Genomic DNA, 72,089 nt, shown 5'->3' with positions numbered 1-72,089 from the left:
CTTATAAGAATATATCCAAAAGAAATAGAAACACAAATCAGAAAGGACATATGCACCCCTATGTTCATAGCAGCACAATTTACAATAGCTAAGATTTGGAAACAGCTTAAGTGCCCATCAGCAGATGAGTGGATTAGAAAACTGTGCTACATCTACACAATGGCATTCTACACCACTGTAAAAAAGAAGGAATTCTTATCATTTGCAACAGCATGGATGGAACTGGAGAGCATTATGCTAAGTGAAATAAGCAAGTCAGTGAAAGAAAAAAAATACATGATCTCACTCATTTGTGGAATATAAAGAACATTATAAACTGATGAACAAAAATAGATACAGAGGCAAAGAAGCATGGAACACACTGTCAAACTACAGCAGGAAGGCCAGGAAAAGTTGGGGCAGGGGGAGCAGAGGTCAGAGATCAACCAAAGGACTTGTTTGTATTCATATAAGCATAACCAATGGACTCAATACACTGGGGGGTGGGGAGGGGGTGAGAGCAAGTGCCGGGGGGGTAGGGGAGACTGGGGGAAGGTCAATGGGGGAAAAAAGGAGACATATGTACTACTATTCGTAATACTTTAAACAATAAAATAAAAAAGTAAAAAAATTCTTTTCTTGTTTTGCTGCTCTGATTGGGTGTTTTCTGCTACTTTGTCTTTCAAACTACTGATTTAATCCACTGCTTCATCGAAACTACTATTGATTTCTTCTAGTCTAGTCTTCATTTCAGATACTGTAATTTTATTTCTGATTGGTTCTTTTTATGATTTCTATATTCTTTATTATGATAGCCATCTCTTTGTTAAAGTTCTGCCTAAGTTCCTTGATCATGTTTATAACCACTTTTTTAACTCTGTTTGCTTCCATTTCATTTAGCTCTTTTTCAAGAGCTCTCTCCTGTTATTTCATTGGGGCATGTTTCTTTGTTTCTCCATGTTGGCTACTTCTTTGTGTTTGTTTGTGTGTATCAAGTAGATTGCTATGACTCCAAGTCTTGGTAATGTGGCCTTATGTAATAGGTGTCCATTGGCACACTGTATTGCAGTCTCTTTGATCATCTGATCTGGTTGTACCAGGAATGTCCCTTGTGTGCATTATGTGGGACCTCATGTTGTAATTGAGTCTTGATGACTATTGGCCCAATCGTGTGTGAGGTTGACCCTTAGGCTGGCTGACTGTGAATTGACCAGACCATAGTGTACAAGTTGCTATGCTGGTGCTGGCCACAAGAAGTGGAATTTGCTTCAGTAGGGTTTGGCACCTTCTGAGATCTCCCTTTGGATATAGAAGTGTTTTCTCTGACTAGTTCCAGCAGAGGAGGTCAGAAATATTCAAAGAGTAAAATAAATTAGACATGCCATTGCTGGCTTGGAGATTAACAAGTCCATGTAGCAGTAAGTGCAAACTTCTATAAGCAGAGAGAAACCTCAGCTAATAGACAACATGGTGACAGGAACCTCAGTCTGACAGTCCCAAGGAATTGTACTCTGCCAACCACTGGAATGAGCTTGGAAATAAACTCTCCACCAGCCTCCAGATAAGAACTCAGACTAGCTGACACCTGATTTCAACCTCATAAAAACCCTAAGCAGAGCAGCCAATTGAGCCCATCTGGACTTCTGACCTATAGAACTATTAGATAATAAATAGATGTTTTTAGCTGCTAAATTTATGGTTATTTCACAGCAATAAAATGTTATACAATATGATATCCTATATAATAAAAGCCTAATATGCTAAGTATCTGACCGTTCATTCAACCGTTCAACCAGTTACTATGATGCGCACTGACCACCAAGGGGCAGATGCTCCAACTGGTAGGTTAGCTTGCTGCTGAGGTCCTGCCGATTGGGACTGGGCAAGATGGGCTAGACACACCCTGGATCCCTCCCCAGCCCCGATCGTGCACTGGAGGGGTCCCTCAGCCTGGCCTGCACCCTCTTGCAATCCAGGACCCCTCGGGGGATGTTGGACAGCCGGTTTCGGCCCAATACCTGCAGACCAAGGCTGAGGGACCCCACCAGTGCATGAATCCATACACCGGGCCTCTAGCAGTAATATAAAATTAGTGCCAAGTGAATACAAAGATGAGGATGTATATGAAAGTTTAAAGGAGGAAAAGAGTAATGTGGCTGAAATGTACAGTCTCCTTCTAGTTGGTTACAAATATGCTTATTTCTACCTTTTGGATCTTTGCACATTTTATCATTCTTGCATCTAGTGGCCTTTATTAGGCATTCATCAACACAGGACCTACCTCTTCACTGATGCTTTCTCTGACATATCTAATATACTGTATAATGTTTCTCTTATCAATGAACATCTGTTGAATTCATACTTATTTCTAAGAACCTTTCCACTGACTTCATGTTCCCCCTATTAATACCCTAGCTTATAAGCTCAATTCTCTTTTTGTTCCCCCAGATAATCAAACAAATTATTTAGTACTTGACTAAAAATATGCCCTGGCTACACTGTAGAGAAAGACTCAAATAAAATTCATGGAGTTTTGTATTCATCTTACTTAAACCAAATTAAGGCTTTCTTTTGTTCCCATCACACTAACTGCTAAACACTTAAGCTTACCTCCTTCTGAATCACCATTTTAAATTACTCTGCACAATTGGTTTTATGTGATCAATGTTGACCACATATGCAATTTCAATGAAGACACAACTTTGTAAAATGCCCTTGCTGCGAAAACTTGTATACTCAGTTGATTCTTATCAATTTGTGTTATTTTAGCATTGTTAAAATTACTTCTTTTTAATATATATATATATATATATACATATATATATATATATATATCTTATTGATTTCAGAGAGGAAGAAAGTGGGGAGGGGGGAGAGATAGAAACATCAATGATGTGAGAGAATTATTGATTGGCTGCCTCCTGCATGCTCACACTGGGAATTGAGCCTGCAACACAGGCATGTGTCCTGACCAGGAATCAGATGGTAACCTCCTGGTTCATAGGTCAACACTCAACCACTAAGTCATGCCAGTCAGACTAAAATTACTTCTTGAGAAGTTATTTCCATGGCCTCATCTACTTCTCAGAATGTAAAGGCTTCAGTGTAGAAATATGATTTTTGTATTTGTTGATATGCTGCTACTGGTTGAACAACAATCAATTTATTTATGGTCAGCTGAAACTATTGTCTGGAGTTTTAAAACAAAAAACTTTTTCTCTCTTTGTTACAGTCCTGTCCTCAAGTAATTGAGTATCTTTGTTTTTCCCTTTTAGTTCTTCACAAGATAAATATAAGAAGAAAAATAATTATCTCCAAAAAAGATTGTTGCTAAAATACAGAAAAAATGTTTGAAAACCAACAATTAATATTCTTTCCAAAATCTTCATGAATTTAGACTTATGCAACATCAGTACCAACCCTATTACAAATATATTTGTGCCTCAGGAGATGTCTACTCATTTCCCAAAGTGTATTTTTAAAGCACTTTTTTTCTCATCCTCCATCACCCCTTCCAGGAAGTTACTCTAAAAGAGTTTTCAGAAGTTCCCCTATTCATAAAGATAAATCACTAAGAATAATTTAAAAAATAGGTAACCTCAATGTCATTTTTACAGGAGAGCCATGGATTAAAGTTAGAAAATTTTTATTTTAGCTCAGTTCTTCCACTTACTTCTCTTTCTTGATTCCTGAATGCTATACCTATATAATGAACGTAAACATACCTACCCAGAAGAAACATGTGATGACAGAGAGAATCAAATTATGCCAAATACATTATAATTATTTTTATATGCAGATTTTAATAAACAATATAAACTGATGAACAAAAACAGATCTAGAGACAGCGAAGCATCGATCAGATGCTCAAACCTCAGAGGGAAGGTAGGGGAGGGTGGGGGTAAGGAGGAGAGATCAACCAAAAGACTTGTAGGAATGCATATTAGCATAACCAATGGACAGAGACAGCATGGGGGGTGAGGGCATGTTTGGGAGTGGGGTGCAGGGGTAATGGGGGGATATGGACACATATGTAATACCTTAATCAATAAAAAAATTTTGAAAAAAAAATATATAATTATTTTTAAAGCAGCAAAATGTTTTATAAATTCAAGGCACCTAATTATTGGTAATTTGATATTTTAAATTATATACTCTATGCCTAAATAAAGACTCAAAATCCTGTATTTTCCTCAAAGTTCAAGCACAAATTGATTTCTATTCAATAGACATTTATTGGCGAAATCTAAGATCTTTAGCTCAACATAATTAGCCTAAAATAAAAAAATTTACTTCTAAATTCTAAAATAAAATAAAACCTTTAAAAGTCTAGAAAATCTATTATAATTAATGTTAAATATATTTAAATATATTATAATTAATTATATGTGTTATTATGTATGCTAAGTAGCACTCAGCCACTAGGATAAATACTTCACATTCATTATGTCATTTAGTTCTCACAACAGCCACAACCCTGGGATGCAAGTATCATTATTCTTCATTCTACAGATGAGTCATCCAAGGTTCAGAGATCTGCCAAAGTGAACAAGGAATAGGTACCAGGGCTGGGATTCACATATAGGTATGAGGGTTGGGATTCACACATAGGTATGCCCCAGATACATTAGAATAATAAAAAATAAAAGGATAGTATATGACAAAATCAAATGAAGCAATTCCTTTATAAATGCAATGGATCAGAGAAGGGATCTGGACCAAGAAAGGAAGGCTTCATGGATAGTGATGTTGAGTTGTAATGTGAAGTAGAACTTTTAGATTCCATGAAGCACTGAGTATAGACTATGCACAGAATGGATACTTAACAAATACTGAATAAATAAAACAAAAGTGATTTTCCTACACATGATGCTGAGCATTTAATTTTAAGAATCTACTAAATTCACTGTTTTTATCTATTCCTTGATTGATAAGCTTTCTTTTTCCCTTATTTACCTGCCTTATTTAACATTTAGTAAGTATACGTAGATCTGATAGTCTGAGTTCTCAATGATATTATCATCATTCTGAGCCATTTCATATTGAGAATCTATTTGAAAATCAGTCCTGTAAAACTCTCTAAATAAAGATATTTCCTGGTTTCTAGAAGACTGAGCACATGTAAAAGAATTTACTCTAAAGAAATATTTTCAAAATAAGACTGTAAATAATAGAAATTTCCATCTGGGTAAATGACAATGAATTACCCTTTTAATGATAACTATTATGCTCTTCCATCTGGCAAGCTATTCATTTTTGCCTTTTAAATTGAACTAAAAGACCATTGGGCTAGATTTTATTACCCTGTTCTATATTTTTAGGTTTCATTCAGTGTATTGTTGAGAATATCATGCAAAATTACATTATGTATTTTAATATTGAAATTGGACAATCAAAATGTTTAACACCATTTATTTCTCTGATCCTCCCCAAACTAGTATTCTTTATCAGCCTAGACTCCTCATTTTGAAGGTAAGGCAAAACCAATTAAAACTGGCTTAAACAATAAAGAGCATTTATTGACGCATGTGACTAGAAGGTTAAGAGAAATAGAAGACTCCAGTGTTGATCTGATTCAGCAGATCATCCTGGCTTCTTTCCTTCTGCCCTCTGTTTTCCTTTTAATCAACACCATTTATTGTCTTTCTTCTCTTCTTTGAAAAAAAAAAATCCTGCATCATATCCATATATTTAAATCACACTGGACTTTCAAGATGGCTGCAGAGTAAATGGATCTTATACTCAACTCCTCCCAGGACCAAAATGGAAATACAACTAAATTAAAGAACAATCATCCTGAAAAAACAATTAAAGACTAAATGAATAGGAGTCGTATAACCAAGAGCTTATAGAAGAAGCCACATTGAGACTGGTAAGAAGGGTGGAGACGTGAAAAGGACTAGTCTCACTCCCATGGGCAGTGGCTGAGGTTCTGAAGGAATACCTCAGTTGTGGGGGGTTCCCCCTGAGAAGTGTTGGGCCTAAACCCAAGCCATCCTCCCTTAGCCCAGACCACCAGAGTTGGGAAGAGATGCCCATTAACACAGCCGTATTTCTGCCCTCCAAGGAGAGACGGAACTTGCTGGAGACATAGAAGCTCTCTTAAAGGGCCAATGCACAAAATCTCTTTTGTAGCTTCTTGCCCTGGGCTCTGGTGGAGGAGAGGAGTTCTGACTAGAGTTGCCTGGGGAGAGTCTGAGGTTTGAGGTTCTGGGGAAGAGACTGGGGAACAGGCTCCAGTATTCCTGAACTAAGTCATTCATTGATAATGCAGGTGACATCATTCTTAGTTGGGTCACTCCCCTCTGAGTGGCATCAGCCTGGGGGAAATCAATTACCCTACACTCTAGTTTCCCTCTCACCCCATCCTGTGGAGCTTAGGCCCTGTTGAAAAGTCAGCTGCCTAGGCTGAGATGTAGAAGTCTGGGCAAATTTAGGGGGTGCCAGTGACTGGCTTTGGGATGGGGCCATTACCCACACTTTCTTGTGAACCTGACTGGTACTTCCCCCTCATGGGAGAATGTTTCCCTAATCTGTCCAGGAAATATACACACAAGTCCAGGAAGTGCAGGGAGTCCCAACAAGATGAACTCAAAGAGGCCAACACCAAAACACATCATAATTAAAATTCCAAAGGTTAAGAACAAAGAGAGAATCTTAAAAGCAGCAAGATAAAAGCGATTAATTAAATATAAGGGAGTTTCCCTAAACTGTCAGCTGATTTCTCAACAGAAACATTTCAGGCCAGAAGGCATGGCATGAAATATTCAAAGTGATGAAAATCAAGGACCTACAACCAACAATACTTTACCCAGCAAGGATATCATTTAAAATTGAGGAAGAAATAAAAAACTTCCCAGACAAAAAAAAAGCTAAAGGGGTTTGTTTACCACCAAACCCGTATTATAAGAAATGTTAAAGGGCCTACTTGAAGGAGGAGGAGGAGGAGAAGGAGGAGGAGGAGGAGGATGAGGAGGAGAGGAGAAGAGAGGAGAAGGAGAAGACAGATGAACAGGGTTAAAAGAATAAAATGCCAAGAAATATGTACCTGTCAATAATTACTGTAAAGGTAAATGGCTTAAAAGCTACAATAAAAAGATATTGGGTAGCTGAATAGATAAGAAATCAAGATCCATATATATACTTTCTATAAGAGACCCAATTCAAAAGAAATGATAGACATAAACTAAAAGTAAAGGGATGGAAAAAGTTCATTCAAATGTAAATGAAAAAAGCTGAGGTAGCACTACTTATATCTAATAAAATAGACTTTAAAACAAAGTATATAGTAAGAGACAAAAAGGACACTATATAATGATAAAAGAAGCAATCAAACAAGATGATAAAGCACTGGTAAACGTTTATGCACCCAACATAGAAGCAATTAAATATGTAATGAAAACTTAATGGATATAAAGGGAGAGACTGACAATAATACAATCATAGTATGAGATTTTAACCCACTGTTTACATAAATGGATAGATCTTCCGCACAGAAAATCAACAAAGAAATGGTGGCCTTAGGTGACACACTTTATCAAATGGATTTAATTTATATCTTCAGACCAGTTCACCCCAAAGTAGCACAATACACATTATTTTCAAGCACACATGGAACACTTTTTAGGATAGACCACAAGTTAGGACACAAAACAAGTCTCCATTAAATTTAAGAAGATTGATTTCATTTTTTTTTCCATATACATTTGCATGAACTTTTTCTATCCCTTTGCTTTTTATCATTTCTTCTGAGTTGGGTCTTTTGTAGAGAATATATATATGGGTCTTGCTTCTGGTACTTCAATGGTATTAAACTAGAAATCAAATATAAGGAAAAAAAGCTGAAAATCCACAAAGTCATGGAAGCTAAATAACATGTTACTAAACAATAAATGAGTTAATAATGAGATCAAGGAAGAAATAAAATTTTACCTTGAAACAAATGAAAATAATAACATAATAATTCAAACTCTAATGGGACACAGAGAAAGCAATCCTAAGAGGGAAATTCATATCTTTACAGGCCTACCTCAGGAAAAAAAGAAAAAACAAATAAATAATCTAACTTTACACCAAGGAACTTGAAAAAAACAACAAAGCCCAAAGTGAGTAGAAGGAGGAAATAATAACAATCAGAGCAGAAATAAATGAAATTGAGTCTAAAAAAAGCAGAAATGAAAAAGGAGGGGAGGGAATGGGGGACAACTGTAATGTTGTCAACAATAAACAAATTTCAAAAAATAACACTGAAAAGCATTACAAAAGATCAATGAAACAAAGAGTTAGCTTTTTAAAAGATAAGATTGACAAATCTTTAATTTAACCAAACTCATAAAGAAAAATATAGGACCCAAATAAATAAAATCAGAAATGAAAGAGAAGTAACAACTGACATCAAATAAATAGTAAGGATTGTAAGAAAATATTATGAACAACTATATGCCAAAAAGTTGGACAATGTAGAAGAAATGGATAAATTCCAAGAAACATACAATCTTCAAAAACTGAAAAGGAATAATCAGAGAATATGAATAGACACATTACAACTAATAAAATTGAAACAGTAATTCCAGAACTCCCATCATATAAAAGTCCTGGACCAGAGGCCTTTACAGGTGAATTTTACAAAACATTCAAAGAAGAACACCTATTCTTCTAAAATGATTTCAAAAATTCAAGAGAAGGTAAAACTCCCAAGCTCATTTATGAAGCCAGCATTATTCTAATTCCAAAACCAGATAAAGTCACTGCAAAGAAAGAAAATTATAGGCCAATATCACTCATGACCATAGATGCTAAAATCCTCAACAAAATATTGGCAAACCAAATCCAGCAATACATTAAAAAGATCATTCACCATGATCAAGTGTGATTTATTCTGGGGATGCAAGGTTGGTACAAAATCAGCAAATTAATAATCATGATATACCACATAATAAAATGAAGGATAAAAAAACCACATGATCATATCAATAGATGCAGAAAGAGCATAAAAACTTTCAGGAAAGTGGGAATAGAGGAACATATATCAATATTATAAAGGCCATATATGACAAACCCACAACCAATATCAGACTCAAAGGGCAAAAGCTAAAAGAGTTTCCTTTAAGATCAGGAACAAGATAGGAATGTCAACTTTCACCACTCTTATTCAACACAGTACTGGAAGTCCTAGCCACAGCAATCTGAAAAGAAGAAGAAATAAACAGCATAAAAATTGGAAAGAAGTAAGTGAAATTGTCATTATTTGCAGGTGACATGAAATTGTACATAGAAAACCCTAAAGACTCCACCAAAAAGCTACTAGATCTAAGAAATGAATTCAGTAAAGTAGCAGAATACAAAATTAATATTCAGAAAGCAGTGGTATTTTTATACACCGATAATGAAGTATCAAAAAGAGGAACTAAGAAAACAATCCCATTTACGACTGCAACAAAAAAATAATGTACCTAGGAATAAATTTAACCAAGGAGGTAAGATACTGAAGAAAGAAATTGAGGAAGATATACATAAGTGGAAGTATACACCATGTTCATGGATGGGAAAAATTGACATCATTAAGTGTCCATACTACCCAAGTAATCTATAGATTCAATTAAATTCCTATTAAAATGGCAATAGCAAATTTCACAGATCTAAAACAAATATTTCAAAACTGTATCTGGAACAACAAAAGACCCCAATAGCCACAGCAATTCTGAGAAAGAAAAACAAAGTTTGAGTTATCACAGTAACTGATATCAAACTATACTATAAGGCTATTGTAATCAAAATTGCCCAGTAATGGCATAAGAACAGGCATGTAGGTTAATGGAATAGATCAGAGAGCCCAGAAATCAACCCATGACTATATGGTCAATTAACATTTGACAAAGGAGGCAAGAGCATAAAATGAAGTAAAGACCATCTCTTCAAAAAATGGTGTTGGGAAAATTGGACAGGTACATTTTTTAAAAAAATGAAACTAGACCACCAACTTATACCATATACAAGAATAAACTCAAAATGGATAAAAGACATAAATGTAAGTCATGAAACCATAAAAATTCTAGAAACAAACATTAGTAGTAAAATCTCAGACATCTCTCATAGCAATATTTTTGCTGATATATCTCCTAGGGCAAGGGAAACTAAAGGGGCACATCAAACTAAAAAGTTTTTGCACAGCAAAAGCAATTTTTAGTTTTTTTAAGGAAACTTCATACTGTTTTCCACAGTGGCTACACTGTCTACATTCCCACCAAGAGTGTACTTTTCTCCACATCTTCTCCAGCACATGTTTGCTGATTTGTTGATAGTAGCCATTCTGGCAGGTGTGAGGTAATACCTCATTGTTGTTTTAATTTGCATACCTCTTTTTTATTTGCATCTTTCAGATGATTAGTAACTTTGAGCATGTTTTCATATGTCTCTTGGCCATCTGTATGTCTTCTTTGGAGAAGTGTCTATTGAGGTCCTTTGCCCATTTTTTTTAACTGGATTATTTATCTTACTGGTGTTGAGTTGTATAAGTATTTTAATATATATTTTGGAAATTAACCCCTTTTCTGATGTATTATTAGAAAAAACTGACAGCTGTCAGAGGGGATGAGGCTAGGGGTGAATGGATGAAAAAAGATGAAGAAATTAGCCAAAGCCCAGCTGGTGTGGTTCAGTGGTTGAGTGTAGACCTATTAACCAGGAGGTCATGGTTAGATTCCTGTCATGGGACATGCCCAGATTGCAGACTCAATCCCCAGTGGGAGGTGTGCAGGAGGCATCCGATCGATGATTTTCTGTCATCATTGATGTTTCTATCTCTCTCTCCCTCTCCCTTCCTCTCTGAAATCAATAAAAAAAATTTTTAAAGAGGTTAGTCAAATAACATATATGCATAATCCATAGACACTGACAACAGTGTAGTGATTGCCAGAGGCAAGGAGGAGCCGGGTCGAGGTAGGCAAGGGGCAGGGAGAATGGGGACATCTGTAATAGCATCAACTATAAAAATAAAGTTAAAAATAAAAAGAAAGTCCAAAGAAGAGAAAGTACTGATCAGCTCCCAGAAAACCTCCCTTTGCATCTCATAGCCCAAATTTGGTCATATCCTTTCCTAAGCCATTGGAGAAGGTACTCACTGATTTTCTTAGATTTTTCTTCTTTGAACCCAGGGACAAAGTGAATGTGATTAGTTTGTGTGGTTAAAAGAATTAGGGTCCACCCCTAGAATAGGGGTATAGTCACTCTACCTGTCTCATCTTACCCATACTGCATGAATACTACATACACAGTGGACAAGAGAAAGATGGGATAGTGGGACACAATCACAGTTTCCCTATACAATCCTAACTATTTTATCAGACAGTCCTTACCCTCATTTCAATAAATTGTTCTTGTCTACATCATTCCTTACTCCACAAGATGTGCTAGGACTTTTCTTTCATGCAACCACTCCCCTAGATTACTCCCTCATGTTGCATGAAGTAGGCAGACTGGAGAAGCAGCCTTCAAACTGTGAATCAAAGTTAAATAAAGAAAACGTACCACCAATTATAGCTAAGTATTTAATACACTGATTTATCAAAACACAGATTCCTGGGCCTATGCACTAGCATGCTATAACATAGACACTGTAAAAAGGGCACACGGGGTCTGAGAGAAGTAAAACAAGAAGCTTCACATTTTAGGGTACAACAGCTTTTCAGGCTTCAGTGAAGATGCTTTCCTTAATGGCAGGTACCTGGACACCAAGGTATAATCCCCCTTCTTCATAAACTGGTAGTAACATTCATCCATGTGGTGGCTACCAGTCCAACAATGTGCTTGGTGGGTGACTATGACAATTTTAACATTAATTAGTATAACTATATGCTTTGGCTCAATGCCTCAAGGGAACTTTTTTTTTTCAGAAACAGACAGATTAATAGTATATAAATGTTTTTAGATCTATGCATCTAAAATGTATTTTGCCAACTAAAAAAAAAAAAGACTACATAACAAACCCTAAACTGAAAACAAAATACCTCTAAAGAAAGAAAACAAAGCAAATGCCTATGTAAGAACAGAATATGGCTTAGTTTGAGCAATCCACTTTGAAAAGAGAAAATCATCAAGTTGTCTGTACACAAAACATGAGACACATTCAATTAAATTTCCTTTTGTCTTTGTTTATGTGACAACTCTTATTATCACTTTATGTATTCTGAACCCTGAATTAGAAATGATGTATGTAGCAAAGTTTCATCAAATTCATCAGGCAGAAAAGTAAAGCTTTTAAAATCTCATTTAAACATGGTTGGAGTCTAGTAAACAAAATACATTGTCTAATTTAAACTTGAAGAAAGCCTAATTAATTTAAATGCCACCTTGAGTACCTCTGCCATTGATCCAGGGAAAGAAATTACTAACATGCTGAAACAGTTGAATGCCAGTGTCTTTGCTTTTTCCTTATTTAGTATACAATAAAAATCACAGGATAAGGTAAGAATCCTGGTTCTATGTTCCAAATTGAAAAATTTCTTACATTTCTCAGTCATTATCCTATCAAATAAAAGGGTAATATGCAAATTGACCATCACTCCAACACACAAGATGGTCGCCCCCATGTGGTCAAAGATGGCCGCCCCCATGTGGACACAAGATGGCTGCCACAAGATGGCCAGCAGGGGATGGCAGTTGGGAGGGACCTAGGCCTGCAAGGGAGAGCAGTTGGGAGGGACCAGGCCTGAAGGGGAGGGCAGTTGGGGGTGACCAGGCCTGCAGGGGAGGGCAGTTGGGGGGGACCAGGCCTGGAAGGGAGGACAGTTGGGGGTGACCAGGCCGGCAAGAGAGGGTAATTAGGGGCAATCAGACCAGCAGGGGAGCAGTTAGGCATTGATCAGGCTGGCAGGAGAGTGGTTAGGGGGTGATCAGGCTGGCAGGCAGAAGTGGTTAGGGGCAATCAGGCAGGCAGGCAGGCGAGTGGTAGGGAGCCAGCAGTCCTGGATTGTGAGAGGGATGTCCGACTGCCCGTTTAGGCCCGATCCCACTGGGATCAGGGGTAAACGGGCATTAGGACATCCCTCGAGGGGTCCCAGATTGTAGAGGGTGCAGGCTGGGCTGAGGGACACATACACCCGCCCCCTCCTGTGCACGAATTTTGTGCACTGGGACTCTAGTTACTGAATAAAATTATGGAGCATTAACCACTCTCATTTACAACTTTACTAATAAAAATAAACATATTGTACCCCAGCCAGTCCTTGGTCAGGGCACTGCGGGAGGCAACCAATGGATGTTTATCTATCTATCTGTCTATCTATCTATCTATCTAATCCAGTGGTTCTCAACCTTTCTAATGCCGCGACCCTTTAATACAGTTCCTCATGTTGTGGTGACCAACCATAAAATTATTTTCGTTGCTACTTCATAACTGTAATTTTGCTACTGTTATGAATTGTAATGTAAATATCTGTGTTTTCTGATGGTCTTAGGCGACCCTTGAGAACTGCCAGCAGGGTCACCTAAGACCATCGGAAAACACAGATATTTACATTACAATTCATAACAGTAGCAAAATTACAGTTATGAAGTAGCATCGAAAATAATTTTATGGTTGGGAGTCACCACAACATGAGGAACTGTATTAAAGGGTCATGGCATTAGAAAGGTTGAGAACCACTGATCTAATCTCTCTCTTCCTCTCCTCCCCTTCTCTCTCTCTCAAAAATCTATAAAGACACATCCTCAGGTAAGAATTTAAATAAACAAACAGGTTGTCTTTTAAGAAAAATTATTTTCACTCTCAAGATATTTTTTCCTATATCTTCCTGATTCAGAAAAAAGGTCTTTCAGAGATGAGTCCACAACTGTGAAGTTTTTTGCTAAATAGTGCAAAGATCATAAATTTAGTAAATTTCTCTTCAAGTCATGATAGAAGACAGCACAGGACATGGAGCTGATTATACCTATATTAGTATTAATACCTTGGTAAACACCTTTCTTGAAAGAATAAAGAATTTTTTTCATTTCAAAAATGAAGATGGTTGTTTTCCAGTTACCCTAAGTAATGGTTGATTTTTCAAGTAACTTTGTTGCTGATCTGAGCTAGAGTCTGGAGGTCTAGGCCAGCCTCCAAGTGAAGTTTGATGGCCAGAGGACCAGAGTGTAGACCAAGGTTTATCAAGAGACCATGACAGGCAGTCTAGTTTAGGCCTCAGCCACCAGGCACAGAGGCACATCCAGGTGTGAGCTGGAAGATTAGACCAGAATAGAATGGATGGAGAGATGACAGCAGTAGTTTTGAATGTAATGTTGCCCTAAGCCTCTAAGCATACCTGGATGACCTTTTAACACACCTGAGACTTCCAGCAGTGGGTAAGGAGGGTCTGTTAAAAATGCCAAGTTGCTTCAGATATACCTAGAAGCTCACAGAACTCTCTGCTCAGATCAATATGAGAGATTTTTTTAAATTGTCTGCATCCATGCTGGAGGCAACTTTGTTATCACAGAAAGAGTCGAACATCCTTGGTGGGATGATCAGTAATTCTCTCTAAAGAATAAGGTTTGATTGTCAAAAACATGCAAAATATTTTTTTTCAAAAGTCCAAATGAGAAAATAATGAACTTCCTCAAAAGTTTCTAATGAGATCATGAAAAGCACCTTTCTCTCCCAGGGAATGAGAGCGTCCAATCCGAGTTTTTATATAAGACCCACACTGAAAGCACCTATTTCTGAATCTGAAGCTAGGATTTAGAGTTCCACTAATTATTCTAGGCTCTCCCTTTCAGCTTTCACTTTTCCCAAAAAATTCCTGGAAGTAGTCAGGACAGACCAAGGCCATCACGTAGGCCATGTGAACATGTGCTCCTGCTTACCTCATTGAGTGCTAAGAACATCAGCCAGTGAAAGATGAGTTGATAGGCACATAGGGAAAGAGTTTGAAAAATCCTTCAGTGGGATCAAAGGACTAAACTGGAAATCTCCAGGCTAGTCCTTATTCAGCTTTTGAATTTTCTAAGCAAATGGTTAAAAGTAACTCTTCACTCATCCACAACCCCTAACCACCTACAGGTCAATAGCAGAGACAATGTCCCCTAATCAAGAAGCAAATCCTGCTATCAGGGTTCAAAGATCCTCCATGAATTGGACTAATCAAATTTCCACAATTGAAATACATCCAGACAGCTATGGTTTATCTTTTAGAGTTTTCCTAGATTCAGGTAAAAGTGACTATCTGCTCTAGATAAACCCAACTCTTTCTCTCTAATTCAAGTATTTAAGTAAAAACATAATTAATTGATCATTTCTTTTTGTTAAAATATAATACAGTATTTATTAAATTAAGTAGTTTTTTTCCAAGTTTCAACCTAAACACCATAAAAAAAAATCATGCTAAGTCTGATAATTACATTCTCTTTGAAATATGAACCTGCTTTTGAAATGCAAAGGAAATCTGAAAATGCATATTTCATCAGAAAGAAATTTTCATTAAAAGTGTATATGGTCTATACTTTACAGAACATTTGCATTTCTTGGAAAATGTCTAGGAAATAAAGATAGCTAATATTTTTACTGACTTCACATAAAATGAAAGCCATAGGATGTTGAATAACTCTTTTTTATATTATCTGAAGTATTACAAATAGTAGTACATATGTCCTTTTTTTTTCCCCCACTGACCTTCCCCCGGCTTCCCCTACATCCCCCCGCCTAGGCACATGCACTCACCGCACCCCCCCACAATGTCTTGTGTCCATTGTTTATGCTTATATGCATGCATACAAGTCCTTCGGTTGATCTCTTACCACCACCCCCCAACACTCCCCAGCCTTCCCGCTGTAATTTGACAGTCTGTTCGGTGCTTTACTGCCTCTGTATCTATCTTTTTGTTCATCAGGTTATAATGTTCTTTATTATCCATAAATGAGTGAGATCATGTGGTATTTTTCTTTAACTGCCTGGCTTATTTCACTTAGCATAATGCTCTCCAGTTCCATCCATGCTGCTGCAAATGGTAAGAATTCCTTCTTTTTTATAGCAGCGTAGTATTCTATTGTGTAATTGTACCACAGTTTTCTAATCCACTCATCTGCTGATGGGCATTTAGGCTGTTTCCAAATCTTAGCTATTGTAAATTGTGCTGCTATGAACATAGAGGTGCATATGTCCTTTCTGATTGGGGTTTCTGTTTTCTTGGGATATATTCCTAGAAGTTGTATTACTGGGTCAAATGGCAGTTTCACTTTTAAATTTTTGAGGAAATGCCATACTGTTTTCCACAGTGGCTGCACCAGTCTGCATTCTCACCAACAGTGAAGGAGGGTTCCTTTTTCTCTGCATCTTCACCAGCACTTGTCGTTTGTTAATTTGTTGATGATAGCCATTCTTTTTTTTTTAATTTAATAAATCTTTATTGTTCAGATTATTACAGATGTTTCTCCTTTTTCCCTCCATAGCTCCCCTCCACCCAGTTCCCACCCCACCCTCTGCCCTTACCTCCCTCCCACTGTCCTCATCCATAGGTGTATGATTTTTGTCCATTCTCTTACTGTACCCCCATGCCCCTTTCCCCCTGAGAATTATCAATCCACTTCCATTCTATGCCCCTGATTCTATTATATTCACCAGATTATTCTGTTCCTCAGATTTTTAATTAACTTGATTTTTAGATTCACTTGTTGATAGATATGTATTTGTTGTTCATAATTTTTATCTTTACTTTTTTCTTCTTCTTCCTCTTCTTAAAGAATACCTTTCAGCATTTCATATAATACTGGTTTGGTGGTGATGAACTCCTTTAGCTTTTTCTTGTCTGTGAAGCTCTTTATCTGACCTTCAATTCTGAATAACTTTGCTGGGTAGAGTAATCTTGGTTGTAGGTTCTTGCTATTCATCACTTTGAATATTTCTTGCCACTCTCGCCATTCTGACAGGTGTGAGGTGGTACCTCATTGTTGTTTTGATTTGCATCTCTCAGATGATTAGTGATTTTGTACATGTTTTCATATGTCTCTTGGCTTTCTGAATATCCTCTTTCGAAAAGTGTCTATTTAGGTCCTTTGCCCATTTTTTCATTGGGTTGTTTATCTTCCTTTTGTTAAGTTGTATGAGTTCCCTATAAATGTTGGAGATTAAACCCTAACATTGGCAAATATGTTCTCCCATGCAGTGAGCTTTATTGTTGTTTTGTTGATGGTTTATTTTGCTGTGCAGAAGCTTTTTTGTTGTTGTTATAATGTTATGGTCATAAGGAAACCCCTCTAATGTATGAAATAATTATTGTATGAAATGTTTGCTGTGTGGAGACCCCAATACTCTGTAACTTCCAAAATTGAGGAACACCCCACTATCTTGAAAAAGCCCTTAGCCCTTAAAGTGTAAACGCCCTACTTCTAGCATAAGGCACACGGTCTGGCCCACACTGATAAGGACAAAAGTTGTTTACTACTGGCTATATAAGCCTGGAACCCTTCTTCAGTCGACATTTCTTGCCTGATAGAGGAGGACTCCACATTGCTCCATGAGACAAGCCCCTGACAGCTCTGCTGTGTGAGCCTGAACCAACTGAGGCCGCCTGTCTGTATCTGTCTTCGTCGTCTGTCCTTCAGTGTGCATCGCCGGGTGGCCTTTGCTGGAACCTAGGACCCACTAGGAATAGGTAAATAAACCTTGTGTGACTGCATACTAATTCTGTCTTGTGTGTCATGTGTTCTGGTTCGGCTCAGCTGTCTAAACACTGAAGTACCAGGGGATAGGCCGTTATTGCTGACTCCTGGTCACCTGTGTTTGTCCCACTAAGTCTAGACAGATAATTAATTAAGTGGGGCCTAATTGGGACAAGTCCCATTTGTTTATTTTTCTCCTTAGTCTCCCTTGCCCTAGGATCTGTGTCTGTAAAGATATTGCTATGACATATGTCTGCAATTTTGCTGCCTATGAAGTCTTGTAGGATTTTTATGGTTTCCCGTCTTATATTCAAGTCCGTTAGCCACTTTTAGTTAGTTTTTGAGTATGGTGTAAGTTGGTGATCTAGTTTCATTTTTTTGCATGTATCTGACCAAATTTCCCAGCACCACTTATTAAAGAGGCTGTTTTTTTTTTAATTTCTTTATTGATTAATGTGTTACATATGTGTCTTTATCCCCCCATTGCCCACAATCCTCCCCACTCATGCCCTCAACCCCTATTGTCTGTGTCCATTGGTTAGGCTTATATGCATGCATACAAGTCCTTTGGTTGATCTCTCTCTCCTTCTTATGCCCACCCTCCCCTACCTTCCCTCTGAGGTTTGATGGTCTGATTGATGTTTCTCTGTCTCTGGATCTGTTTTTGTTCATCAGTTTATGTTGTTCATTATATTCCATAAATGAATGAGATCATGTGATATTTATCTTTACCTGACCGGATTATTTCACTTAGCATAATGCTCCCCAGTTGCAGCCATGCTGTTGCAAATGGTAAGAACCCCTTTTTTACCACAGCGTAGTATTCCATTGTGTACATGTACCACAGTTTTTTTAATCCACTCATCTGCTGATGGGCACTTAGGCTATTTCCAAATATTAGCTATGGTGAATTGTGCTGCTATGAACATAGGGGTGCATATGTCCTTTCTGATTGGTATTTCTAGTTTCTTGGGATATATTCCTAGAAGTGGGATCACTGGGTCAAATGGCAGTTCCATTTTTAGTTTTTTGAGGAAACTCCATACTGTTCTCCACAGTGGCTGCACCAGTCTGCATTTCCACCAGCAGTGCACCAGGGTTCCTTTTTCTCCACATCCTTGCCAGCACTTGTCATTTGTTGATTTGTTGATGATAGCCATTCTGACAGGTGTGAGATGGTACCGCACTGTCATTTTGATTTGCATCAAAAGAGGCTGTTTTGACTCCATTGTATGCTTTTGCATCCTTTGTCAAATATTAATTGAGTATAATGGCTTGGGTCAATTTCTGAGTCCTCTATTCTGTTCCTTTGGTCTATATGTCTGTTCTTGTACAGTACCAGGCAGTTTTGAGAACTGTGGCTTGGTAATATAGTTTGATGTCTGGTATTGTGATCCCTCCAACTTTGTTCTTCTTTCTCAGGACAGCTGTGGATATTTGGGGTCTATTTTTATTCCAGATGAATTTTTGGAGAGTTTGTTCTGGATCTTTGAAATATGCCATTGGTATTTTAATCAGTATTGCATTGAATCTATAAATTGCTTTAGGTAGTATGGACATTTTAATGATGTTGATTCTACCAATCCATGAACATGGTATGTTCTTCCATTTGTTTATGTCTTCCTCTATCTTTTTTTTCAATGTCTTGTAGTTTTCCAAGTACAGGTCTTTTATGTCCTTGGTTAATTTTATTCCTAGGAATCTTAATTTTTTGGTGCAGTAGTAAATGGGATTGTTTTGTTTTTTTTTTTTTCATTTTTCTTTCTGTGAGTTCATTATTGGTGTATAAAAAGGCCATAGATTTTTGGGTGTTAATTTTGTATCCTGCTACATTGCCAAATTCATTTATTAGGTCCAGTAGTTATTTGATGGAGTCTTTGGGATTTTCTATGTATAGTATCACATCATCTGAAAATAAGGGCAGTTTTACTTCTATTCCAATTTGGATGCCTTTTATTTCTTCTTGTTGTCTGATTGCTATGGCTAGTACTTCTAGTACTATGTCAAATAAGGGTGGTGAAAGTGGGCATCCTTGTCTTGTTCCTGTTCTTAGGGGAAATTGGTTTAGTTTTTGCCCATTGAGTATGATGTTGTCTGTAGGTTTGTCATATAGGGCTTTTATTATGTTGAGAGTTTTTATAAAGAAAGGGTGTTGGCCTGCCAGAATGGCTATCATCAACAAATCAACAAACAAGTGTTGGCAAGGATGCGGAGAAAAAGGAATCCTCGTGCACTGCTGGTGGGAATGCAGACTGGTGCAGCCACTGTGGAGAACAGTATGGAGCAGGCATCCTCAAACTACGGCCCGCGGGCCACATGCGGCCCAACAAGGACATTTATCTGGCCCGCCGGGTGCCACTGCCTGTCCTGCTTAGCAGCCAACTCGTCCTAGGCCCGCAGTGCACATAGGTATTTGTTCTTGTTTTTTTTTTAAAATCTATAGTCGGGCCCTCCAATGGTCTGAGGGACAGTGAACTGGCCCCCTGTTTAAAAAGTTTGAGGACCCCTGAATGGAGTTTCCTCAAAAAACTGAAAATGGAGCTCCCATTTGACCCAGTAATCCCACTACTAAGAAACTAGAAACACCAATCAGAAAGGACATATGCACCCCTATGTTCATAGTAGCACAATTTACAATAGCTAAGATTTGGAAACAGCCTAGATGCCCGTCAGCAGATGACTGGATCAGAAAACTATGGTACATCTACACAATGGAATACTATGCTGCCATAAAAAAGAAGGAATTATTACCATTTGTAGGAACCTGGATGGAATTAGAGAACATTATGTTAAGTGAAATAAGCCAGTCAATGAAAGAAAAATACCACATGATCTCACTCATTTGTGGATAATACAAAACATTATAAACTGATGAACAAAAAGATAGATACAGAGGCAGTAAAGCATCAAACAGACTGTCAAATTACAGTGGGAAGGTTAGGGAGAGGTGGGGGAAATAAGAGATCAACCGAAGGACTTATATGCATGCATATTAAGAGTAACCAATGGATGCAAAACATTGGGGGGTGAGGGCATGTATGGGAGTGGGAGGGGGCAATGGTAAGATATGTACACATATAATACCTTAATAAAAATATATATAAAAGAAAAAAAAAGAAAGGGTGTTGGATTTTGTCAAATTCTTTTTCTGCATCAATTGATATGATTATGTGATTTTTGTCTCTCAATTTGTTTATGTGATGTATCACATTTATTGCAAATATTGTACTATCCCTGCATCCCCGGAATAAATCCCACTTGTTCATGGTGTATGATCTTTCTAATGTATTGCTGAATCCGATTCGCTAGAATTTTGTTGAGGATTTTAGCATCTATGTTCATCAAGGATATTGGCCTGTAGTTCTCTTTGTGTGTGTGTGTGTGTGTGTGTGTGGTGTCTTTATCTTGTTTTGGTATTAGGGTGATGCTGGCTTCATAGAAAGAGCTTGGAAGTGTGCCTTCCTCTTGAATTTTTTGGAATAGTCTGAGGAGGATAGATTTTAATTCTTCTTTGAATGCTTGGTAGAACTCCCCTGTAAAGCCGTCCAGACCAGGGCTTTTGTTTGCTGGAAGATTTTTGATCGCTGTTTCAGTTTCTTCAGTAGTTATCAGCCTATTCAGGTTTTTTTATTCTTCTTGGTTGAGTTTTGGGAGCTTGTATTTTTCTAAGAATATGTCTATTTCCTTTAGGTTGTCCTTTTTGTTGGAATAGAGTTGTTCATAGTATTTTTTCATAATCATTTGTATTTCTGTGGGATCGGTTGTTATTCATCTCTTTCATTTCTGATTTTGTTTATTTGGGTCTTCTCTCTTTGTTTCTTGGTGAGCCTAGCTAGACGTTCATCAATCTTGTTTATCCTTTCAAAGAACCAGCTCTTGGTTTCATTGATCTTTTGTGTGTTTTTGTTTTGTTTTGTTTTGTTTTTTTGTCTCTATGGCATTTATTTCTGCTCTGATTTTTGTTATTTCATTCCTTCTGGTTACTGTGGGCTTTTCTTGTTGCACTCTTTCTAATTATTTAAGTTGCAAGCTTAGATAATTTATTACCATTTTTTCTTGCTTTTTGAGGTAGGCCTGTAGAGCTATGAACTTCTCTCTCAGGACTGCTTTCATTGTGTCCCATAGATTTTGGATTGTGGTTTTTTCATTGTCATTTGTTTCCAGGATGCTTTTTGTTTCTTCTTTGATCTCTCTGGTGACCCAATCGTGGCTTACTAGTATGCTATTTAGCCTCCAAGTGTTTGATTTTTTTTCATTGTTTTATTGTAGTTGATTTCTAGTTTTATGCCATTGTGATCTAAGAAGATGTTTGATATGATTTCTATCTTCTTGAATTTGAAGAGACTTTGCCTGTGTCCTAATATGTGGTCTATCTTTGAAAATGTCTCATGTGCACTTGAGAAGAATGTATATTCTGTAGCGTTGGGGTGAAATGTTCTGAAGATGTCAGTTAAGTCCATCTGATCTAGTGAATCATTTAAGATTGATGTTTTTTTGCTGATTTTTTGTTTAGAGCAGTGGTTCTCAACCTTTCTAATGCTGCGACCCTTTAATACAGTTCCTCATGTTGTGGTGACCCCCAACCATAAAATTATTTTCGTTGCTACTTCATAACTGTAATTTTGCTACTGTTATGAATTATAATGTAAATATCTGTGTTTTCAGATGGTCTTAGGCAATGCTGCTGTAGAGCCATTGGAAAACACAGATATTTACATTACAATTCATTAACAGTAGCAAAATTACAGTTATGAAGTAGCAACGAAAATAATTTTATGGTTGGGGGTCACCACAACATGAGGAACTGTATTAAAGGGTCATGGCATTAGAAAGGTTGAGAACCACTGGTTTAGAGGATTCGTCCAATGGTGATAGTGGGGTATTAAAGTCCCCTATTATGATTGTATTGCTGTCAATCTCTCCCTTGATATGCTCCAGAAGTTTTTTTTTTTTTATGTATTTGAGTGTTCCTGTATTGAGTGTATATATGTTTACCAGTTATTTCTTCTTATTGGATTGCTCCCTTTAGTATTATGAAGTGGCCTTTCTTATCTCTGGTTATGTCCTTCACTTTAAGATCTAATTTGTAAGCTATATGTATTGCTACCCCAGCTTTTTTTTTTTTCATTTCCATTCGCCTGAGCAATCTTTTCCCATCCCTTCACCATCCATCTGTGTGAGACCTTTTTCTGAGGTGGGTTTCCTGTAGACAGCAGATATATGGGTCATGTTTTCTTATCCACTCAGCTACCCTATGTCTTTTAATTGGGGCATTTAATCCATTTACATTTAAAGTTATTATTGATAGGTACTTGTTTGTCGCCATTTTTATTTTTTACCCCTGTGTTCCTTCTTCACTTGCTATTTCTTTTTTTTACAGTAGACCCTTTAGCATTTCTTACATTGCTGGTTTGGTGGCAATAAACTCCCTTTGTCCTTTTTTGTCTGTGAAGCTCCTGATTTCACCTTCAATTTTGATTGATAGCCTTGCTGGGTAGAGTATTCTTGGATTCAGACCATTCCTTTGCATGACTTTGTATATTTCATTCCATTCCCTTCTGGCCTGCCTGATGTGTTTCTGTTGAAAAAATCAGTTGCTAGTCTGATGGGGGATCCTTTGTAGGTAACTTTCTGTCTCTCTCTGGCCACTTTTAATATTCTTACTTTGTCGTTGGTGTTTGCCAATTTAATTATAATGTGCCTTGGCGTCGGTCTTTTGGGATTCATTTTTTTGGGGACTCTGTGAGCTTCTTGGATTTGTGTGAGTTTTTTCTTCCCTATATCAGGGAAGTTTTCTGTCATTATTTCTTCAAAAAGGTTTTCTATTCCTTGATCTGTTTCCTCTCCTTCTGGTACTCCTATTATTGGATGTTGTTTTGTTTTGTGTTGTCCCACAGTTCCCTTAGGCTCTCCTTCTGTTTTTTAAATTTTTTTTCTAGATGCTGCTCTGCTTCAGTATTTTTTCCTACCTTGCCTTCTAGCTCACTGATGTGGTCCTCTGCTTCTTCTAGTCTACTGTTGATGCTTTCTATTGAGTTCTTTATAGCAGCAATGTCATTTTTTATTTCTTCTTGGTTCTTCATTTCCTCTTGGTTCTTACAAATATTGCTGAATTTGTCTTCCATTCTTTTCAGCAACCTTATGACTATTTCTCTGAATTCTTTCTCTAACAGGTTGCTTGCCTCCATTTTATTTACTTCCTTTTATGGTGATGCCTCCTTTTCTTTCATATGCGAGCTGTTTCTTTGTCTCCCCATGATCTCTCTTCTCCAGGTATCTGGTTATGTAGCTGTCTCTCTTCTTTTCCTAGGTAAAATCTGATCTTTCCATGAGAAGGTACAGAGCTCATCCGAGACCGTGTATTTACGCTGCTTCTTTTTTTAAAAAATATATTTTATTGATTTTTTACAGAGAGGAAGGGAGAGGGAGAGTTAGAAACATCGATGAAAGAGAAACATCAATCAGCTGCCTCCTGCATGCCCCCTACTGAGGATGTGCCCACAACCAAGGTACATGCCCTTGACCAGAATTGAACCTGGGACCCTTCAGTCCGCAGGCCGACACTCTATCCACTGAGCCAAACCTGTTAGGCCTCACGCTGCTTCTTGAATAACTTATAGCTTAAAATGAATACATTAATTTATGCAATATCCTGTCTTCAGCAAATAAGACATTATCCCACTTCAGAGATGAGCAACTGAGGACTAAAGTTCTAAATTAAGTGACACATCCAAGGTAACAGAGTAAGTGGAGGACAAAATAGTAGACCTCAGTTTCCATGCCTCCTAATAAAGTTCTTCTTCCAAAATATTTATTTGTAATTGGTTGTAGCTAAATAAAGCAAAAGTTTGTGACTTCCACAAATATTTTCAATTTCTTAGTTTAAAATATTATAAATATTCTAATTATTATATTTATTATTACTAGAGGCCCAGTTCACCAGTGGGATCCCTCAGCCTGGCCTGCAGGGTTGGGCTGAAACCAGCTCTCTGACATCCCCTGAGGGGTCCTGGATTGCGGGTGGGTACAGGCCAGGCCGAGGGACCCCACCAGCGCATGATCGCGGCTGGGGAGGGACGCAGGTGGTTGGCCAGCCGGGAGGGACCGTGGGAGGACTCTAGGGCATGTCTGGCCCATCTTGCTCAGTCCTGATCGGCCAGACTCCAGCAGCAAGCTAACCTTCTGGTCGTAGTGTCTGCCCCCTGGTGGTCAGTGTACATCATAGCAAGCGGTTGAGCGGCGTTAGCATATCATTAGCATATTACACTTTGATTGGTTGAATGGACAATTGGACGAGAGGACACTTAGCATATTAGGCTTTTATTATATAGGATTCTTTAGAAAATTTTAATATCTATGTGATTTCAATAACCAAATGTGATCTCATTAACCAAATGAGATAAGAAGTTATTCTGCTTATATCACATGCCCCTTCTGCAACTCTCCTGCAGGATGGAATGTATATCAGTGGATGAAGAATAAAACAAAAATAAATTGAACCCTAAAATTTAAGTTTAAAAGTGACTGAGGTTAAAAGAAAAATCAGGAAATAAAAAAGACCCAAGTGCCGAAACCGGTTTGGCTCAGTGGATAGAGCGTCGGCCTGCGGACTCAAGGGTCCCAGGTTCGATTCCGGTCAAGGGCATGTACTGTGGTTGCGGGCACATCCCCAGTGGGGGGTGTGCAGGAGGCAGCTGATCGATGTTTCTCTCTCATTGATGTTTCTAGCTCTCTATCCCTCTCCCTTCCTCTCTGTAAAATATCAATAAAATATATTAAAAAAAAAAAAAAGACCCAAGTAATGGGCATCCACAATGTAAGATAGCAAGAATTGGTAATATAGTTTTCATTGTGAATATATCTGCACATACATACATAAATACATAAACATATATTGCCCTTGAGGTAAATATATATAATAAGATAACCTTTAAAATTACTTGCTGTTGATATCTGCAGGCATATGCATTCAAAGTTCCAAGCAATTAATACAAAATTTCATTATTTGAACACTAACTTTTAGAAGTTGATTTCTTTATTTTTAATCTTTATTTTTGAGGGTATTACAGATGCCCTCTTTTTTCCCCCATTTTCCCCCTCCACCCAGTTCCTGCCCCACCCCAAGCCTTCACCACCCTATGGTCTGGGTCCATAGGCAATGCATATAAAACCTTTGGTTAATCTCTTCCTGCACCTCCCTCACCTCTTTCCTCTGAGATTTGTCTGTCTGATCCGTGTTTCCATGCCTCTGATTCTATTTTATTCATTATTTTATTTTGTTCATTAGATTTCTTATTCATTTATTTTGATGTTTAGATTCAATTGTTGTAGATGTGCATTTATTGCCATTTTATTGTTTATATTTATTCTTCTCATTCTTATTATTCTTATTCTTTTATTCTTCCTCTTCTTAAAGAATATTCTTCAATATTTCATATAATATTGGTTTGGTGATGATGAACTTTTTTAGCTTTTTATTATCTGTGAAGCTCTTTATCTGACCTTCAATTCTAAATGATAGCTTTGCTGGGTAGAGTAATCTTGGTTGTAGGTCCTTGCTATTCATCACTTTGAATATTTCTTGCCACTTCATTCTGGCCTGCAAAGTTTCTGTTGAGAAATCAGCTGACAGTTATATGGGCATTCCTGTGTAGGTAATGAACTGCTTTTCTCTTGCTGCTTTTAAGATTCTCTCTTGTCTTTAACCTTTGGCATTTTAATTATGATGTGTCTTAGTGTGGGCCTCTTTTGGTTCCTCTTGGTTGGGACTCTCTATACTTTCTAGACTTGTAAGCCTATTTCTTTCACTAGGTAGGGGAAGTTTTCTGTCATTATTTCTTCAGATAGATTTTCAATATCTTGCTCTCTTTCTTCTCCTCCTGGCACCCTCATAACTTGAATGTTGATATGCTTTAGGTTGTCTCAGAGGCTCCTTTCACTATGTTCATATTTTTTTTATTCTTTTTTCCTTTTGCTCTTCTGATTGGGTGTTTTTCTGTTCACTCATATTCCAAATCATTGATTTGATTCTCAGGATCCTCTACTGTTGATTTCCTGTAAACTATTCTTTATTTCAGTTAGAGTATGCTTACTTTCTGACTGGTCCTTTTTCATATCTTTGACATTCTCACTAAAATCCTAAAAAGTCTCATGAATATCCTTGAGTAACCTTATAACCATGATTTTAAACTCTATCCAGTAATTGTCTTGCTTCCCTTTCTTTCATTTATGACATTTTTCTTTGTCTCTGCATTTTGGTTGCTTCCCTGTGTTTGTTTCTGTGTGTTAGGTAGAGCTGTTATGTCTCCTGGAGTTGGTAGAGTGGCCTTGTGTAGTAGGTGTTCTATAAGACCCAGTGGCTCAGCTTTCCCAGTCACCTGAGCTGGGCACTCTAGGTGCACCCTAGGTGTGGGCTGTGTGAGCAGTCTTGTTATAGTTGAGCCTAGATCGCTGTTGGCATCACTGGGAAGAAGTGACCTCCAAGCCAATTGGCTGTAAGGACTAGCTATATCTACAATGGAAGAGCAGCTGCTGTGTAGGAGACAACCCTATGGAGCAGAACTTGCTTCAGTGTGGCTTTGGTGCTCACTGAGTCTGCCCCTTGAGTGTGTCACTTTTGCATTTGTAGAGTTGTAATCTGGTATGGTCTGAAGCTATCCACCAGGTCCACTGGCTCTGGGGCCTCCTGGGAGGTGCAAAGTCAGCCACTGCCTTGGGTCACTTGACAGGAGCAACAAAGATCTGCAAATAGCTGCTCTTTGTATTGGCCTAGGAAGTTCCCAGGTAAAGCCAAGCTGTGAAGCAAGGCAGGCTGGTGCTAGTGCTGGGTCTTGGCCCTTTTATTGATACGTTTGGGGCATGCTGACACCAGCTTTTCGTTGTTTGAGAGATTTTAGCAAAATCTGAAGCCTGAGCCAGGACAATCCATTCATATGGAAAAGCCTCTGCAAAAAGCTTCAATGGGGCTGCAAATCAGATGGGGTGGGGTCTCAGTGAATCACCAGGGTGGAGTGAAGTGTGGGTCATGCTGATGGAAACTCATATATGGCTGCCAGTCAGCCCCATGATGGAGGAGGTCCCAGCACAGGAACAAGGGCCCCTATGAGCACCCTTGTCTGGGAAAAAGATACCCCCAAGTTCCTGCCCTCATGCCAGACAGTTCCTCCCCATATGTCCCTAGATTCCCCCAAAGCCAACACTCAGCACTGGAGCTCAGAGGGAATGGGACCATGTAAGTTTGTTCACCCGTCCTTTAAGAGGAACTGCCTGAGTCTCCTGCAGCCTCCATGTTACTCAGCCCCAATCCCCACTGGTTTTTACAATCCAAAGTTATGGGGACTTCTTTTCAAAGTTCTGTTATCCTGAGCTTGGGACCCCTGCTTCTTGTGGGAGGCCTAGGAGATATCCTTCCAAATTAGAAAAAAAAAAAAATGCTACACATGGATGTCAGACCAGCCCATTCCTGGCCTTTGCCCCTCCTACCAGTCTCAATGTGCCTTCTTCTTTGCTTCTCTAGTTGTAGGACTTCCATTCAGTCAGCTTTCAGGCAGTTCTGAATTATGGTTGTCCTGTATTTTAGTTGTAATTTTGATGTGGTTGTGGCAGGCAGCAAGCACCTGCATTTACCTATGCCTCCATCTTGGTTCTCTTCCAAGAAGTTGATTTCTTATACCTTCCTTTTGCATTTTAATTCCATTAATGAAAGCATGTACTATATAGTTAATTCTTGGGTATCTAAAAACCTCAGAAAAGTATTCATTCTAAAGTGTGTGGCTTTCAAAAGGAAATTATTTTTATTTTTTCATCTAGAATAGAAATCTTTCTAGAGCTATTCCTAAGCTTCTCAACCAAATTATATGGAAAGTAATTTTCCCTTTACTGACTTAGAATTTTTTTGTAAAGAAGATGCCTTCTGGGCCCACTGAGTTGTATATGAATATATACCTCTATTCTAAATGGCTCCAGAATACCATTCTTCACTAGTAATTATACTTTATTATTCATGTTTCTGACTTCTGCCTTACTATCATATTGTCAATTTTATGCAAATGTTTATAGTAGGAGAAAGGGGGTGAGCTAAGGCCCATTCTAAGTCTATAATTCTCTTCTTTCTGCTATCATTTGCCTTCCTAAGGATGCTTTCAATTGCAAGCAACAAGACCCAGCTAAAGGTGACTTAAAGGACACATTAAAAAAATCTCACCCATTGAAAAATCTAGGGTTAATCAATCTCAAGATCTAATAAATGAGAATCAGAGATCCAGTTCAATTTCTCTGCAATTCTCTTGCCTTTTCCTTTGCAGGTTCAATAGGGCCCTTATCAGATACCTTATCACAGGCAGACAACATTGAGCAGAGATATAATTTCCAATCTTGCATGTCTCTGGTCCCATTTTAAAAGAAAAATTTTCCCAAAAGCTTCTCATGAGAGTTCTCTGGTATCATGGTCCATAATTACAACTCCTGCCCACAATTAAGTTGTCAAGTGAAGACCATCATGACCAGATTATCACAATCAATATTTATCTATCTGGGAAGATTTAGCTAAATAAGGGTGAAAACACTAAAAGCCTGTTTATAAATAAATCAGGAACAGAATGGCTATTAAATGTCTACCAATGCTCTCTTTTTGCCAGTTCAACTGGGCTGCTACTTCTCTGATATGGACATATAAATCAAGAAAATAAAAATTCATAGCCTACTGAATTTGTGGATAAATTAAAATTAAATACACACCAAGAGATAGCCATATATTCCCATGACTAAAATGTGTAAGTCTTTTTGCATTAGTTTCATGACAATTTTTTAAAGTCTTGGAAAATTCGTTAGCCTAATTCCTTGCTTCAAGCCAAATCATATACTGTATAGCTAACATTTATTCTTTAAAAAATATTGAGTAGGGATCTTTTATATGCCAAGCATTCCACTGGATATTGAAGACTCAAGAGTGAGCAAAACAGAAATTATTCTCATAAAAAAAAAAAAAACAGAGCATACAGTCTAATGGATTATAGCTGAGCTATGGTTAAGAGTGTTGTATAAAAAAGAGACAATAGGTTAAAAATTGAGTCACTTGGGCTAAGCCCCATGTCACATAATTGAGACACAATCTGGAAATACCTGGTCAGCACTAGTGAAGTAATCTGCCTGACAGACCCCTGATAGTCCCTAAAGAAAGGTGACCTTGCCACAAATTATCAGCTCTTTGTTTGTATAACTTCTTTGTCCTGCCCTCTCCTGCCTATAAAAGTCTTTCACTTCACACAGCTCTTCAGAGCTCCTTTTATTTGCTAGATGAAATGCTGCCCAATCCATGAATCATCGAATGAGGCCAATACAATCTTCAAAATTTATGATCTTTGAATTTTGTTTTTAACAGTGTTATACTAGCTCATTCCCAAAACAAGGATATAAATTAGAAACCCAAAATGGTATAAGTTTCCCAGAATAAAATATTCTATTAACATGTGAAAATATGTCATGTTTTTTCTTTTCATCCAAAAACAGTACTCAAATCTTGTTTCTCATTTTACTTTATTGTATCCCTAATTTCAACATAATGTTACTGTTGTCATTATCACTTTACTTTCTTAGATAGAATATATAAAATACTCAGCTTGATCAGTGGGTAAAAGCTCTACATTAAAACCGACTTAACTGGTGAGTTCTTTATTCTACCACTCCATACTTAATCAAAAGGCTATCTAACAAGATTTCTTCAGGTGGTAATATATTCTAGTGGTTTTGTCCTGTTGTTCTAGAATTGTCAGTTTTTATTTCCTTAAAAATAGCAAGTATCTCTTGTTTTAAATTTAGGTTAAAAATGAAATCATTTGCATGATTCTTAGTATCCTATTCATTCATGCAGTTCCCTCAACCTTTCCTTTCATTTTCTCATTTCCATCTTCCCATTCCAAAGAGCTTAATAATAGGTGTTCCCTGAAGCAATCATCAAGTGAAACCATTTGATGTCATACTTTTCTCAATTAACAAATCCAGAGCAGTCAATCTACTCTTTTTGCCTTAAGAAGACACTACATTTGAAAAATTCATACAGGTGTTTTTATTTCTTAAAAGTTGTATTAAATATTTCTTGATAATAATAGAAAATAATCACTGCACTAAATTTGATGATGCAAAGTCCTTAAACCTAAGAGACCACTCTACCAGTAAAAGAGACATAAATTCAAAAATATATAAAATGTTATATAAAATACTAGAGGCCCAGTGCACAAAATTCATGCACGGGGGTGTGTGTCCATCAGCCCAGCCTGCACCCTTTCTAATCTGGGACCCCTCGAGGAATGTCCGACTGCCCGTTTAGGCCTGATGCTGGTAGGGCCTAACCACTTCTGCCTGCCAGCCTGATCACCCCCTAACCACTCCCCTGCCAGCCTGATGGATGCCTAACTGCTCCCCTGCCAGCCTGTTTGCCCCTAACTTCCCTTCCCTGCTGGCCATCTTGTGGTGGCCATCTTGTGTCCACATGGGGGCAGCCATCTTTGACCACATGGGGGTAGCCATCTTGTGTGTTGGAGTGACAGTCAATTTGCATATTACTCTTTTATTAGATAGGATAGAGGCCTAGTGCACAAGTGGGGGCCAGCTGGTTTGCCCTGAAGGGTGTCCCGGATCAGAATGGTAGTTCCCTTGAGGCATGGGGTGGCCTGGGCGAAGGGCCTGAGGTGGTTTGCAGGCCAGCCACACCTCCAGGCAACCCAAGCAGAAGCCCTGGTATCTGGAATTTATTTATCTTCTATAATTGAAACTTTGTAGCCTTGAGCGGAGGCCAGGGCAGGTGGGAAGCTTGGCTTCCTCCATCACCAGGGGCAACCCAAGCCTCCTGCTCTCTCCAGCTCTGTGGCTGCACCATTTTTGTTCGGATTTATTTACCTTCTATAATTGAAACTTTGTAGCCTTGAGCGGAGGCCAGGGCCGGCCAGGGCGGGCAGGAAGCTTGGCTTCCTCCATCACTGGGGGCAACCCAAGCCTCCTGCTTGCTCCAGCTCCATGGCCACCGCCATATTTGTTGGGTTAATTTGCATACTCGCTCCTGATTGGCTGGTGGGCATGGCTTGTGGGTGTAGCAAAGGTACAGTCAATTTGCATGTTTCCCTTTTATTAGATAGGATAATTTGTATTACTTATTATTTTAGTATTAGTAATTATTTTAGAAGTAACCCACAAAGCAAGATACATAAAAACTAACTTGCTCATATTTCCAGTTCTACTCTTACATTTGCATGCAGAGTTGGAGCAATACCAAGCCTTTGGAACAAGCACCCATACGATTTTCTTTTAATTATGCACAATGCCAACCAACATTGTTGACTTGCTGCAACAACTGAAAACAATTTTTCATTCTTGGTAAACTCGGTCCTCTCCTTCTGGATTCTGAGTCCCTGAGGACAGACACGACATTTTTGTTTGCCCTAACACAACCCAGCAAAATATTTTCCATGTTACAGTCACTCAACAAATACCCAGCTTGTTAAGATTTTCGTTTCCCTTACTTTCTTGTGAAAATTAAGTTTCCAAAGGCAATAGCAACTGTTAGAATATTTTAGAAGTGAAGAAAGTCAGCTAACCTAGCAAAAAAGAGTACCTTTGACCATTTCAGGGAATGATGTAAACACATATACTCAAATTGATGAACCTACCCACCAGGATCAGGATCGTACTATCTACTTAGAATGCTAAATATATATAATTATACAAAAAATAACTTTTAGGAATAAAAAACACATGGCACAAGAGTGCTAGAGATAAACACTAAGAAGTTTCAAAAGAAAAAAATAACTCTATTCCAGTATTGTAAGAAAAGTCTTTATGGAAGAGGATCTACAGGTAAATTATAAAGGCAAAGAGAGTTTCAAAAAGACAAAATGTGAAGAAGGTATGAATAAGAGTATGAAAACTAGAAAGTATACCCTTCACAAAAATTAACTCAAAAGGGATCACAGTCCTAAATGTAAAACACAAAACTATAAAATTCCTAGAAGAAAACATAGTGAAAAACCTAGATGTCCTTGACTATGTTGATGCTTTTTAAATATACAATATAAAAAAAATGATCCATGAAAAATGATCCATGGTAAGTTTGGCTTCATTAAAATAAAAAAAAATCTGCTTTGCAAAAGAGAATATCAAAAGAATTAGAAGACAAGCCACAGACTTGGAGAAAATATTTTCAAAAGACACATCTGATAAAGGACTGTTATCCAAAAAGTACAAAGAACTCTTAAAGCTCAACAATAGGGAAACAAAAAATATGATTAAAAAACAAGCCAATGTGTAAATGTATCACAGCTTTTTATCTACTCAACTACTGATGGGCAATATTACTTGGCCATATAAAGGAGGAAATCTTACCTTATGTGACAGCATGGATGGGCCTGGAGTGTATTATGCTAAGTGAAATAAGCCAGTCAGAAAGAGACAAGTACAAAGTATCATATGATTTTACTTATATGTGTAATCTAGTGAACAAAATAACTAACATGCTCTGGCTGGTGTGGCTCAGTTGGGAGCATCATCCCATGTACCAAGAGGTCACTGGTTTGATTCCCAGTCAGAGCATATGCCCAGGTTGCCCATTCAATCCCCAGTAGGAAGCATGTGGGAGGTAGCCAATGGATGTTTCTTTCTCTCTCCCTCTCCCTCCCATTCTCCCTCTAAAAAAAATCAATTAAAATGTAACATTTTAAACTACCAAAATAGAAACAGACTCAAAGATACACAGAACAGACTAACAGGTATCAGAGTAGAAGGGGATTGGGAGCTGGGTAAAAAGATTAAGGGGTTAAACAAAGAAAAAAATAGACACGGACAACAGTATGGTGATTACAATAGGGGGTGGAGAGAATTAGAAGAGGGCAAAAGGAGGATAAATGGTGATAGAAGGAGACCTGATTTGAGGTGGTGAACACTGAATACAATATACAGATGATGTATTATAGAATTGTATACCTGAAACCTATAAAGCTTTATTACCCAATGTCACCCCCAATAAATGCAATAAAATAAAATGAGCAAAGCTCTTAATAGATACCTCACCAAAGAAGACATGCTGATAGCAAATGAGCTCCACAACATATGTCACCAGAGAAATACAAATTAAAACAGCAATGAGATACCTCTATACACCTATTAGAATGGCCAAAATCTAGAATACTGACAATACTAAATACTGTCTAGGATGTGAAGCAACAGGAACTCTTATTGCTGGTAGGAATGAAAAATGATACAGCCACTTTGGAAGACAGTATGGTGGTTTCTTACAAAACTAAACATACTTTTACCATACAATCCAACAATCTTGCTTCTTGGTGTCTACCCAAAGGAGTTGAAAACTTATGTCAGCACAAAACCCAGCACGTATAAGTTTATAGAAGCTTTATTCATTATTGCCAAAACTTGGAAGTAGCCAAGAGGTCTTTCAGTAGATAAATGGATAAATAAACATTGATATATCAAGACAAAGGAATATTATTCAGTGCTGGAATGAAATGAGCTATCAAGATATGAAAATACATGGAGGAGCCCTAACAGGTTTGGCTCAGTGGATAGAGAGTTTGCCTGTGGACTGAAGGGTCCCAGGTTCAATTCCAGTCAAGGGCATGTACCTCGGTTGCAGGCTCTACCCCAGCCCTGGTTGGGGGCACATGTGGGAGGCAACCAATCAGTTTATCTCTCTCACATCGATTTCTCTCTCACACATGAATGTTTTTCTCTCTGTCTCTCCCGCTCCCTTCCACTCTGTCTAACAATCAATGGAAAAATATCCTCGGGTGAGGATTAACAAAAAAATAAAGACAATACATAGAGGAGCCTTAAATACATATTACTAAGTGAAAGAAGCCAATCTGAAAAGGTGACACTCTGTGATTTCAACTGCATGAAATTCTGATAAAGGCAAAGTATGAAGACAATAAAAAGGTCAGTGGTTGCTGGGGCAGGTGCATGAGAGGAAGTAGATGAATAGACAGAGCACAGAGGATTTTTAGGGTGATTAAATACTCTGTATGATTATATAATGATGGCTATACACTGAGTGGCCAGATTATTATGATCTCTGAACACATAATAATCTGGCCACTCAGTGTATATCCTATATAATAAAAGACTAATGTGCAAATTGTCCCCTCAACCAGGAGTTCGACCAGCATGTGCCCCCCCTGGCCAGGCTGGCCGGACCCCCACCCATGCACAAATTCATGCACCGGGCCTCTAATACACACACACACACACACACACACACACACTGAGTGGCCAGATTATTATGCATTCAGAGATCATAATAATCTGGCCACTCAGTGTATGTCATTATACATTTGTTCAAAACCATAGACAGCACCAACAACAAACCCTGAAGTAAACTATGGACTTGGGGTGATAATGATGAGTCAATGTAAGTTCATTCTTGGGGGGGAAGATGTACCATTCTGGTGAGTGATGTTAATAATGGGGCAAGCGACACATGTTTGGGGGCAGGGGTTATGGTAAATATTTGTACCTTCCCCTCAATTTTGTTGGAAACCTAAAACTGCTCTTAAGAAAATAAAGTCTTAAAAAAAGAAAGGAAAAGTACAGACATATTTAGGGGATAATATGGAGGTCATTTCAAGTAGAGAAGAAATTTCATATAAAAGAGAGGCAGAAGATTCTACTTCTGACAACACTTTAAACTATCTCTTGGAAACTATCAAAATGGCAGCCTCTCATCCATCTCTTCCTGAATTATCAGAGGCCCTTAGGGTAAAAGTGGTCCCAAATTCCTTACTTGCCTCTCTGGGTTTCTATCTTCTCCCAAATCTTAGCTCCATAATTCTTAACAACGCTTACTAGATTTATGGTGTATTTTCTGTTTATTTTTTATTGAGGTGTAATTGGCATATAACATTATATTCTGTAGACTGTACAACATAATGATTCAATATTTGTACATACTATGTAATGCAAAATGACCACCACAATAAATCTAGTTAGTATCAGCTGCCATACATAGTTACAATTTTTTTTCTTGTTATGACAACTTTTAAGATCTACTCTCTTAGAAAATTTCAAATATACAGTACAGCATCCTATATAATATACAGTATACCCTATATAATATGTCTTTAAATATATGTATAGAACTGGAGAACAGGGGCAGCTTCTGTAATATTTCTTAATGGGGGGGCTGTTCCAAAGAACTAGGTTCTCCATTACTGCAACTAAAAGTCAAAAGAAAAACTTCTCAAAATTTCATTTTCCTAGCCTTTGTCCTCTCCTTCCTACAAGTGGTAATTGTCCCCAAAGTCTCTTTCCCATCCACCCTGTAAACTTCCTAGGTAAACATTTTCAAAATTCAATGGTCGGGCTAATTGTTCACACCTTATTTTCCCCTATCCACAGCTCTCTTTTCTGCATGAGGAAGCCTCTCTATTCCTTCAGTTCTCACTCTCAGCCATTACTTTGATCTTCACAAAAGTAAGGATTGTCTCTACTGGTGAGGTTTGTAGGTAGTTTTATTTCTTTAATTTTATCTCTATTTTTCTAAACTTTTACAAAGAACATGTTTTGTTAAAGTTACTATATTTAACATTGCAAGATTTCTTAGCAGATCACAGACCATGTGATATTTCATACCTATGTATAAGTTTATATTTACCGCTGCCACAATCAATTCAGCATGATCTATTTACACAGGTGATTTCCCTGTTTCATTAGGACTCTAAACTCTGCAGCTGCTTTCATGTACGAAATGAATTCCCATGCAGGTATCCTTGTTTAAATGACAGATTCACAATTCTGTTTCCAGGCTTCCCTCTTAGCTTTTATTTTTATTCATCTGGCACGCATATGTGGAAAATATGGGGGTTTTTTCTTCTTTTCTTTTTTAATAATGTAATGGAGATAATATTTTTGGAAATATTTTCAGATGTACTTTCACATCCTGTAAATCATACAGTCCCATGACTCACTGCCCAAGAAATGGCTGACATCAGCTAGAACAATAAAATCATGCTCAGCTTTGACTGTCAAATTCGATTTTTTAAATTGCTAACACAAGAACGGTCTTGAAAGCTATCCTCAGTTGAAAGAGAAACATTTTATGAATTATTTAAGCTCCAATTAACATAGCAAGAGCCAGACCTCTGTCTCTGAGCCATGAATAGAAATAACTCAGGCTGCGACACAGTCATTGTCACTACCACACAGAAAGCAGGAAAGCCTGCACATTGAGGCCTGTGGACTGCAGAAAGAAGGAAGACAGAAATACAGGCATACCTCATAGATATCGCAGTCCATTCCAGACCACCACAGGAAAGCTACTACTGCAAAAAAGGTGAGTTGTATTCTATTTGCTGGTGGAGCATCTTGCTGTCAATTTGTAAAAAGCACAACACAATAAAATGAAACGCAATTACAGGAGATATGTCTTAGAGGGAGGCATCAACATGTACACCTGCTACCAAATTCCAGGGAGAAAGTATATCATAGGAGTTAAGGTATCTTGTGCAATATGCCCCATTTGGAACTCTAGGAGGAGCCAACGATGGCCCCACACCAATGCAGGTTGCTGCTGCATCAACACAATATGAGTGATCTTCATAAGCAGGTATAGAGGAGCTGGAGTGAAGACTCCTTAGCCTCCCTTGGCTGCTAGGTATAAAACAGAACCTCAAAGTTACTGCAAGCCCATGGGAAAGAGATGAGCTGAGGGCCTGTAGTGCTCTCATGGAACCACACTGGTTATGGGCAAAATGACTCCTCCAGAGGCTGTGAGCTGGATAACCATGGGCTGTGGGAGGTAGGAGAGCATGACTCAGACTAAGAAATGCCTGCAGCTTAGGCTCTGCCTAATGCAAGAAAAAAAAATGCAACTGTTACTGCCAAACATCAGCAGACCTCAGCCCAAGAGGCCAAGAAGTCTACCATGATCGATTTAGTCCAGTGGGGAACAAAGAAGCACAAAGGGAAGCAGAGGACCTATTGGCAGAGGGAGCTCCTTTCTCCCCGGCACTGCAAGGCCATGCCCCACATAGCCACGTGCCATTTTTGGGAAAACCAAGAGGATGGAAAGAAATCTAAGACAATCACTGAACACGTACCAAAAAAGTGAGTTTCCTAAATGATAGTATTTAAACTGGCAGAGACTCAGATTCAATTGATTGGAAAGTTACAGTTTGCTCCTTTTTACCCCCACCAGCAATCATGGAGTTCATGAGAAAAATTAGATTTATCTGTATAAAATAAACATTCCTTAAGCATAGAAATAGACCTACTCATGTATGAACATTTGATTTATGACAAAGATGACACTGCAAAGCAGTAGGGAAAGTATTCTTTTCAACTTATATAGCTGGTACAGGTAGATTACCATATGGGGAAGAAATGAAACAATCCTTGCTGCATACATAAATATCAAGTTCAGGGGGCAAAACAAAATGTTTACTAGAATTGTGCTGCCCAATATGGTAATCACTAGCCACATGTGACTATTAAATACTGGAAATTTTGAAATTGATTATTGTGAATTGATATATGCTACAACTACAAAATATATACCAGAGTTTGAAGACTTAGTATGATTTTTAAAGTGTAAACTATCTCATTGATTATTTATATTGATTACATGATGAAATTATAATATTTAGAATATGTTGGGTAAAATAAAATAATTAAAATTAAATTCACCAGATACCTTTTATTTTTTAAATGTGGAAATTTTTGCCCTAGTCAGCTTGACTCAATGGATAGAGCTTCGACCTGCAGACTGAAGGTCCTCAGTTTGATTCTGGCCAAGGGCATGTACTTCAGTTGCAGGCTCAATCCCAGGCCTGGTCAGGGCCCAGGCAGGAAGTAACCAATCGATGTGTCTCTCTCACAGTGATGTTTCTTTCTCTCTGTCTCTCCCCCTTCCTTCTACTCTCTCTATAAACAAATGGAAAAAATATTTTCAGGTGAGGATTAGCAACAAAAACAAAATAATAATTTTAAAATGTGGAAAATTTTAAGATATACATGTACCTCTTATATTTCTCTTAAGCATCTCTAGGTTAGAAGAAAATATTGAAGAATATCTTCTCATTTATTTAAGAAAAATGTTTTTTAAATTGCACAGAAAATCACTGATCATAATGGAAAAGAACCATAAGTTAGACTACATTAAAATTAAAACTTCTATTCATCAAAATACACCACTAAGTAAAATAAGTATAAACCATGGAGTGGAGAATATTTTTGCAACACAAAAAATTAACAAAGGACTAGTAGGCAAAATGTGTAAAACATCTACTAAAAATCAACTTTTTAATGGGCAAGAGATTTTAATAGGCAATTCACACAACAAAGGAAATCTGAATGGCCAGTTAGCATATAAAAGGGTACTCAGCCTCATTAAAATAGTAGAAATGAAAATTACCACAAGGAGATATGACTACACCTCCACCAGAAATGGATAAAATGGAAAAGGTTGATAATACCACCTTTTAGCAAGAATGTGAAATCACAGGAATTCTTCCACAGATTTCAAATTGATAAAACCAATTTGAAAATCAAATTGCCATTATCAAACAAAGTTAAAGATACACACACCCAGAAATGTCTGTATGCATTCAGGCACCACAACACATGTACAGGAATGTCTGCAGCAGCATTATTTATAAAAGCCCAACACTGGAAATAACCCAATGGCAAGCAATACATAAACTGTATACATTCTTGTGATTGCATACTTCATTCCAATAAAAATGAGCGAGCTACAATCTCAAGAAACATGGATAAATCAAACAAACATAATATTGAATATAAGAAGACATACCAAAGGACTATATATGATTTGATTTATACAAAATTAAAAACAAGCAAAGCTAAACTCAAGTTATTTAGGGATGAATACTTAGGAAACTATAGTTGAGAAAGGCCATCAGGGCTTCTTTGGTGTTGGTAATATTCTATTCTTGACTGAAGTGGTAGTTACATAGAATTTTATCTTAAAAATAAAAGCCTGATGCACGAAGATTCATGCAAGAATGGGCCTTCCTTCCCCTGGCTGCCGGCACTGCCTTTGCTCTGGTGAGAGTCATCTCTCCACCTTTGCTCCTGCCTGGAGCCACCTTTCTGCCTTTGCTCTGGCCCATAGCCGCCTTTCCGCCTTCCCATGCTGCCCAGAGGCCCAGAGCTGCTGGGGCGCTGCGGAACGCCTGTGACATTGCCATGGCAATGACACAAGCATCCGCCCCACCCCTGGGCACTCAGCACCTGCATATGCAAATTAACCCGCCATCTTTGTTGGGTTAATTTGTATACTCACTCCTGATTGGATGGTGGGTGTCACGAAGGTATGGTCAATTTGCATCTTTCTCTTTTATTAGTGTAGATGATGATTTTTTAAGCTGTATCTATATTTTATGCATTTCTCTGAGCTGATGTTAGAGTTTACAATCTAAAAGACTGAAGAGCTACTATTTTTCTTGCAGGTTTGAATACCAGTGTTATATTTGCCACACTATAACAATTACTTACTCTATAACCTACTACATATGGCTATTTTAGCTATAAATTCTTGCCTGTCTTACCTTAGGACAAGCTTTCAAGAGATACAAAATTTTCTATCACTATATTCATCTAAATAATTCTTAGTAATGCAACCCACCTATATATTAATATTTAAACATCACCATAATTTTATCAATTCATTTTTAGTCTCTGCATATTCAAGCAATATTTTTGCATTCAGATTGGACATTGAAAAAAATAAAATTTTGCTCATTGAAAAAATAAAATGAAAATACAACTTTGGGAATGCCATTTTAAAAGTTAGAAAATCAACTATCACATTCCTAACCTCACTTGATTTCTACTTGCCCAGATAATAGGTGTAAACCTCAGCTTCTTATCCATATTTTTTTAATGTAACCTCAGGAAACTGCTTTTAAACTTTCCATATCAACTCACAAAAATTTGGGGTATTTTGCTGCTTTTTGTCTTAGTAAAATATACCACAGAGGAACTACTCTCAGCGGAAAATCTTAGTAATGCTCTCACCTGTTGTATTAGTTTCCCGAGGCTGCCATAAACAGTAGGACAAACTTAGTGTCCTAAGGCAACAGAAATTTTCTCTCACAGTTCTGGAGATCAGATGCCCTAAAAGAAGGTGTCCAAAGGGCCATACTACCTCCAGAGGCTCTAAAGGAAAACTCTTCCTTGCTTCTTCCAGGTTCTGGTGGCCATCAGCATTCCTTAGCTTGTGGCCCATCATTGTAATCTTTACTTCATATTCTCTTTTTGTCTGTGTCTTCTCTTTTGTCTCTTATAAGGTATTTATCGTTAGAATCCACCAAGGTAATCTAGGATAATTCATCTCAAGAATGCTTAGTTTAATTACATCTGCAATGACCCTTTTTCCAAATAAGATCACATTCATTAGTTTGGATTGGAGGCTGCCATTCAACCCATTACACCTGTTATTTTTAGAGGAGGTTATGGAGAGTACATGACACCTGGTTGCTTTGAGAGCTGGCCCCAGGTAATCAGAAGCTGATCTTCCACCACACCATCCTTGAAATGTACATTCTGCCTACCACTCTCACAGTAGGAGCCAGTTTCAATGACATAGTCTTGAGAGAGTAAGAAGTTATTGAGAACATATGGACTATATACCTAACTGAACCCTGTTAAAGCCACTATGTAAACTTTTAAGATTCTGGCAGACAGATGTGGAAATCTACTTGTCTAATGGCCACCCAAGACAAGCCTCATATGTAAGTTCCCTTGCTTATTAAACCTGCCACTACCAATGTGGAGTGGCCTGCCTCTTTCTTCCATCTCTCCTTGCCCTCTGTGTATGGAGGACAGCTTCAGATTTCACCCGAGGGAAATGTCCAAGGATGCAAACCAATGTTATACAGAAAGAAAGGAGAGAAATTATTTTAAAAATTAAAGGATAAAGAATAATAGAAGCAATGGTGCTATTTTGAATGGGCTTCCATACAAAAATGTATATACTTCCTAACAAAAGTATATACATTACAGGGAGGAGAAAAATGGCGGCGGAATAGATAGACGTGTTCCGAGCCTTGTCCCGGAGCAGAAAGAAAGAACAGCTGAGGGTCGCACTAGGAGTGTTTGTTGGCAAGTTGGGGGACAGCTGAACTCCATAAGAAGGTGGGAGACTGCTAGACGGGGTTACCCTGACCTGGCAGCTCCCACTGCGGCTGGGTCCCCTCCCAGAGCTGCAAGCTTGGACATGGAGTCTGCGCCATCTGGAACTGGAAAGTGGAGCTTATCGGAAGCCTGAGAATCCACAGCTGCGGCACCCACGGAACAGCTGCGAGCCCCAGAACAACGCTCCCCAATTGGCGCAAACACACAGGTTCAGAGGAGCTCTACACTCCACCACGGAAAGGTCAGATTTCGCCTAGGATAAGGTGAGATCTCTGGTCCCGGCTGGAGAGAGGAACGCAAGTTTTGCGGGAGCTGGAGGACCAGAGAAGTCTGTGCCTAGAAAAATCCGTGGCTGTTGGGGCTGGCGTGATCTGTGAATGTGGAAGGGGATCCTCAGAGCTGCTAACAGAAGGGATCTCTAAAAAGCAACCCATTTTGATCTGAAGTGCAGGGACACCCTAAGAATTTCAGGGGTGTGCTAGACTTACGCGCAGCCACGGAGTGCGCACACTGGGCTTTTTCCTCTTGAAATTCTTGCTTCTGATTACTAAGCCCAATACATAGGATCACCCAGTTGGGGACACCCTGGGAGACTGCAGGGGAAAGTTGTTTTTCTGGAACCTGGGGATCGGAGCGGGGAGTGACCATCTGAGAGCCAGCTCTGAGGCAGCCCACTCCCACAAACCGGTAGTGAGTGCCACAGGGAAAGAAGGCTCTAACACTCCCTAGAGAGGCCATAGATAAACCCGGAAGTCAATCCAGAAACACTGCCACCCAGGGGCTGAATCACAAATTGACTCTTGTGTAATCAAAAATAAAGGAATACGAATTAAGACACACCGCCTGCTTAAAATCAGGACTGGCTTACATCACTGAAGAGCAGTGGAACGCAGGGAACTGCAATACTGTCCGGACTGAGAAACAGGCGCGCCAAACAGAACAACAGAGGAAGTGAATGACCTTCACTACTCCACATTTTACTTTTATTTTTTATTTTTTTATTTTCATTTTTTGCATCTTTTACTTAAGAAACTAATTTTTTTTCTTTTTTCCTCACTTGATTTTACCTTTTTAATTATTACATTTTTATTTTCAATCCGTATTATTACTACTGCTATTTTATCTTTTCTTTTTTTTAAGTGTCATTTTATTTTCTCTTCATTTTGTTTTGGGATTAATGTTCTACATTCTATTTTTATCTTTCCTTTAGCATCATTTTACTCTATCTCAACTCTACCTTTATGCCATCACTCTCTTCCTCACTTTTTCCTTTTCGGTGTCCTGTTTATCTTACCCCTTTCCTGCTTTAGATTTTCCCTATTCTTTCTGTTTACCCCTGTTAAAATTTCACCCTACTTATATATCTAATCTCCAATCCCCTGCTCCAAGTCCATACACACCTCTCTCTTCGCTGTCTTAACTATCCAAAAAATTGTTTTTCTCTCTGTCCTTTTGTTGTTGTTCACTTGAATGTAGATTATATCGAATTTTTATGCTTTTTTGGTTGATTGTTTTGCTTATTCTTCTTTTGTTTATTTTTTGTTTGTTTAGTGCTTCTGCCTTCCCTTGCCTCACTCAATATTAGTTGGTGTTGTAGTTTGTATTAATCCCCAGGTACTTGTCGCTGGCATTTGCTGGGATAAGTGATTGCTCTATTGGAGTTTTATCCCCAATATATATAGTCTGTTTCCCTTTCTCTCTTAGTCTCTTTCTTGTCTCTCTTATTTTTTTTCTTCTTTATTTTTTCCCCTTTCCCAATTTCATTTTGACACTCTTTTTTTTTTCTTCTTCTTTCTTTCTATTTCCTCTTCTTCTTTCTCTCCTATCCCCTAATTTGCCTTTCTCTGGTGGTCACCTTTATTGGAGGTTATTAATATCGTTAATACATTTCTGTTCAGTGCCTTGTGTGTTGTACCTGGTAGTGCTGTATTTTGTGCCTTTAAATCAACGCAGGAGAGAGAGAACTACATAACCAGACACCCAGAGAAGAGAGACCATGGGGAGACAAAGACACAGCCCGCATATGAAAGAAAAGCAGGCATCACCAGAAAAGGAAGTAAACGAAATGGAGGCAAGCAACCTTCCAGAAAAAGAATTCAGAGAAATGGTCATAAGGTGGCTGAAAATAATGGAAGACAAATTCGACAATATGAGCAAGAACCAAGAGGAAATGAAGAAGAACCAAGAAGAAATGAAAAATGACATTGCTGCTGTAAAGAACTCAATAGAAAGCATCAAGAGTAGACTAGAAGAAGCAGAGGACTGCATCAGTGAGCTAGAAGACAAGATGGAAAAAAAATAAACAAGTAGAGCAACTACTAGAAAAAAAAATTAAAAGGCAGGAGGAGAGCCTAAGGGAACTTTGGGACAACATGAAACAAAACAACATCCACATAATAGGGGTTCCAGAAGGAAAGGAAGCTGAGCAAGGAATAGAAAACCTCTTTGAAGAAATAATGACAGAAAATTTCCCTGATATAGAGAAGAAAAAACCCACACAAATCCAAGAAGCTCACAGAGTCCCAAGCAAAATGAACCCCAAAAGACCGACGCCAAGGCACATTATAATTAAATTGGCAAACACCAATAACAAAGTAAGAATTATAAAAGCGGCAAGAAAGAGACAGAAAGTTACATACAAAGGAACCCCCATCAGACTAGCAACTGATTTCTCAACAGAAACTCATCAGGCCAGAAGGGAATGGAATGAAATATACAAAGTCATGCAAAGGAAGGGTCTGAATCCAAGAATACTGTACCCAGCAAGACTATCAATCAAAATTGAAGGTGAAATCAAGAGCTTCACAGACAAAAAAGGACTAAGGGAATTTATTACCACCAAACCAGCAATGCAAGAAATGCTAAAGGGTCTACTGTAAAAAAAAAAAAAAAAAAAAAAAAAGGAAGAAATAGGAAGCGAAGAAGGAACACAGGTGTAAAGAATAGGAATGGCGACAAATAAGTACCTATCAATAATAACTTTAAATGTAAATGGATTAAATGCCCCAATCAAAACACATAGGGTAACGGATTGGATAAGAAAACATGACCCATATATCTGCTGTCTACAGGAAACCCACCTCAGAAAAAAAGACGCACACAGACTGAGGGTGAAGGGATGGAAAAAGGTTTTCCAGGCAAATGGAACTGAAAAAAAAGCTGGGGTAGCAATACTTATATCTGACAAATTAGATCTCAAACTGAAGGACATAACAAGAGATAAGGAAGGCCACTTCATAATACTAAAGGGAGCAATCCAACAAGAAGAAATAACTCTGGTAAACATATATGCACCCAATACAGGAGCACCCAAATACATAAAAAAACTCCTGGAGGATATCAAGGGAGAGATTGACAGCAATACAATCATAGTAGGAGACTTTAATACCCCACTATCACCATTGGACAAATCCTCTAAACAAAAAATCAGCAAAGAAACATCAATCCTAAATGACTCACTAGACCAGATGGAATTAATTGACATCTTCAGAACATTTCACCCCAAAGCCACAGAATATACATTCTTCTCAAGTGCACATGGGTCATTTTCAAAGATAGACCATATGTTGGGACATAGGCAAAGTCTCTTCAAATTCAAGAAGATAGAAATCATATCAAGCATCTTCTCAGACCACAGTGGCATAAAACTGGAAATCAAGTACAATAAAAACAACCCAAAGAAATCAAGCACATGGACGCTAAACAACATGCTAGTAAACCATGACTGGGTTACCAGAGAGATCAAAGAAGAAATAAAAAGCATCATGGCAACAAATGACAATGAAAACACAACAATCCAAAATCTATGGAACACAGCGAAAGCAGTCTTGAGAGGGAAATTCATAGCTCTACAAGCCTACTGCAAAAAAAAAGAAACAATGGTAATAAATTACCTAACCCAACAACTCAAAGAGTTAGAAAAAGAGCAACAAGAAAAGCCCAGTGTAAGCAGAAGGAAGGAAATAATAAAGATCAGAGCGGAGATAAACAACAGAGAGACCAAAGAAACAATACAAAAGATCAACAAAACCAAGAGCTGGTTCTTTCAAAGGATAAACAAGATTGATGAACCTCTAGCCAGGCTCACCAAGAAGCAAAGAGAGAGGACCCAAATAAACAAAATCAGAAATGAAAGAGGTGAAATAACAACAGATCCCGCCGAAATACAAAGGATGGTTAAAAAATACTACGAACAACTCTATTCCAACAAACTGGACAACCTGGAGGAAATGGACATATTCCTAGAAAAATGTAACCTTCCAAAACTCAATCAAGAAGAATCTAAACAGCTCAATATTCCAGTAACTATGGAAGAAATTGAAGCAGTCATCAAAGAGCTTCCAGCAAACAAAAGCCCAGGGCCAGACGGCTTCACAGGAGAGTTTTACCAAACATTCAAGGAAGAACTGAAACCTATCCTCCTCAGACTATTCCAAAACATTCAAGAGCAAGGAACAATTCCAAGCTCCTTCTATGAAGCCAGCATCACCCTAATGCCAAAACCAGATAAAGACAACACAATGAAGGAGAATTACAGGCCAATATCCCTCATGAATGTAGATGCCAAAATCCTCAACAAAATTCTAGCAAATCGGATCCAGCAGTACATCAGAAAGATCATACACCATGACCAAGTAGGGTTTATCCCAGGAATGCAAGGATGGTTCAATATCCGAAAATCAATAAATGTGATACATCACATAAACAAATTGAAAGATAAAAATCACATAGTCATATCAATTGATGCAGAAAAAGCATTTGACAAAATCCAACACCCTTTCTTGATAAAAACTCTCAACAAGGTGGGAATAGAAGGATCATAGCTCAACATAATAAAAGCTATATATGATAAACCCAAGCTAACATCATACTCAATGGGCAAAAACTAAAACCATTTCCCCTAAGAACAGGAACAAGACAAGGATGCCCACTCTCACCACTCCTGTTTGACATAGTACTGGAAGTATTAGCCATTGCAATTAGACAAGAAGAAGAAATAAAAGGCATCCAAATTGGAAAAGAAGAAGTAAAGCTGTCCTTATTTGCAGATGACATGATATTTTACATAAAAAACCCGAAAGACTCCATCAAAAAACTAATAGACTTAATAAATGAATTCGGCAATGTAGCAGGATACAAAATTAATGCCAAGAAATCTATGGCATTTCTATACACCAACGGTGAACTTACAGAAAGAGAGACTAAAAAAGCAATCCCATTTTCCATTGCACCAAAAAAATTAAGATACTTAGGAATAAACCTAACCAAGGAGGTAAAAGACCTATATGCAGAAAACTACAGGACACTGAAAAAAGAGATAGAGGAAGATGTAAACAGATGGAAGAACATACCATGTTCATGGATTGGTAGAATCAACATCATCAAAATGTCCATACTACCCAAAGCAATCTATAGATTCAATGCACTCCCCATTAAAATACCAACAGCATATTTCACAGACCTAGAAAGAACTCTCCAAAAATTCATCTGGAATAAAAAAAGACCCCGAATAGCCACAGCAATCCTGAGAAAGAAGAATAAAGTAGGAGGGATCTCAATACCAGATTTCAAGCTGTATTACAAAGCCACTGTCCTCAAAACAGCCTGGTACTGGCACAAGAACAGACATATAGATCAATGGAATAGAATAGAGAATCCAGATATCGACCCAAACCAATATGCACAATTAATATTTAACAAAGGAGGCATGAGCATACAATGGAGTCAAGACAGTCTCTTCAATAAATGGTGTTGGGAAAATTGGACAGATACATGCAAAAAAATGAAACTAGATCACCAACTTACACCATACACAAAAATAAACTCAAAATGGATACAGGACTTAAATATAAGACGGGAAACCATAAAAATACTAGAGGAATCTACAGGCAGCAAAATCTTAGACATATGCCAAAAGAACTTTTTCACTGATACTACCCCTAAGGCAATGGAAGCCAAAGAGAAAATAAACAAATGGGACTACATCAAAATAAAAAGCTTTTGCACAGCAAAAGAAACCATCAACAAAACAACAAGAAACCCCACTGTATGGGAGAACATATTTGCAAATGGTATCACTGATAAAGGTTTAATTTCCAACATCTGCAGGCAGCTTATACAACTTAATAAAAGGAAGATAAATGATCCAATAAAAAAATGGGCAACAGACCTAAATAGAATCTTTTCGAAACAAGACAGAAGGAAGGCCAAGAGACACATGAAAACATGCTCAAAGTCACTAATAATCCGAGAGATGCAAATCAAAACGACAATGAGATACCATCTCACACCTGCCAGAATGGCTATCATCAACAAATCAACAAACGACAAGTGTTGGCGAGGATGCGGAGAAAAAGGAACCTTCGTGCACTGCTGGTGGGAATGCAGACTGGTGCAGCCACTGTGGAGAACAGTATGGAGTTTCCTCAAAAAACTGAAAATGGAACTCCCATTTGACCCAGTAATGCCACTCCTAGGAATATATCCTAAGAAACCAGAAACACCAATCAGAAAGGATATATGCACCCCTATGTTCATAGCAGCACAATTTACAATAGCTAAGATGTGGAAACAGCCTAGGTGCCCGTCAGCAGATGACTGGATCAGAAAACTATGGTACATCTACACAATGGAATACTATGCTGCCATAAAAAAGAAGGAATTACTACCATTTGTAGGCACCTGGGTGGAATTAGAGAACATTATGCTAAGTGAAATAAGCCAGTCAATGAAAGAAAAATACCACATGATCTCACTCATTTGGTGATAATGAAAAACATTATAAACTGATGAACCAAAAGATAGTTACAGAGGCAGTAAAGCATCAAACAGACTGTCTAATTACAGTGGTAAGGTTAGGGAGAGGTGGGGGAAATAAGAGATCAACTGAAGGACTTGTATGCATGCATATAAGAGTAACCAACTAATGCAAAACATTGGGGGGTGAGGGCATGTATGGGAGTGGGTGGTGGGGGGCAATGGTAAGATATGTACACATATAATACCTTAATAAAAATTTGAAAAAAAAATGTGGCTCTCAAAAGAAAAAAGAAAAAAAATGTATATGCATTACATATTCATTTTCATATACACACAAATTATTTACAAACTCTTAGTAGAATAGTAACTAGGTTTTATTCAGCTTTGAACCCCAATACTTAACCTGGTGCTCTTGACATAGTAAATAGTCAGGAAATAATAGAAAATGAACACATATCATATTAAAATTATTTGTGGTTACTAAAGGACTACCATTTGTGCCTAGACTTAGAATTGGCTTTAACTTAAGGAAACTGAATTGCCAATTTTCTTCTGTCTGAAGGAAACTTAAAAATCTAGCATTAGGGGATTCCAGAAAATGGCAGTTAAATAGGCAGCAGTGTTGTGCACTCCTCCTAGGGCCAGGCCAGAAAAGCAACTAAATTAGAGAATATCCACCCTGAATTAACAAATTGGACACAGCTGAGACACTTTTCAATAAGCAAGGGCAGAGGATGGCTAGAGAATGCCACTTGCCAGCCCATGTGGAACCACCACCATGCCCTGGCAGTGAGTGGTGCAGTACCTCCCGGCAGGCTCTCAGATGTCTGCAGGGAGCGTGTGATGCCAGAGTGAGCTCCCACACCAGGCCTCCTCACCAGCCTGCTGGGACCCAGCATCCTAGGATCTGGCTCCAAGACCCCATAGTGAGTGCAAGCCAGGAGGAACCCTATGATCCACCCCCACTCTGGGCCCCAGAACCATGCTGCTAGCCTAACCCAGAGCCACCTGGCACCCGCTCCATCTCCAGCACCGGGACCTGCTGCTAGGGCAACCTGGAGCAACCCAGAGCATGCCACAGGAGAGCTCTGACTGTGTGACCCAGAGCAACCTGTGCCCACTCCACCCCAGCCTCCGGGACAGTCCTTCCAGAGTGATCCAGAACAACCCAACACACACCTCACTCTGGGGGGCAGGGGAGTGTGAACTGAGTGACCCAGGGGAACCCACCCCAGCTCCACACTGAGGAGGGGAGGAGGGAAGAACTGGAGCAACCCAGTGCATGTCTCACTCTAGGCTACAAGAAAGCAGGGACTGTGTGACCCAGAGCAACCTGTACCCACTTCTCCTTGGACCCTGGGACAGTTGTGCAGGGGCTACCCAGAGCAACCTAGCACATGCTTCACTTTGGGCAATAGGAAAGCACTGCCAGGCAACCAGGAGCAAGCTGGTGTGCCCAGCCAGGGGCCACAGGACCATGCTGCAAGTGTGCTGTTAGAGGGCTCTGGTTCCTCACAGAGAACATACATCAGAGGAACTGTGCACATGCTCCTACCACCCCAAACATCTGAAGCAGACAACTGAGGGACCAGATCTGTGGGAGAAGGGGATACAATTCAAAACAGAGACAATAAAGGCATGAGACTCAAGGCAGACCCAACCTCTGGGCTAACTATTTCTGGACCATTGCCCTGATAAGGTCTTCAACCTCTCAAATTCCAAGCAGGGTTCCCAGGGCCAAAAAAAAAAAAAGAAAAAAAAAACTAGCAAAAATGGGGAGACAAAGAAACAACCCCTTGTGAAAGAAAAGAAGGAATTGCCAGAAAATGAAATAAATGAAACAGAGGAATGCAATATGTCAGAAAAAGAATTCCAAGGAAGGGCTATACAATTCATAAACCAGATGGATACGAAAATCAACAACTTATGTAAGAATCAAGAGGAAATCAAAGATGATATAGCTATAATAAAAAAAAAACATGATGGAAGGTTTCAACAGTAGACTAGAAGAAGCAGAGGACCAAATTAGTGAGTTAGAAGATAGGGCAGAGAAACACACCCAATCTAAACAGCAATTGGAGAAAAAAAAATTAGAAAGCAGGGGGAGAGCATAAGGGAGCTTTGGGACAACATGAAACGAAATAACATATATATAATAGTGCTGTCAGAAGGACAAGAAGAGGAGCAGGGATTAGAAAACCTATTTGAAGAGATAATGACAGAAAACTTCCCTGATTTGGGGAAGAAAAAAGTCACACAAGCACAGAGAGTCCCAAACAAGATAAACCCAAAAAGATCCACACCAAGATATGTGGTAATTACAATGGCAAATGTTAATGAAAAAGAGAGAATCTTAAAGGCTGCAAGAAAGAGACAGAGAGTTACCTACAAAGGATATCCCATTCAATTATCAAATAATTTCTCAAAAATCTAGCATTATATTACTCACTGACAACAAAAAGTTGATATCCAAGAAAAGGAAAGGAAGAAATGATGTAGATAGCAACTATATATATTTTTCCATTATTGCTATGGAAAACCTAAATGAAACTTAGAGAGCTAAAGAGAGAAAATGATGGAGCCTTGGTCAAACCATTCTGACATGTCCTAGAATGCTTTTACAAAAGCCTACATGAATAGCACTAAAGGCAGGAATAATGGAAAAAAGAATGAAGACACTCAGGGAATTGATCACAAGATAGAAGAAAAAAATTGCCTTGCATAAGGGTAGGATTGAGATAACTTATCTTGGAAATAATAAATAGCTCTCCTACATACAACTTCTCAATGGAAATAGAAATAATGTCAGAAATAAAAAATGACTGTTCAAAATATATAAAACCAACTCTATCAACTGTAAAATAAAAGTCATAGGTTTATAAAGACATAATAAAATTACACTTCTATATATATAAAAGCCTAAGCGACTGTTCAACAGTTCGACCATTCAACCAGTAGCTATGACAAAACACTGACCACCAGGGGCAGATGCTCAATGCACAGGCATGAAAACATGGAACAGACTGATGAATCTCAGAGGGAAGGGGGAAGATGGATGGGTGGGAAGATATTAACTAAAGATCTTATATGCATACTAGAGGCCTGGTGCATGGGCTTGTGCCCTCTCACAATCCTAGACCCCTTAGGGGATTTCAGACTGCCAGTTTCAGCCCGATCCCCACAGACCAGGCTGAGGGACCCCACCAGTGCAAAAATTTGTTCACCAGGCCTCTAGTCTTTTAATAAAAATTCAAAACATGATCATTTTATCACTCAATGTCCAGCTTGTATTATGCTTGTTTGCCTACCCACAGAAAAGTGTGTGTGTGGGTGAGCATGTGTGTGTATGTGCATTGTGCATGTATACACACAGTGATGCATGAACAAAATAATTTTGCTCTGGTTCGATTGTTTGATAGTCTGATCAGAGCTGTCTAGTTTCTTTCTTGGCATGTGTGATTATGTGAAAATTATGTCAATACAGAACTTGGTATCATTTTTAGAAAAATTGTTACAAGATTACCCAGTGAGTTACAAAGGATAAAATCTGCATAAAAATATTCTACAACCATCAAAAAATTTAATCTTCTGGAAAAGATTAAGAACCAAATGTATTTATCTAACTCTAACTCTTCAAAATTCCCAACAAATGATAGTAAAAAGAATACAAATGACAAAAATATCCTGAGAGCACTAGTAATAGAAAAGATAACTTTCACTGTGCAAAGTAGAGATATTAATAATTTTTCTGGAAGGTGGAAAGAGAAAGCAGCAATCCAGACAATTCAAAGCAAAGCCTGCTTTAGAGGTGATTCCTGGTCCATCTAAGTAAGCCCAGAGACCCAAGAGCCAAGCCAGGACATAGAGAAGATGGCAACAGGAAGAGGAGCAGAAATCTACAGCATTTATAAATCTGCCTATACAATTACTCCTCTCCTAAAAAAAAAAATAAAAAAAATTACTCCTCTCCTGCTTACCCTGTCTCCTCCCAAACACTCTGGTCCTCTACCAAGAGGTTTTGTGTTTATGTCTAGTCACAAGATATAACATCTGCTCTAAAGAAACTGATCTGGCTGGGTGACTCAGTTAGTGAGAGCATCATCCCGGACACCAAAAGGATGAGGGTTCAATCCCCAGTCATAATTGATGTTTCTCTCCCTTCCTCTCTCTCTAAAATCAATAAACATATCCTGTGGTGAGGATAAAAAGAAAAGGGGGTTAAAGAAACTGATCTTCTATCTCTGGGCCATCAGAATAAATCCCTTATCCTTTTGGAAATGGCTCCTGCAGGCTGCTCCTCTCTGCCTACTACAAAGGGCACTGAGGCAGTAAACTATGCCTTCTCCATGAATATGAGAACACAATTGAGAAATCTCCAAGATTTGAGGGGAAATGCGCAAAAGTAAAACCTAAGGCAAACATATAGAACAACTGACCAAAAAAATATTGATAATTCAAAAAATAGAGAAAAACTTAATTTTTATCCTAATTAAGATTCTAAGAATGAAAAACACTGTACCCATAGATTAAGATACATTGCTTTCATATCTTGAAAGATAGAGAATGATAAATACCATGCAACATCACTCATATGTGGAATCTAAAACAAACAAACAAATTCATAAATACAAAGAACAAATAGGTGGTTGCCAGGGGTGAGGGTGCAGAGGTTGAGGGGAGAAAAATGGTGAAGGTGGTCAAAACAAACTTCCAGTTATAAAATAAGTCATGAGAATGAAACTTACATACATCATAGCGACCATGGTTAATAATACAGAATTATAGCCCTAACCAGTTTGGCTCAGTGGATAGAGCGACGGCCTGTGGATTGAGGGGTCCAAGGTTCAATTCCGCTCAGGGGCATGTATCTTGGTTGGGGGCACATCCCCAGTAGGGGGTGTGCAGGAGGCAGCTGATCGATGTTTCTCGCTCATCAATGTTCATAACTCTCTATCCCTCTCCATTCCTCTCTGTAAAAATCAATAAAATATATTTAAAATAATAATAATAATACTGGGTTATATATTTGAAAGTTGCTAAGAAAGTAAATCTTAAAAGTTCTCATCACAAGAAAAAAATTGTAACTGTTTGGTGATAGATGTTTACTAGACTTATTGTGTGATCATTTGCAATATAAACAAAATTGAATCATTATGTTGTATACCTGAAATGAATATAATGTTATATGTCAATTATATATATATTTTTAAAAGGATTAGAATACGATTCTATGCCAAAGGGAACAATCAGAGAATTTTAAAAATTACCTTGAAAAGCTAAAATGTGTTTGCTGAATTTTTTAAACCAATAGAAGGGTTAGAGGGTACAATTGAAAAAATGGGAAGAAAAAATATGAGCTAAAAGAAGAGAGACAGACCAGAGCTTCTCAAATGTTAATGTGCCCACAAATCACCTGGAGATCATGTTAAAATGTCAGATCTGATTCCATAGATGTGATTGAGATTCTGCATTTCTAACAAGCTCCCAAATGATGCCATTGCTGCTAATACACAGGCCACATTTTGAGTAGTAAAGGCTTAGAAAGACATGTACTTGTGAAATTTCAGAGCATTCTAAAACTTTTTTAAATAGCAAGAAAGTCCTAAGAGTGAGGTCCAGTATCAGTCTCAAACCATCATTTGTCAGAGTTAAAAAGGAGCTCAGTGTGTCATCTCCTGAGCAGGGCTGAGTCCTCTTACAGCACTCTCCCTCCTGTCTCTTTCCAGCTCCTCCAAGGCCACTACATTCCCAGACAAGGTTTGTTCCCCTCTTCAGATTTACTCTTTTTTTATATATATTTTTATTGATTTCAGAGAAAAAGGGAGAGGGAGAGAGAGACAGAAACATCAGTGATGAAAGAGAATCATTGATCAGCCTGCACACCCCCTATTGGATATAGAGCCCACAACCCGGGCATGTGCCCTGACTGGAATCAAACTGTGACCTCCTGGTTCATAGGTCAATGCTCAATCGCTAGGCCATCCGGGCCAGACCGGATTGTTAAATCTTCAGACCAAGTCAAAGAATCATAATTCACTGCTGTCTTGCTTAGGAAGGCAAAGTTTAATAATTACAGAATTAAGACTAGATCATAGTATTATATATAAACCAGGAAGCAGATTCTCACCAGACACAAAATCAGCATATGTCTTGATCTTGGACTTCACCTCCAGAACTATAAGAAATTAATTGCTGTTGTTAATTAAAAAAAAAAAAAGACTAGGTCATGGTAAACTGTACCAAATTACCTCTAATTTATAGTACAACTAGAGGTCAGTGCATGAAATTTGTGCACTTGTGGGGGGGGGGGGTTCCCTCAGCCCAGCCTGCACCCTGCCATGGATGTGGGAGAGGCTCCTGCCACCACTGCTGCACTTGCCAACCATGAGCCTGACTACATTGTGTGCATTGTTTGCTGTTTTTAAAGAACTTCTGAAGAGTAAAGAAACATTTCAGGATGGTTGGTGTAGCTCCGTGGTTGAACACTGACCCATGAACCAAGATGTTCCTGGTTTGATTCCTGGTCAGGGAACATGCCTACATTTCAGGGGGTGTGCAGGAGGCAGCCAATCATGTCTCTCTCATCGATGTTTCCATCTCTCTCCCTCTCCCTTCCTCTTTCTCTAGAAATTCAATAAAAACATATTTTTTAAAATAAAAAATAAACATTACATGCTTTAGCAAATGATACTTGAATATTCAGGTAGCTGGTGAATCAAGAGGCTTGCTAACCTTGTTTTGCAAATTTATTTTTTTTGTTTAAAATGTCTATAACCTACTGATTGTTTCAGAGGCTAGAATTTATCCTTTGCTTGAAAGCTCTTTATCACATTCTAATTGTTAAACAAAATCTAAAGAATTTCCAACTGAAACTATTGACCATTTTCTTTGTTCCATAAAGTAGAAGCAATGTAATACTTTTGCAATTATAATTGAAGGAAACAATGAGTGTTTATAAAACCATTTGAGAAAGAATGGGGCATTTATTCCAAAATATTATCTCTAAAAATATCCAAGATTTTTAAAAATGCCTTCTTCTTGAAGGAAAATGTGAACTCTGATCCTCAAAAAAGTTCCTGGCAACTCAAAAAGTAGAGTGTAGTTTTTTTCTGAAAATATTACTGCCACAATACAATCCCACTCAGAAGAGACCCTAAAAGACAGTGGTGAGTGGAAATCCCTCCAGGGAGCTCAACTTGGTGGATGGGTTTTAATTAAAATACTGAGAAGTTTTGGACTCAGTGACAGGAAGTAACAGAAAGGCTAGAAGGTACTAAAAATAAACTTCACCTCTATTATGGATTAAATTTTTGTATTCCCCTGAAATTCACATGTTGAAGCTTTAATTCCAATGTGACCATGGAACCTTTGGGAAGTGATTAGGTGTCCTTATAAAGAGAACCTAGAGAGCTTCTTCCATCATGTGGGGACACAGTGAAAAGTTGACTATCTATGAACCAGAAAGTGGGACCTCTGCAGACATCAAGTGTGCTGGCACCTTGATCTTAGACTTCTGAGCCTCCAGAACTATGAGAAATAAATGTTTGGCATGTAAGCCACCCTGTTTTGTTATAACAACCCAAACATACTAAGATATCATCTTTATAATTTCTCCCACAGCCAAGCCAAACTATCTCAGCTGAGAACCACTGATCTAGGAATCTTCTTCAAAGGCTTTTGACTCGTCTACATATTTTCAGTATGCTGTTGCCACCATCCCTTTATTTCTCCTGGTCAGGTATTCTAATCTAGGTTTGCATTTTCCTTTTATTGTTTTTTTAATCTTCTGGTATAAATCTGTTGTTTTATCTTTTTTGTTTTTCTCTTCTATCTCCTTACATTGACAATTGTAATAGTTTTCTTTATCTTATGTGATAGTCATTGAAAACTGCATTCAGGATTCTTACTGTGCTATTGTCACCTTTAACTTTGGCCTCTAACCTGTCTTTAATAATTTTTAGTTTCTTCTGTCATCCATCTCATTTTTTTGTTTTGTGTTTTCTAATTTTCATTTCAAAGATGTCACATAAGGTGTCAAACAAAGGCAAAGATATCAAACAAGAGTTCATTTTATCTTCCTATTTATTTAATCTGCATGCAGAACACCAATGAAATCCTGCACTAGACTCTGAGGAAGAAAGCATAAAAATCGGTACAAGATATCAATTAAGATATACAAATGACATCATCTTACTGGCTGAAAGTTGCAATGATTAAAAATAACTTCTGGTGAAAGTGAAAGAAGAAAGGATCAAAGCAAAGCTCTATTTGAACATCAAAAAGACAAAAATCATGACTACAAAAGAAATACACAACTTTAACATAGACAATGAAGGCATTGAAATGGTTAAAGATTTTGCTTACCTTAGTTCAGTCATCAAATCAAATGGAGACTACTGCCAAGAAATCAAAAAAAGGCTGAGACTTGGAAGGGCACCAATGGAAGAATTAGGAAAGGTCATAAGAGCAAAAATGTATCACTGGAGACCAAGGCTAAGTTCATCCACATCCTCATATTTCAAATTACTATGTACAGATGTAAAAGTTGGACAATGAAAAAGACTAATAAGGAAAAAAATTGATTCATTTGAAATGGGGTATTGGAAGAGAGCTTTAGGAATACCCTGGACTCCTAGAAAGATGAATTAAGTGGGTCCTGAAGCAAACTAATCCTAAAACATTGCTGGAAGCAAAACTGACAAAAATGAAGCTTTCCTAGCAGGCACATTATGAGAAGGCAGGGTTGTCTGGAAAAGACAATAATTCTGGGAAAAATAGAAGGCAGCAGAAAAAGAGGAAAATCAAATATGAAATTAACTGACTTGGTTTTAAAAAAGCCATAGGCATGTGTCTCCAGCAGCTAAGTAGGGCTACTGAGGACAGGACATTGTGGACAACACTCATTCATAAGATTGCCAGGAGTTGGAGTGGCTCAATGGCACATAACATGTGTACAGGATATCTACACATAGCAAAGAGTACAACACTTAGTTTTAAAACACAATCCCTGCCCATAAAAAATTTCCACATTAAAATCTCCATTACTCTACAGTATCCAGCATTATCTATAAATACATCATTCTAGAAAGGCTAGTTTTCTGGATTGCATTTTAAGGATTATACCTTCTAAATTATAAAGTGTAGTAGAGTGTAAACACATGTACACACATCCACACACAGAAAGCCTGTTCTAACTTCTGATTTATCATTTTTGGCTAAGACTGCTGGAGTGAATGATACAAAACCCCTGACACTGTCATTGTTACCACCTTTGCTTCTGATCTCTCCCTCCTTTTTCTCCCTTTTTTTTTTTTTCTCTTTCGATCACCTGTCACTCTGTGACTCTCAGAATTCACATAGGAAAGTCTGCCTTTTACTAACATCCCTATCTTATAGAGCTCTCCTCACCTTCTGTTTACATAGAGAATGAACTAATCACCATATCATGGTTTCAGTTGTCCTTGTTCATTGCACAAACGGATTTGGAATATTTTTCCAAATGAAAGCACTTCCATTTTTAGTATTTCTTACTTCTGGGCTCAGTGCCACTCAGGTGTTTGGGAGAACCAGATAACCAAGGTTTACTGTAAACAAATGTAATGATTCTAAATTTGTTTACCATAGTTCCAACAGTGATGAATTTGCAAGTCTATGCTTTTATTAAGAATAGATATAAGAAATTGTCTTCTGATGAATGTCTCACTTCTATAGATCATTTTTCTATGCACTGTTGCTATTCATGTTGCTAAGGCACTTTGATTTACTCATTTATTTGATGAACATTTCTCAAGTTTCTATTATCTTTGAAGCTCCTTGCTAAGCACTGGCAATGTAAAGATAAGAAAGGTATGGTCCTTTTCCTCGAGAAACCCAGAAACAGGCAAGTACACAACTAATTTTTACATGATTGCTGAATAGCATAGCAAAAACAAACACAAGGCATAGTAGGAACTCAGGGAAGCAAAGATTTAACTCTTCCTGCTGGGATCTTGGAAGTCTTGACATGAAATGCAATATCTGAGCTATATCTTGAAGGATGGGTAGAAGTTTCACAGACCAACGACCTATGAATAAGATAGTAAAAAAAGCTAAAAGTGCCAAGGTATGCAAGTACAATGTAACAAGATATCTAGAGGATTAGGTGTTTACAATTAAGTGAAGTAAATAAATCTCAGAAGTGCAAGAGCTTAATCCAGACTGACCTTGTATGTCATGCTAGAGACTGGCTTTTAACCTGAGATGCTAAATGGAGAGCCACTGAAGAACTTTATGCATAAGAGTAGCATGATCAGATCTACATTTCAAAAAAATCACTCAGAACATATTACAGGAAAAATTGAAGCAAGCTAACATGAGAAACTGGATGTCCAGCTAAGAGAAATAATAAAAGCCTAACTCTAGTAGTGGCCAGAGGGTGGGAGTAGAGGAGATAGACAAGAGAGACAGGTTTCCAGCATAAGAACAATGACAGCAGTGACTTCACTAGATTAAAGAGGGAGGGGCAGTGAAAGGGCTGGAGGTCAAAATGAAGAGTGTTTTGCAACTGTTGAAGTTAAGTAGCCTGTGGGATACCCTACTGGAGATAAACAGGAGATTGCTATATATCGGTTAGGATCTCAGGAGAAAGGTCAGGACAAAACAGGGCATATAGGTAGTAGTTTAGGTAAAACTCCCCCTCAAATCACCACTTGTAATAAAAACCACACATAATAGTATCATACTTAGAAATTAAGTGTGCATAAAAGCCCTGCCCACATGGACAGTAACATTAAGAAATATTCAGACTCATTAAGGCATTGGCTCTATCTTCTGATAAGACAACTCCCTATAATCCTTCCAAGTGAAACCATATTATCCTTTATTTTTTCACCCTTTCTTTATTGATAAAGGTATTACTTATGTGTCCTTATCCCCCCGTGTCCCCCCTGTGCTCATGCCCTCACCCCCTGGTGTCTGTGTCCATTGGTTAGGCTTATATGCATGCATACAAGTCCTTTTGTTGATCTCTCCCCCTAACCCCCACCCTCCCCTACCTTCCCTCTGAAGTTTGAGCATCTGATCGATGTTTCTCTGTCTCTGGGTCTGTTTTTGTTCATCAGTTTATGTTGTTCATTATATTCCATAAATGAGTGAGATTCTGTGATATTTATCATTCTCTGACTGACCTATTTCGCTTAGCATAATGCTCTCTAGCTCCATCCATGCTGTTGCAAATGGTAGGAGATCCTATCATTTTTACAGCAACGTAGTATTCCATTGTGTAGAAGTACCTCATCTGCTGATGGGCACTTAGGCTGTTTCCAAATCTTAGCTATTGTAAATTGTGCTATGAACATAGGGGTGCATATACCCTTTCTGATTGGTGTTTCTGTTTTCTTGGTATATACTCCTAGAAGTAGGATCACTGGGTCAAATGGGAGTTCATTTTTAGTTTTTTGAGGAAATGCCATACTGTTCTCCACAGTGACTGCACCAGTCTGCATTCCCACCAGCAGTGCACCAGGGTTCCTTTTTCTCCACATCCTCCCCAGCACTTGTCATTTGTTGATTTGTTGAGGATAGCCATTCTGACAGGTGTGAGATGGTACCTTATTGCTGTTTGGATTTGCATCTCTCCAACGATTAGTGGCTTTGACCATGTTTTCATATGTCTCTTGGCCTTCCTTAAGTCCTCTTTCAAAAAGTATATATTTAGGTCCATTGCCCAATTTTTGATTGGGTTGTTTATCTTCCTTTGATTCAGTTGTATGAGTTCCCTGAAAATGTTAGAGATTAAACCCTTATTGGAGATAACATTGGCAAATATGTTCTCCCATGCAGTGGGCTTTCTTGTTGTTTTGCTGATGGTTTCTTTTGCTGTGCAGAAGCTTTTTATTGTGATGTGGTCCTGATTGTTTATTTTCTCTTTAGTTTCCATTGCCCTAGGAGCTCTATCAGTGAAGATACTACTTTGGCATATGTCTGAGATTTTGCTGCCTGTGGATTCCTCTAATATTTTTATGGTTTCCAGTCTTACATTTAAGTCCTTTATGCATTTTGAGTTTATTTTTGTGTATGGTGTAAGTTGGTAGTCTAGTTTCATTTTTTTGCATGTATCTATCCAGTTTTCCCAGCATCATTTATTGAAGAGACTGTCTTGACTCCATTGTAGGCTATTGCCTCCTTTGCAAACATTGAGCATAGTGGTTTGGGTCAATTTCTGGGTTCTCTATTCTATTCCATTGGTCTATATGTCTGTTCTTGTGTCAGTACCAGGCTGTTTTGAGAACAGTGGCTTTGTAATACAACTTGATATATGGTATTGTGATCCCTCCTACTTTGTTCTTTCTCAGGATTGCTGCACCTATTCGGGGTCTTTTTTTATTCCAGATGAATTTTTGGAAAGTTCTTTTTAGGTCTGTGAAATATGCCATTGGTATTTTAATGGGGATTGCATTGAATCTGTAGATTGCTTTGGGTAGTATGGACATTTTGATGATGTTGATTCTACCAATCCATGAACACGGTATGTTCTTCCATCTGTTTATGCATTCCTCTATCTCTTTTTTCAATGTCCTGTAGTTTTCTGAGTAGAGGTCTTTTACCTCTTTAGTTAAGTTTATTCCTAAGTGTCTTAATTTTTTTATCTTAATTTTTTAAATCTCTCTTTCTGTAAGCTCACTATTGGTGTGTAAAAATGCCATAGATTTCTGGGTGTTAATTTTGTAACCTGCTACATTGCCGAATTCATTTATTAAGTCTAATAATATGTGATGGGGTCTTTAGGGTTTTCTATGTACAGTATCATGTCATCTGCGAATAATGATAATTTTACTTCTTTTCCAATTTGGATGCCATTTATTTCTTCTTCTTGTCTGATTGCTGTGGCTAGCACTTCCAGTACTAGGTCGAACAGGAGTGGTGAAAGCGGGCATCCCTGTCTTGTTCCTGTTCTTAGGGGAAATGGTTTTAGTTTTTTCCCATTGAGTATGATGTTGGCTGTAGGTTTGTTATATAAGGCTTTTATTATGTTGAGGTATGATCCCTTTATTCCCACTTTACTGAGCGTTTTTATCAGAAAAGGTTGGACTTTGTCAAATGCCTTTCCTGCATCAATTGATATGATTATATGATTTTTGTGTCTCAGTTTGTTTATGTGATATATCATGTTTATTGATTTGTGGATATTATACCAGCCTTACATCCCTGGAATAAATCCTACTTGGTCATGGTGTAGGATCTTTCTGATGTAATGCTGGATCTGGTTTGCTAGAATTTTGTTGAGGATTATAGCATCTATGTTCATCAGGGATATTGGTCTGTACTTCTCTTTCTTTGTGGTGTCTTTATCTTGTTTTGGGATTAGGGTAATGCTGGCTTCATAGAAAGAGCTTGGAAGTCTGCCTTCATCTTGAATTTTTTGTAATATTCTGAGAAGGACTGGTTTTAGTTCTTCTTTGAATGTTCAGTAAAACTCCCCTGTGAATCCATCTGGTCCAGAGCTTTTGTTTGCTAGAAGCTTTTTGATTACTGTTGCAATTTCATCAGTAGTTATCAGCCTATTCAGGTTTTTTTATTCTTCCTGATTGAGTTTTGGAAGCTTGTATTTTTCTAGGAATATGTCCAATTCGTCGAGGTTGTCCAGTTGTTGGTGTAGAGCTATTCATATTATTTTTTTTACAATCATTTGTTTATCTCTGGGGTCAATTGTTACATCACCTCTTTCATTTCTGATTTTGTTTATTTGGGTCCTCTCTCTTTGTTTCTTAGTGAGCCTGGCTACAGGTTCATCAATCTTGTTTACCCTTTTAAAGAACCAGCTCTTGGTTTCATTGATCTTTTGTATTGTGTTGTGTGTTTTTTGGTCTCTATGATGTTTATTTCTGCTCTGACATTTGTTATTTCATTCCTTCTGGTTACTGTGGGCTTTTCTTGTTGCTCTCTTTCTAATTATTTAAGTTGCAAGGTTAGATAATTTATTACCATTGTTTCTTGTTTTTTGATGTAGGCCTGTAGAGCTATGAACTTCCCCCTCAGGACTGCTTTCATTGTGTCCCATAGATTTGGATTGTGGTTTTTCATTGTCATTTGTTTCCAGGATAATTTTTTATTTCTTCTTTTGATCTCTTAACCCAATCATGGTTTAATAGCATGCTATTTAGCCTCCAAGTGTTTGATTTTTTTTCATTGTTTTTAATGTAGTTGATTTCTAGTTTTATGTCATTGTTATCTTAGAAGATGCTTGCTATGACTTCTATCTTCTTGAATTTGAAGAGTCTTTGCCTGTGTCCTAATATGTTGTCTATCTTTGAAAATGTCCCATGTGCACTTGAGAAGAATGTATATTCTGTAGCTTTGGGGTGAAATGTTCTGAAGATGTCAATTAAGTCCATCTGATCTAGTGAGTCATTTAGGATTGTTGTTTCTTTGCTCATTTTTTGTTTAGAGGATTTATCCAGTTGTGTCAGTGGGATATTAAGGTCCCCTACTATGATTGTATTGCTATCGATCTCTCCCTTGATATCTTCCAGAAGTTCTTTTATGTATTTGGGTGCTCCTGTATTGGGTGCATATATGTATGTTTACCAGAGTTATATCCTCTTGTTGAATTGCTCTCTTTAGTATTATGAAGTGGCTTTCCTTATCTCTTTTTATGGCCTTTATTTTGAGGGCTATTTTATCATATATAAGTATTGCAACCCCATCTTTTTTCTCATTTTCATTTTCCTGAAAAAAAATGTTCCGTCCCTTCACTATCAGTCTGCGTGAATCTTTTGTTCTGAGGTGGGTCTCTTGCAGACAGAAAATATATGGGTCATGTTTTCTTATCCATTCAGCTACCCTATGTCTTTTGATTGGAGAATTTAATCTATTTACATTTAATGTTGTTACTGATAACTACTTGTTTGTCATAATTTTTATTCTTAATGTTTGTGTTTCTTCTTGCCTTTCCGTGTCTTCTTTAGCATTTCTTGCATTGCTGGCTTGGTGGTAATAAACTCTCTTAACCCTTTTTTTGTCTGTGAAGCTCCTGATTTCACCTTCAATTTTGAATGATAGCCTTGCTGGGTATAGTATTCTTGGATTCAGTCTCTTGTTTTGCATCACTTTCTACATTTTATTCCATTCCCTTCTGGCCTGTTGGGTTTCTGTTGAGAAATCAGTTGGTATTCTAATGGGAGATCCCTTGTAGGTAACTTTCTATCTCTCTCTGGCAGCCCTTTAGATTCTTACTTTGTCATTGATATTTGCCAATTTACTCATGATGTGTCTTGGTGTTGGTGTTTTGGGGTTCATCTTGTTTGGGACTCTATGTGCTTCTTGGACTTGTGTGGGATTTTTTTCTTGCCAGTATCAGGGAAGTTTTCTGTCATTATTTCTTCAAACAGGTTTTCTATTCCTTGCTCCACTTCCTCTCCTTTTGTTACTCCTATTATGTGGATGTTGTTTCATTTTTTGTTGTCCCAAAGTTCCCTTAGGCTCTCCTGCTTTTTAAGTTTTCTTTCCAGTTGCTGATGTGTTTGTATGTTTTTTCCTACCTTGTCTTCTAATTCGCTAATGAGGTCCTCATCCTCTTCTAGTCTACTGTTGAAGCCTTCCATTGTGTTTTTTTATTGCAGCTAGGTCATTCTTCATTTCCTCTTGGTTCCTTTTCATGTTGGTTCCATTCTCATTTAGCTCCTTGTAATTCTCATTGAGTTGTATTTGTCATCCAGCCGTTTGAACATCCTTATAACCATTACTCTGAATTCTTTCTCTGACATGTTACTTGCCTCTATTTCATTTAATTCCCTTTCTGGTGATTCCTCTTTTATTTTCCTTTGGGGATTGTTTTATTGTCTCCCCATTTTCTACTGTAACATTTTAATTGTTTCTGTGTCTTAGATCCCACTGCTTTGCTACCCAGGTTCTTTTGGGGGTGGTGCTAGTAGTGCAGTCTATCAGGTCTCCTGGGCTTGGTGATCTAGTGGAGCTCCCTACTTGAGCTATTTGGGTCCTCTTTATGTAGTTGGATCTTGAATGTTAGTTTCTTATTTGTGGATGAAGTCTCATTATAGGTTGGCAATGTGACTCACCCCCAGCTTCGTTGTGCAAGCTGTTTTGGATGTGATCATGGTTTCGGCTCTTGTGGAAAAGGTTGTCAGAGGACTCACTGATATGTGATCACTGTGGGTTCCCAGAGTCCACAACCTGGGAGGAAGGAGTCTCGGGGCCTGGAGCTCAGGTACTGTGACTTTGGCTGGTGTGGTGTGACTCTTGCTGGAATAGCATCACTCTGCAACTCACTATGAGGGTGCCAGAGCCCATGACAGTAGGGGGGAGTTGTTTCATAGTCTGTGGTTGAGGCAGTGGGACTCTGGCCAAAGTGATTTCCCTCTCTGAATCACAAGGGGGTTCAGAATCCAGCATCTGGGGATGTGGGAATCTCAGAGACTGTGGCTGAAACAATGTGACCTTGTCCAGGGAGGCAAGTCCTCAGTAACTCACCAAGCTGTCCAGAGGTAGGTAGCCGGGAGGGGGATGTCATGGATACTGCTGAGGGAGCTGTGCGTCCTTGGTTGCAGAGGCACACACCCAGTGGCTGCTCACAGAGGGGCCCAGGAGCCATCTGTCAGGGTGGTGGGGCTCAGGAGGCCTGCACGCTAGAAAGGCAAGACTGTGGTGTCCGGAGGTCAACAGCTGTTGAGTGGGAAGACTCAGTTTTTGCTGTCCAGGCCTCGCACCCTTGGTTGGATTCACACGCACCCAGTGGTGGCTCACAGAGGCACCTGGCTCTATCTACCAGGGCGACGCACTCAGATGGGCCCTTGCACTAAAGCCGTGTGACTGTGGTCTGGGCAGGCAGCTGGGAGGGGGGAATGTCCAAATTTCTACTGCCAGGGCTGTGTGTCCTTGGTTGGATTCACGTGCACCCAGTGGCGGCTCACAGAGGCACTGGGGGCCCTTTGGCAGGGTGGCGCACTCATGCACTGAGAGGGGCCCTCATGCTGAAGCCACATGACTGAGGTGTCTGTAGGCAGGCAGCCAGAAAGGGGGAATTCAGAATTTCTATTGCCGGGGCGTGCCCCCTTGTTTGGATAAGAGCATGCCCAGCGGGGGCTCACAGTGGCACCCAAGAGTGGCCTGTGGGGTGGTAGGCTCAGGCCTGCAATCTGGGAAGGTGCAACTGAGGTGTCTGGAGGTCGGTAGCCAGGGAGAGGGAAGTTGCACTTACTGCTGCAGGAGCCTTGCACCCTTGGAGGTGAAAGTCCTAGGGTCTGCAGGTCTGCAGGTGGGGCAGCAGGATTTTAGCTGGAGTGGCTGCAGGGTCACAGGCAGTGTCCAAGGCCTGTCTGGGTGGTGATGCTGATAAGTTCCTAGAAGAGGCCACTCTCCCCTTCAAGATGGTGTGGGCTTCGTGCCAAGCCCCACAGTCTGGCGAGTGCCCACAGTGGTGGTAGGTGCTCCCTGTCCAGGAGAGTCTGGTCTACTAGCCCCCACTACTGCTGCCAGTTTTAACTGTCCCTCACCCACTCACACATACACCACACACATCCACACACTCTCTTTTCACCCCCTCACTCACTCACACCCTCTCCCTCACCTCCATCCTGCTAGCCACCATCATCCCTCCCCATATTATCCTTTCTTAACCTGGCAGTTTATCAAAAGCAAATTCTATCTCTTCTCTCAGGTTCTATTCATTTATGCATTAAACTTATATATTTGCTAATCAGTGTGGACCAGATATCAATAACTTTGTTTAGCCCTGAAGTGGCTCCTGAGATCATGGGCAAGAGAGAACTTGCCCAGATCTGGGGCACTTCTTTCAGTCTATTGTGCATTGTTCTATACTAGATTTTTTTTAATTGTTTACTAAAAAATGAAATAATTATGTCATGCATTGAAGTAAATGATACTCAGTTATTACAGTCATTCCAACTTTTAAAATTTCCTTCAAGCAATGAATGCTGACCTTCAGAAAAATCAGTACACTGACCTCCTGATATGGTCAGTTTCCTACTTCATAAGGTATTTACCATCATCTCATCCAAATCCTACAGATCAGGTAATTTCTTTCTTTGAACAGTAAAAATAATTTAGTATAAATCAAAGCTTCTTCCTAAATCTCACTTCAATGTAGTTAGATTTTGTAAAATAATAAGGTTTTAATCACATCATGATTGATACAGATTTATTCAGAGTTTATATAAGAATTAATGGACATTAACAAAGTCACTCCATGCATACTGATATGTGATTTTGCCTGAAGGTATGTAAAGGCACCCACAGCTAGAAACATGCTAAAATAATAAGGCTACTGTCGGAAATGCTGTTTTAATTATGAATTTCTTTTCTATTTTTAGATAATACTGATCTCCACTTACTTGTATTAGAGATACAATATTTTAATTTCCATTTTTATTCTTTAAAATTCCTATATATAGAGAATTAAGAAAATACATCACTGACACATGTAATAGTTTCTACATTCAGAAAATTCCTAAGAGAGGTTTATATCTTCATCTCAGAGAGAAAAGAGATAGTCACCAATTTATGTGTCTAATTTAATTAGATAAGTAGGGTTTAAGATGTGTTCACTTAATGCAAAAATTGGTGTCATGAATATAGGAAGGATGAAACATATACATAGAGGTCAGACGAAAACACTGCACTGCCCTACTTTTCATCTAACTTCCAGACTATCTCTAAATTATCAAGGAAGAAAACATTTATTGAGCAGCCATCTAGCCAGTCATATGATAATATAGACTCTGCATAATTTATTCCTTTCAATGTTCTTTATTATTAGCCTCACTTTATAAAAAAATAAAAGAAGCTTATATAAAGGCCTTGTGGTGATTCTAAAATACATTTATAAATTCTTTTCAAAAGTGGAGTCCAATTCTCTTCCTGTTAAGTGTGGATTAGACTTAGTGACTTAGAATATGTCCAAAGTGTTACTTTGTAACTTCTGAGACTAGATCATAAAAGATACTGAGATTTCCCCTTGGATGGCTCACTCTGGGGCATACTGGCTGTCATGTCGTGAGAATATTCAAGCACCTTTACTAGTCAGTTTGGGCTTCCATAACAAAATACCACAGACTAGGTTTCCTAAACAACAGAAATTTATCTCAAAGTTCTGGAAACTAGGAAATTCAAGATCAAAGTGCCATCTGATTCCGTTCCCAGTGAGAGCTCTCTTGCTGACTTGCAGAGAGCTGCCTTCTCACTGTGTCCTCACCTGGGGGAGAGGTAGAGCTCTGGTGTCTCTGGCCTTTTTATAAGGGCACTGGCCCTATCAAATTAGGGCCCCACCTTATGACCTCATTTAACTTTTACTACCTTCTACCAGGCCCTTTCTCCAGTCACTTGGAGGTTAAAGATTCAATGTAGAATTTGGGGAGACACAAACATCCAGCTCATAGCATAACCCTATGGAAAAGTTCATGTGGCTAGAAACCAAGGGTCCCCTGTCAACATTCATGTGAGTGAGCCAGCTTGGAAGCAGTTCTTCCAGTTATAGTCAAGCTTTCCATGACTGCATCCCAGGTCTTATTGATCTTAAATGTACCTGATGGGAGGCCCTGAGCCACAGCCACCTGGCTAAGCATATCCAAAATTCCTTACTCTCAGAAACTGTATGAAAGCATACATACTTGCTGTTTAAGCTGCTAAATTTTGGGGTAACTTCTAACAGCAATAGGTAATTGATATATGTAGTTCTCAGTCAATAAGTGGTAAAACAGGGATTAGAAAACAGGTTTTTCTGATTCTAAAGTATGTGCTCTTTCCACTATCCCCCGTGCCCACACTGCCTCTCCAATATTTACTTAAAAGTTTATTTATAGTGAGAGCTTACTTTTACCACCTCAGTTAATTCTAATAACAACTTTGACAGATTGGTTTTATAATAATGGCATACAAAGCAATACTTTTGCCATATTCTAAATCATTAAATCTAACCCACTCTCAACAGGAAAATAACTTTAAAACAAACAAAAAAAAACATTATTTTGATATTACAAAGCTTTACCTCTAAAGAGCACTTCAATCTGCCTACTTCTCTCTGTCTCCACTATGACCACCCTAACCTTTGCCTCCATCGTCTCTGGCCTGGGTCACTTCAGTGACCTAACTGGTTCCTTGCTTCCATGTTCTTCCCCAGTCTGTTTTTTACATAACAGGAGGAGTAAACTTTTAAAAATGTAAATCAAATCATATTACTCTCCTGTGTAAAATTCCTCCATGACTTTGTGTGACTCCTTTTCCTGGTTACACTTAATATAGCCGAAGCAAAGTGAGTGGTACTAATCATTTGGTCACTCGGTTGGTGGTAGCCCATTGCAACCCCAATACAACACAAACCACATGAGCACCTCTGTCTTTTCACTTCCCACATTGGCCTTTTTCTATCCCATGAACCCACGAACCCATCCTCAATCTGGTTTCAGAGTCTTTGCAATTTATAAGCCAAGGAAGAATATGATTTAAGGGAATAAAAGATCAGCTCCTAGGTTTAAAAAATTATGGAATAAAGATTACAAACACTAAGAAATAAAGACAGGACACTGAACATTTTAGAATATAGGCTGGAATATAATTAAAGTTTATGGGACACTTTAATAAAACATTCCACACTAGTTATGCAGATAGAAGCATTCTGTATCTATAAGTAACCTAAACAAATCCAAGGTACTTCCTCCACCCCTAATTCTTCTAGCCAAATTGCATTAGGTCAATAGGTCAGTTCATCTCTCTGTTCTGCTTTTATTCTGTCACACAGCATCTCAAATTCTCTCTTCTACTGAGTTGGTACTGACCTTACTGTAGACAGTCGTATATTAAAAGGCACCACACGTTCTCATTACACCAAACTCAGTGCTCAGATATTGCAATCACCATAACCGAGATTCTGCCATTCGGGTAAATGTGCTTACTAAGACCCTTATGCTCTCTTTTATCTGTCTCTTCCTTTTTCTCCTTCTCTGTTGTTTTTTGTTTTTTTTTAAACTTTATCAATCCTCTGCATTATGTACTCCTAATATCCCACTAGACCCTGGTACTCTCTGTTCTCTCTACTCCTCTTTCCCTACTTTTGCTCAACACAGGAAAACAATTTATTCCTCTCAGAAATTCTATATTTTCCTAACAGTGGCACCAGAAAGACAATTCCACCAAAAAAATCCTACTTATCTAGAATCTTTGAGACTAGTACTTAAGGATTGTCTTCATGCCCTAGCTGGTTTGGCTCAATGGATAGAGTGTTGACCCATGGACTGAAAGGTCCCAGGTTCAATTCCAGTCAAGGCCACATACCTCAGTTTCAGGCTCCATCCCCAGCCCTGGTCCAGGCACCTGCAGGAGGCAACCAATCGATGTGTCTCTCTCACATTGATGTTTTTCTCTCCATCTCTCCCTCTTCCTTCCACTCCCTTTAAAAATCAATGAAAAAAAAATCCTCTGATGAGGATTAACAACAACAACAAAAAGAATTGTCTTCATATCTGCACCTCTGTGGTAAAAAAGAAAATAACTACAGTGGACTTGCCTCCTCCTAGTCAGATTTTAGGTTTTTCTAATTCAGAAAACAAAAGTCAAATATGGAGACTTGTATTGGAGACTAAATATGCCATCTCTTGATAAATTTATCACAGCTTTTTTTCTAGGTATAAATGACATTATTCTTTTTAGTTTAACACCAGATGAAAGAGTTAGCTTATGTTTGGCATCCAAATTGTATTAATAAATCACTACAATTAAACACTGCAATCACAATTCTGTGCTGTGAGAGGCATGAAAGAACTGAGAACACCCAAGAAAAAACAGCAGATTAGCACCTCCCCTCTCACACTTATTTTGGGTAACAGACACCCTGTATAAAATGGTAAACTCAACCCTAACGTTTAAATTTCGCTCTCCTCTTCTCTCCCAGCTTTCTCTTGCTAAATTTGCCTAAATAAAGTTCACATGTGATGTGATTCCAGAACATAAATGTAATGCCATTACCTACCCCAAATGAATGACAGCTGCCTTGAGATGGAGGGAAACACCTTCTCCTTGTTTTTAGCCATAACCAGCCCCTGCATGTAACTTACTCAGGATTGTAAGGGATGGCAATCAAGTCTGGAAATACAAATACAAAATAAATACTTTATGGATATCATCTACACTAATAAAAGAGAAATATGCAAATTAACCATACCTCTGCGACACCCACCAGCCAATCAGGAGTGAGTATGCAAATTAACTCACCAAAGATGGTGGTTGATTTGCATATGCAGGCACAGAGTGAAGACTGAAGACTGAAGACTGAAGACTGAAGACTGAAGAGGCTTGGCTTCTCTGCTGTAGCCAGAGAGAAGGCCTGGGTCCCGGGTGCCGGAGGAAAACTGGTGCCAGCAGCCAGGGGAAGGAAGGCCTATTGCACGAATCTTCATGCAATGGGCCTCTAGTATTACAATAAAATAATATTATCTGTATTTCCAAATGCTATGGCCACCCTATAATAAAATATTTTTAACAGTTACAGTCTCTACTGTTTAGAGTTCATGAATTAAAATAAATAATTATTGTAGATAAATGCTTAAAAGTGGTAAGACTATTTAACTAAAATAATTTATTTCAAATTCATAACTAAAAATCTAAAGGTAAAATTTGGTATCCAGTTTTTTGGGGGGTAATGAGAAAAGAGATAGTAATGTGGTAATAAAATTTTGTTCTTAGTTCCTATTCTTAAAGTCATTTAGTAGCACTTGCTCAGCCATTCAATAAATGAGAAATATATATTTGCACCATTTCCCCAATATTTAGTAGATTTTGGGGTACAAACTTTTCTTTACAATTCCAAGCCTCTGTCTAAAAAGTAAAAGTTAGATAAACTTCCTACCTGGTAATTTTAGCAACCTTCACCTTCTTGGAGTAAAAGCAATTAGGTATTAATTGAATGGTTGAAGGAAAACCTGCTGATTTCCAGGCAAACTAGATGTGTCAGATTAGAAAGAGAGTGATTGTTCTCATCGATTTACTAGTAGATTGGACACCTGGTAAGCCCTTAAGAGGACCCCATACCAGTCTTAGAAAAGAGCAATATAGGCTCAAAATGACCAACCAGATATACACAGCATCATGAACATTTCATTTTCTGCCAATAGTTTTGTAAAAACTATAGGAATAGAAAATTAAAGGTTTTATTGCTGGACAGATGGGTACACATGCTGGGAAGTCATATAGCTGGCTGACACAAAATGGGTGAACAATCTGATTTTCATAACACTGCACTTGAAGACACAGCATATTTCCTGCCTGAGCAATAAGGAATAGGAAAGACCCCTTTCTAATATTTTCCCAAATAGTTAAATGTGCGTGTCTAGAGAATTTCCTTTTACAATTAGCTTGGCTGTGCTTGGCATGCCTCCTACCAGGATTTATTATCCATTCAGCTCCAGGTGCCTGAGGGAGGTGGGAGAGAAGGGCTGTGTCCACAAGGACTTGATGTCTGCTATCTGTTAACCTTGTCTAACTATGGCAGCAGCTGTATTACATTTTTGCTCCTCTGGGCTATTTATATTTAACACAGGATTCAAGCAATGGTTCCCAAATCCTGG

Source organism: Plecotus auritus, assembly GCF_963455305.1.
Source record: "Plecotus auritus genome assembly, chromosome: 1".
NCBI classification, from domain to species: Eukaryota; Metazoa; Chordata; class Mammalia; order Chiroptera; family Vespertilionidae; genus Plecotus; species Plecotus auritus.
Note: the sequence above shows the minus strand (reverse complement) of the source record.